The sequence below is a fragment of the Phyllostomus discolor genome, chromosome 6 (genome assembly GCF_004126475.2).
Source record: "Phyllostomus discolor isolate MPI-MPIP mPhyDis1 chromosome 6, mPhyDis1.pri.v3, whole genome shotgun sequence".
NCBI classification, from domain to species: Eukaryota; Metazoa; Chordata; class Mammalia; order Chiroptera; family Phyllostomidae; genus Phyllostomus; species Phyllostomus discolor.
Window position 1 is genome coordinate 105,619,216 of NC_040908.2, and position 72,089 is coordinate 105,691,304.

Consider the following 72,089-nt stretch of genomic DNA (forward strand, 5'->3'; position numbering starts at 1 on the left):
GCATCTCAGGGTCTCACTCGTTCTAACCCTTAACTGGCATGTGTGAAACATGAATAACTTAGGAAAGGCTAAGTGTTTCTGACCAAGAGGTTGATAATTATGATATATTCAAACTAGAAATTCCCTCTACTAACTGAATAGAGGTCCCAAATTGATAAGCCTTTACTCTCATTTCCCTTACTATGGTTGCGCATTGTGTAGTAGAAGACTGATATCGCTCTTTATAGTTAAATGAGCTGTTGGCGAAGATAAAGTTTTCTTCTATCTTGCTCAGTTCTTCTGGATGGTCTAATAATTAAATTAACATAAGGCAGATTAACAGGAAAAAATAAAATTTTGTTATGTACTTAGTGGGACGCCCACAAAGTCGGTGAGACCCAAGGACAAGTCAGGCAATTGAGGCTTATATACTATTCTGAACTAAGGACGGGGATATGGGCCTGGGGCTTCAAAGGGGTAATTCACAGGAGCAAAGGAAGAGCAGGTAGTTAGCAACTAGTTGTTTGTCCTGCCATACAGGTAGGTCCTTTAGATAAAAGCTCTCTCTCTTTCTGGGCCAGGGTTCCTATCTAAATTCTTCAGGTAATTAGGGAGGGGTAAAAGTTTCCTGAGTCTGCTGGGTCTTGATGATCTTCAGCTCAGAATGGTCTGCATGCTAATGCGGCACACTTTGGGGAGGCTCAATCTGAACCCCAGTCAGAGCCTATGGATCGCAGGCAGCCAGCCCATATCCATTATGAGTTAACCCCTGAGCCTGACTTTATTCTCACCCTGTGTCTTGAAAAATTGCACCTACTCTGACTCCTGCTTCCCAATCTGTCCTTCAGTGTTCCCCTTCTGACCTCCTCAGTTCAGTTTAAATCAATATAGCTGACTTGGATGAAATGTATCTGCACAATATGTGCTTTCTATGAACCAAAAATGATGTTTAACCACTAGGGATACAGGGATAAAACATACCCTCTTCCCTTGGCATGTTATGTCTTATAGTAAAGATATGCAAAACATCATTTCAGTGAAGTGAGATATTTGTAAATGGTCTTTCACAGGTTGATTTATGAACTAAGGACCCTTTTGTCTTGTAGCCCTACCACCTCAAGGTCAACTTTACCTCTAAACTCTTGGTTTCCACCTCATAGAGAATGGAGAGGGTGAAGAATTGTGTAAAGTTTTTAAAAGCTAGACCCATTGTTATGTATATTGATTTCACCCACACTCTCTGGTCAGATCTTACTCCTGTGGCTATACCGATCTAGAAGGTTAGCTAGATAGGTTAGTTTCCTATTGTGTCACATTACCAGAAATGTAGTGGCTTCACAGAATAAAAATTTACTCTCTTATAGTTCTGAAAGTCAAAATTCTGAAATTAGATTCACTGAGTAAAACTAAGACTCTGAGGTGAGAACCATTTCCTAGCCTTTTTCAGTTTCCAGGGGTTGCCTGTACTCTTTGGCTTCTGGTCCCTTCCCCACATCACTCCAACCTTTATTTTCCACATCCGTATCTTCTACTTCTGATATTTAATTTCTTGTCCACCTCTATAAGAACCCCTGTGAATACATTGGACTCAACTGAATCTTCTAGGCTAATCTCTCTAACTTGAAATTATTGATTGCATCTGCAAAGTGCCCTTTATTATGTAATGTAACATATGCATAGATCCTGGGGATCAGGATATGGGCATCTTTCTGGGCCACTCATTATACAGCCTATCACAAGAGGGAAACACTCTAGTCAGTGCCCTGGGGAAAAAGGAAATGGGTTTGATGAACAGTTTTCCAATTGCTATATAAATAATAAAAATAATGGCTATTGTAGAGTCTGTGTTTATATTTCCTATATGGTATAGCACTATAAAATAGATATTTTATATATGTATGTGTGTGTGCATATATATAAAATTGGCATATATATGCTAAACACTTTATGTGCATTGTATTAATTCATTGAGCAATTCTTTGAGTAAAGTACTATTACTTTTCATTTACTAAGACAGAAAAGATGAGGCTTCGAGGACTTAAATGCTTGTCCAGAATATCTAGGTTAGTGGTGGAGCAGGACTGAAACCAGGTCTGCCTGACTCTAGAAGCTGCCCCCTGCCCCTCTTCATTCCTCTACTCTTTATCCCTGTCACCAAAGAATTAAACACTGCAGATATTGGGCTAAACAGAGGATCCTTTGTCCCAAAGCAGATCTGCAGGAATAACTTCACAAAGGTGTTAGATGCAAGGACTATACTGATTCTCAGTTGGCGACCCTTAATTCTCTGGCACTACAGTCTTCCCTTGTCTCTTGATTGGTGACTCAAGCTGTTTCTGGAAACCCATTAGGTGATGTATTATAGCAGTTCCTTGTCATCTCCATCTGTGACCCAAACAGTGCCTTAAGTTTTGTTATTTTGACCCTAAGCTGATCCAAGCAGAGGGGAAAAAATTATGACAGCAGGTCAGGAAGACTCCATAAGACAAAAATTCAGGGCAGGGATCAGGGACAGCTCAGATAGTCATCATGTCCGTGACAAAGGACCTGGATGACAGCCACTTCAGTGGACCTTTCTGAGGCAGCTGGGCTAGGCACTTCGAGAAGGCCCTACTAACCCTCTGTGCTCTCTTCCTCCTTATATCGCACATGTCAGAATTACATACCAGCATCTCTTTATCAAAGATATTTTGATTTGTGTCTACCAAATAAATCATGGCTTCTGTATGGACTCTCTCCCTCGGCAGAAATTAAGTTAATATGCTAGCAAATGGGTGACCCAAATGACCTTTTCCTGAAAAACATCAAAGTGAGCTATTGTGGTTTTACACTAACAAGAAAAGAGAAGGGTAATCATTCTTTCTCTTACTTTTTCATGGTAATGTCTGTTGACCTCTCCCTGACTTTCTCATAATATCTATGTCGTGGACAGAAGAAGGCAGAGTCGTACAATTTAGCAAAATATTTGTGTCTCCTGTATATATATTTTTTTTCTTATCTAGGGAAACCCGGTTCTCTCAGAGGAACTCACCGGGCAGTGAGCTCCCAGTGTTTATTGTGTTAAATGGGCTACATTGTTTTGTGCTCAGCTGTGAAATACATTGAAGTAACACTGAGTGACCATGCTCCTTTCTGGGATCTCACTGTCTCCTAAGTTGAAGGTCACAAAATAATAATGACACAACAGACCTGTATTTAACCAGGCAAGTACTTACAAAGCTTCTTTTTCCCAAGAAGTTGGAAGCACTTGGCCAAAAACATCTAAGTTCTCGAAAGACTACTGCCAGCATTTATATTAGGGATATCATTTATACCGCTACTCACTCAACACTTTCCTGCACTTTGTCCTCCTCCTACCACTGCCATTAAAAAAATACCCAAAAGAGCTTCATGCCACACATTGTTAACAAAACACCAAAAAGTCATTGTTGCAGGGCCTCCCCACCCTCATTTTACATTTCACAAAGACAACCTGCTACATTAAGAAGCGCAAACATATTTGAAACTCTCAGTTGTTTGTATTCATTATCGGGTACTTCAGATGCCTGATTAGCAAAACCTGAAGTCAAAAGCTCTTCTAAATGAAGTCTTTCAGAAGACACCATTGAAAAGCATTCAAGTACAAAGTCACTGTAACAGTGGTACGTGCTGTGGACAAAGCACTCTAAGTTAAAGCCAAACTTTCAATTGTGAATGTATTCAACATGTATTTAGTTGAGGACTTAGTCTTCACCAGGCACTATGCTAGATGGTAAAGGAACTCTGAGTTCATGCACTGGCATTGTTAATAATTAGTTAGCAGTGTGACCTTGAGGAAAATACAACTTCCTAAGCCACAGTGTTCTGATCATGGAAATGAGTATAATAATAGTTGTCCAACCAGTTTCAGAGAGCCATTGTGAATTTCAAGTAAGGCAATATATTTGACATCCCTTTGTGAATGACAACGATAAGTCTACAAGCACTTATTATCCATGTAAATGTGAGGAGCTTTACTTTCAATTCAAACATAGTGAATGCATTTAGTTTTCAAGATTGATGAAAGGGAATTTACTTTCCTAGCAGAGGCTATGAAAAAAATTGGTCCCCTGCTCTCCTACACTGATTGGCAGATTTTCTACATCATTTTTTGATAACCAATAGGGTAAGTCATTACAATGTAAATGTCTTTCTGGGCTACAGGGCACATTATATACAATACTAGTGTTGTCAACATAGGAATGTAATACTCATGAATATATAATATGTAGCAATTCACCTCTGACATGTTTAAGTATATGCATGTTGAGGTTCCTGGCAAAATTACAGAGAGTACAGATTATTTCAATTAAAAATAAACATGCTTTTCATGAAATTAATTACACATTGCATTTAGATTTAGACATTGTGTAGTGAAATGTGCTTGTAAACACAGCTATTAAAACTGCATTAGGAAAACTCCGTCAACCCAATTCTCTCTCTCCACCCACCAGGTTTGAAACTTTGCATTAAAGAATTGATTAGTACTGTTCATAAAAGCAGTGACATTTTCATGCATGTTTAGTCTAACTTTCTAGGTAAGATACTGATTGATGGAATGGTGTACATTTTCACTGGGAAGAATACTGGAAACATTTTTAAATAAAAAATAAATATATCTCTAAGTAGGTAGTGATATACCCCATACCCACAAAAATCACAGGATTGGAAAAGACTGCACATTTCATTGTAGTCTGAATTCCTCTGGGATGAATGATTCCTCCCCCACAAGGCACTTGCAAAGTGCAGACCAATCTATCCTGAAAACTCCTGAGGTGGAGGAGGTCACTACCAGCTCTCACAGCACGTTCCATTGTGGGAAGCTTTCTTTGTTGAAACTTTGTTTTCAATCTAAAGAAATATTTATTTAGCTAACACAGTGGTAAACTAAAGGGTAAACAGATATTAACAATGCATAGTTCTCATGTTCCAGGAATTTAAAAGCTAGATAAAAAATACAAAATTTATGAATTTTTTCAAGCAAATACAAGTACTATCATTCACTTATTTATAATTGTCATATATCTTCTTCCATGGCATGTTAGAAATCACTTAAAACATAGTTTTAATTGTCTAAGTAGAGGATACATGCAAGTTAATATAAATAGATGACAGTTTTCCTGAAATGAACATCTAAAATGGTATGCAGACCATTGTTTTATATAAAAGATATTACATAGTATTTAGATGATATCATTACCTATGATTTTGATAAATAAAATACATCTTCCTCAAAGGACACACTGGTCTACAGGAATTAGATCAGTTTTGGCCATTGGACAAAGTGTTCATAGCATTCCGGGCAGTGCATTCACTTCACCTCTCAGAGCATCGAAAAAGTTATTTTTATGATAAGTATCCTCCCTCTACAACTTTTGAACAACTTAATACACTTGAAATGGTTAAGGGGAACAATATTTTAATTTAAATTTTGGCTCCAAATTTAAATAACTTTAAGAAAACTGTCCTCCTGTGTCTAAACTTTATGGAGCTCATAGACACAGACAACAGCATGGTGACTGCTGAGCAGTGGGGGAGTTGGGGAAAGCAGAGGGGGACAAAGGAGAGGCAGATGGCCATGGAAGAGACTTGACTTGTGGCGTTGAATGAACAGCACAACGTACAGATGATGCACTATAGAATTGTACACCTGAAGCCTGTATAATTTTATTAACCAATGTCACCCCAATAAATTCAATTAATAAAGCAATATTACAACTAAATATCTAATTATATAAATGTATACATGTAATAGACAAGCTCACCTGCCTATTGCTTTCTACTTCCTGAGTTAACCTGGGTCACTCTATTGTTTTTTAGCAATTTTTAATTTAGTGATTATTATAAGTTATTGAAGAATGAATAAAAGAATAGACCATCTTTAAGAGAAACAACTAGAATTTATAATACTCATAAGAACAGATGTATAGTAAAGATTCCATTTTGATGATTATAGGTCAATAAAAAACAATGCTTAATTTAGATATTCTTTTATTTAATATATTATGACCTTATTCATCGTGACTCATTTTTAAAGCAGCTTTATTGAAATATATAACTCATCTCTTTCAATTCACCCATTTCAAGTGTGCAACCCAATGGACTTTAGTACATTCACGGAGTTGTACAACTGCCATCACTTTTTAGAACAAATTCATTAACCCTGAAAAGAAACCTGGTACCCATTAGCAGTCACACTCCATCTTCCCTGTGAGCTCAAGGCCAACTATAATCTATCGCACTTTCTGTAAACAGATTTGCTTGTTCTGGACGTTTCTGTAACTGGCTTCTTCTACTTACCATAATATTTTCAGAATGTATCTGTCTTGTAGTTTGTACCAGTACTCTTTCCTGGTTAATTGCTAAATAATATTCTGTGGTCTGATTTTATGACATTTCACCCATTGGCCAGTAGATGGGCATTGGGTTTGGATTGTTTCACATTTTTGGCTGTTAAGAATAATGCTGCTATAGACATTTGGGCACATACTTTAGTGTGAACATATATTGACATTTATCCTGGGCGTATTCCTGGGAGTGAATTGCTGGGTCATACAGTTACTCTGTATTTAACATTCTGAGAACTGGTCAAACTGGTTTTCAGGGTGACTGTACCATTTTATATCTTGCCAAACAGAGTAAAAGAATTCCAGTTTCTCCTCATTTATGCCAACATGTTGTTGCTGGTCTTTCTTCCTTTTTTTTTTGGTGATTTTAGTGGGTATAAAATATCCCATTGAGTTTTAAAATAGCTTTTAACTAATGGCTAATGATGCTGAACATCTTTATCTTTGTAAGAGCTCTTTATTTACATATTTTAACACAAGTCCCTTACCAGATATGTGACATGAAAACATTTTTTCTAATATATGTGTTTACTTTTAACTTCCTTGACAGTGTAATTTTCAGAACAAAAGTTTTGAATTGTTATGAAGTCTTATTTATTCATTTTGTCTTTTGTCATTTGTGCTTTTGGTGTCTATTTTATGGAGGTATTGCTTAATCTAAGGTCATGAGATTTGCTCCAATATTTTCTATTAATAGTTTTATTGATTTATCACCTACATTTAAGTCAATGATCTTTTTTCAGTTAATTTTTGTATATTGGGTTAGGGAAGGGTTTGACTTCATTGCTTTTGCATGTGAATATCCAGTTTTCCCAGCAAATTTTGTTAAAAAGGCTATTATTTTCTTACTAAATTAACTCAGCACTTTTGTTGAAGATCAACTGATCATAAATACAAAAGTTTATTTTTGTACTCTAAAGTCTGTTCCATTACCCTATGTCTGTCCTTATTCTAATGCCACACTGTTTTGAGTAATGTAGGTTTGTACTAAGGGTTAAAAATTGGAACTTTGAGTCTAATCTTATTCTCATTTTAAAGATTATTTTGGCTTCTCTGAAAAAATGTTCATTGAATTTTATTTTCACTTGTTAATTTTTACTAAAACAATAGCCCACTAGGATTTTGATAAGAATGTGTTGAAGCTATAGATCAATTATAGGAATATCACCTTCTTAACTATTTTAAGTGTTCTGTTACATGAACACTTAAAATATAACACATAATATGATTGCATTTATTTAGGTCTCCTATAACAATATTTTGAAGTTTCCAGTGTGAAAGTCTTTTGTTAAATTTATTAAATTAGGAACAAATTTGTTATATTTATTACTAAGTACATTATTCTTTTTGAGCCATTTTCAATGGAATTATTTTCATGATTTCATTGTCACATTCTTCCTTGTGAGTGTATAGATATTACTTAATTTTTTCTAAAATATCTTGCTTCCTGCAGACTTGGTGAACTGATCTGTCCTAGACAGTGTTACACAGGTGCTTGAGGGAATATGTATTCTTCTCTTGCTGGGTGGATGGTTTTGTAGATGTCTCTTAGGTCTAGCTGGTTTATAGTGTTTTTTAAATCTCCCATTTTACCTGGCTAGTGTAGCTCAGTGAATTGAGTGCAGGCCTGTGAACCAAAGGGTTGTGGTTTGATTCCCAGTCAGGGCACATGCCTGGGTTGTGGGCCAGGTCCCCTGCAAGGGGTGCATAAAAAGCAACCACACATTGATATTTCTCTGCCTCTCTTTCTCCTTCCCTTCCCTTCTCTCTAAAACTAAATAAATAAAATCTTAAAAAATAAAATAAAATAAATCTCTCATTTTAATATTTCTCTCCTATTTAGATACTCTATTATTGTAAGTGGAGGGCATTACAGTCTCAAACTCTTATAGATTTATTTATTTTTCTTTAATTCTATCAGCCTCTATTTCATGTGTTTGGGGAATTTGGAGGTTCTATTGTGAGGTGCATATATACTTAAAATTATATTTTATGATGGGTTGACTCTTTTATAATAAAGTGCTCTAGTTTATCTCTAGTAACATTTTTGTTTTCATCTTGACGTCTATTTTATTAGACATTAGCACAGCCATATCTATTCTCACTGTTGCTATTTGTATATCTTTATTCATCATTTACTTTTAACCTATTTGTGTCTTTGAATCTAAAATATGTCTCTTATAGACTGTGATTTTTTTAATCCAATCTGACAATGTGTTTCTTTTGATTGAATTGTTTAGTCCATCCAAATTTTACATTATTTCTGATATTGAAGCATTTATACCTGATATTTTATTTTTTGTTTTCTATATATTCCATATCTTTTTCTTCCCTTATTGTCTTTTTCTGCTTTTTGTTTTACATTAAATGAGTATTGTCTTACATAACATTTAACTTTTAAAGTTATGTCTTAAGGGTTTTTTTGTTTTTAGTGGTTGTTCTACGACTTACTGTATACATTTTTACCTAGAAGAATCAACTTCAAATTCAAATTCATACTACCTTAATTTCCATGAAATTAGAAACTTATTTTATATTGCCCTATTTTTTTCTACCCCTTTTTGATGCTGTTATTAGTATATGCATTCCCTCTATGGATGTTGCAAAACCAACAATATCACTTTATATAATTTTGTGTCTCAAAGAAACTGAAAGATGAATGGAGAGTACGTGTCCATTTATGGACACAGTATTCTCGGTGTACCTTACTTATAGTAGACTTTCCACCAATGAGCAGGAGCTAAATGGGAAAATGAGCCTCAAACCTGTTGGCTTCACTGCCTGGAATAAAAGGGTCATCAACAGGGAGTTGGCGGGAGGGTTGAGGAGAGTGAGCAACCCTGGTGGTCTGTTTTGTCCACTAAGAAGTGGTAGCACCAGACTAGGAACTGAGGGACGAAGAAGCCTGGTCTTCCTGGCACACTTGCCCAGAGTGGAACTTCTGCCACACTCGGCTGGGGCTGTGGAGGGAAGGGCTACTAGCTCAACTGTCACAGACTTTCTGTTCTTAGAAGGATTTTACAGATTTTCTTCAATAAATGGTCCTTTATTTTCTGTATGCCCTTAAGATAATTTCTAGAGACTTACAGGGTTGTTTTGTTTGTTTTTGTTTTTACTAATCTTGGAGGGCAGGCACTGCTGGACTCCTCACATCATCATTCCAGAAGTCTCACCTGAGAGTTATTGCCATTATTGACCTGACATGATTTGTTTGCAGTTATTACTCAAAAGGTTGCTTCTCTTCATCAGCAGATCCTCTGTGCCATTGATCTACAACAGAGGGTGTGCACAGTGGTCCAGTTTTCCCAGAGTGACACCGTGATGTATGACCCAGCTCCTGGATGGGGATGTGGCCTTTCACGCCTGCTTCATGGACCAACAACTTTTATACACAGCAATCCCTGTATCTTCCTTTCCCATAATCTCAACTTCCATGGTATATAAGACTCCTTTATATCTGAGTTTCTTTAACAGTTCTAACATAACATGGTTTTTTAGTTCACAATAACAAATATTCTGTTTTGTATAAATTCCCATTTGCCCTTGTCTCTCTTCAAGTGTGGTATCAAAATTTCACATCGCATTCAAGGTATGGTCTGAAAAGCAAGGCAGAAAGTGAGCCCTACACCTCATGTTCTGTGAGAAAACATATTTGTACTCTTTTTTTGTGAAATCCTCATTACAGAGTTGACATATAAGTCTGCATTATTAGCTAAAACAACGTATTCCTTTTTTTGTTTGTTTGCAGTATTCTTTCCCAAATCTTCCTGTAACATTCACTTATATAGTATTATCAGAAAATAATCATGATTTTCTGCCTATCACGTCAGAGATTGTGGTGGGGGTAGTGGAGCCTTGGGGTCATAGCTTTGTCCTCCCGTACTTGGGCAAACTAAATATAAATGTGTCCTTTCTGGCCAAATACTACCTAGACCTGTGCTTCTCCCCGACTGTTCCATGCTGTAAAATTGCCTCTCCTCCTTTTCTACTACACTTCAATAGGATATTTTCAACTAGTAGTTAACATTAAAATGGTATGATTTAGTTAATTCATATTATGTTGTGAATAAATAACAAATTAACCTTCTTCTAAATGGTGTTTGCTTATTGTTTCTAACAGGTAAATAGCCCATTAATGGTATTGAGAGGCTATCGGGATAATTTGTCTTATCAAGGTGGCTTTAGGGTGTCTTCAAGCTATATGACATAGATGATAGGTTACTTTGCTTATATATAATTAAAGTACCAGCAAAGGGGATACTGCTGATGACAACTACTATTTCACTGACACTTTACATGTTATAATGCATTATGTGTCATTATTATTTAATTTGATCTTTAAAAATATCTTGTGTAGTAGGTATCAGTATAATCACTTCCACTTTACAAGTATGTTTATTTGAAAATTAGTATGTGTCAAATTAAAATTGCAGCATTGCTCCTGTCTTATTGCAGTCATAGGTAGGGAATACTGAATGACCTGGTTAAAATTACCAGCACTTAGCCTATATTTCTTATACTGAAGAATATCTTACTAAACATTTTGAAAGGCTGATTTTAAAACTGGATCATTGGCAGACAAAAATTGCAATACTGCTAGTGATGTTCCTTAAAAAATAAAGCTAGGAGAAGAATTATGAAGTAAGGCTCCAGTTGCCCTGTGATAGAAAATAAACTTAGCTGATTGGTAAAGTTTCAGACTCACACTCATCCTCCTCCAATAACTTCAGGAAGTATCACTGAATTTTTAATAGCCTAGTTCCTAATCGCTTTTTCATCTGTGCAAAGGCAGGGTGGGAGTGAGAGGTGGGGGGGGGGGGGGGGCATGTGAGATGTTGAAAAAAGTTTCCTTTGTAGAGGGTTGTAAAACAGTGCACATTACTTAAAGGTTAAAAAATGTGATAGTGGTGGCAATATAATATATTCTGTCTAATGAAAATTTTCATTTGAAATATTTTATGCTGGAGGCACCGACATTTACATAAGATTTGGCCATTATACTCCTGAGAGACCTCATGCACATGGAGGTACAACAGGCATACCTTATGGGGAAAGGGGGAAGGCATGTATATTTCACACAACTTACATTGTCTGCTGAATAGGATATGCTTTGGTAGCCTTCGTACACTTGGAATTGATGTAAAATCAGGAACTGCACTTGGAGTTTTAGGAAAATATGGATATAGACCTGAAATGTTCCACCTCAGAGAATTTGAAAATAAAGGTAAGAATGTTGCTTTCTGGATTTAAACAATTAATTCAGGTTAATACTGATAAGGTCAGATGTATATGTTTTCTTATTGAAGGTACACAATGGCTCTAATATCCATGAGACTTTTACTTTAATCTGGTTGATCATTGACAAATCAGAGGATTAAAAAACTGTTTATTATGAGGGAGATTGATTACTAATGACAGGATAGATAAAAGAGGGCCCAAGAGTCAAATGTTGCTAATATCCATCAAAACACTATTCCATGAAATAAACTGGCCATGTAGGACATAGTATGTTTAGAAAGGTCAAATTCACATCCTATGTTCAGTTTGGAGAGTATGAATTAAGTTTTAACATATTCTATGACTTCATAAATTGTTCTTTTGTAATTAGAGCTGATTGAATTAAGCATGGTTATAACTTTTCCACCTAATTTCTCAATTACTGGGGAATCATTTTCTTTATTTTTCAAAATAATGTCTAATGTCCTTTGGTCCTCACCTTCACCTCTCCTTCACTTCCCTGCCCCTTGCTGCCCTACCTGAGATATAATGTAATGATTTAGACCATAAGGCTTTGAATTTAGTGAAGGTCTACGCTGATGAATAGGAGTATGATAGCCACAATTTTGTCTGGGTTTATAAAATGCCAAGGATTTTGCATCCTTGGAATCTGCTAAGGATTTTGTATAAATTAGCTCATTTAATTTTCACCACAACCTTATGATACAGGCATTATTAGTTCCATTAGGTGGTGAGGTTAGCTAACCGCTCAGGAACACAGTTATTAAATATCAAAATCGCACTTAAATTTAAATCTGTCAGACCCCAAACTCAAGAAAATAATCCAATGCTGTGTGGACGTGGAGTCTGCTTATGATACATTCCATTAAAATATTTACAGTGAACAGTGATGGTGGTATATGAATGGAATTCCCTCCTTATTAGAGCTGTTATCATACCTAACTCAAATTACAGTAATGGAGCTAGAAAAGAGCATAGTGCTTGATCCCACAAGCTAGTTTTGGGGGCATGGGTTCACCTTTTTAAGTTAACTGTCCAAACACAAATGAAAATGTTTCTTATGATAAGAAAGATTACAAATTATGCTTTTAGAGTACATTTAATAGACCTAATATCTCAGTGAGTGCATTCTCTTACATTACTGTATTTTGACTGATAGTAGTATGTCTGTACCACATTTATTTTGGTTATTTTTCTATGTTTAAAATGTATCTCTTTTAAGCATAATTTAAAATAAATTTCATTTTGTTTTTTTGTTTGTTATTTAGTCTGACAATATTAGCTTTTAACTTGGAATATTTAGTCCATTTGTATTTAATGTAACTGATGATGTAATTGGGTCTATACTCACCATTTTATTATTTGAATCCAAATGATCCATGTTTCATAATTCTTTTTATTTACTTTATTGTCTTCTTTTGGATTAATCAAATATTTTAATTTGAGTTTTTAATACTTATGTGTTACAATACATATGCATTTTTATAATTTTAATGGTTAATTTTGAGATTAAACATGTGTCCTTGACGTACTAGAGTCCAACACATATTATTACTTTACAACTTCCTCAGTAATGCAGGAATCTTAGGACACTTTCCCTACATTTACCTCTATCACACCTTGGGTGTTAATGTAGTCAAGAATTTTTCATTTTTACATACAGGGTCTGGCAGAAGTAATGCCTGCTTGAGTGTGGTTGGTAGGGTACGTGAATGTCTCACATGAGATGGACAGCAATTTGAACATTTCACCTAAAATGTCATATGGTGTGCTTGAGTGTGATGTTGTTATGTTATAGAATTACATGCTTATGATTTTGTAATAAAAGATTTTTATGTAATAAAAAAGGGGCATTATTTGTGCTAGATCCTATATTATTTTATCTCCCAAGGCATTGCAATTATTGTTTTGTGCAGTCAAATTTTATTTTATTTTTAAAATGGTATTATTGAGGTGCAACTGATGTACAATAAACGGCACACATTTAATGCGTACAGTTTAATCAGTTTGGAACTCGTGAACATTCATGGTACTATCACCACAGCCAATGTAAAAGACTTGTCTTTTAATTCATAGATTTTGCAATCAGCTATCTTCTTTTTATTTAATTTTTTGGGGTGGTACTGTTTAAAAAAATTATATAGGCTTCAGGTGCACAATTCTACAACACATCATCTGTATACTGTATTGTGTGTTCACCACCCCAAGTCAAGTCTCTGTCTATCGCCATTTATCTTCCCTTTACTCCCTGTTATCAATATGAACTGTATTGTTTATTTTTACTTATTACTTTATTTTTTGTCCCATGAGGTAAGCTCCATAAGAAACTTATTCACCTTATTCATCATTGTGTACTAGTATATAGTAAGTAGTACAGTGTCTAAAACACAGAAGATATTCATTTAATATTTGGGAAAGTATAAATGAAAGAAGTATTAAGAGAAATAGAAAACTTGTATAATATATAAAGAAAGAATATATCACTGCAGAAAATTTCAGTCCTACTTAACTAATTTATGTGTAGCAATCTCAAATCTTAGGGCAACAAAAATGGAATGTGCCACTTAGCAGCTTTCCCATTCAGTGCAGCTCTTTCAAGTGTAATTAAATATCAATAAACCAAGTTTTTAAAAGGCAGGAAACCTAATTGCCACAATTGTATTAGTTGGATGAATAATAAATGTGTTAATAATACCATAATATTAAATACTTAATGTGGTTATCAAAAGTCAATAAAAAGATCATTGTAACTCTGTAAGCCACAAATAATGAGAAGAACCCTCCCTTTCGGAATGGTTGTTGATGGGAAACAGCAATCCCAATATTCTTGCTTTTCTGCATTTAATTTAGAAATATAAAAACATAGAGGCTATATTTAATTTAATTTGGTTGTATAGCATATTGCTATATTTTCAAAACAGACATTGCCTTGCAGTTGCAAAGTCAATATTATAACTCGGAGGAATTATAGCCTAGTCTTATTGGTTTAAGGAACAAGTTTCAGGAGTGATCCCTTCATCATGCTTTCTTCTCAGCATGACCATTTTCAAGTAGATTCTTTTCTCTCCCCACCCCTTTATGCTTATCTTTGACTCATTCATAGTGGAGGATTTGCATTGTTCACAACTTGAAACAGAGTTGAAAAATGCTTCTCTAACTATGAAATGGTTCTAGTATAATGGCTAAAAATTCTGGAATAAAAAGCCTTATTTATTTATTTATTTACTTACTTATTTATTAGAGAGAGGGGAAGGGATAGAGAAAGAGAGGGAGAGAGACATTGATATTCAAGAGAAACATTGACGTGTGAGAGAAATAGCAGTTCGCCGGCTCTCCTGCTCGCTGGGACTGCAACCCAGGTGTGTGCCCTGACTAGGGCTCAAGCTGGTAACCTTTGGGCTTTGCTGGACAATACCCAACTAGCTCACACCTGTCAGGGCAAAAAGCCTGATTTTTACATAACATTGCAACAGAGAGTTTTGACTTAATAACTCTCTTTTTTATTTTTTAAATTTAGCATTCAGTCAAGAAACAGAGTAGTTTGAAGCAGGAAATGTTAAGACAGTTGAATGCAGGTGAATGTACTAAATAAAGGATTGCTCTATTAGTATACTGTTGTGAAGAAAATTCAGAATATGCAAATTTGAATTTCATTGAAAGTTCAACACCAGACTGAGCACTAGTAGAAGTCAAATTTTTTTTAATATTTAAAAGAACTGAACTTGTTCTCCATCAGATTAAATTTTTTAAAAATCCTTTAATAGATTCTCACTAGTTGACATTTAGCTAAGCAACTTCACTTAGGTCATGGATATCTCCTATGAAATTTTAGTCAATGAAAGCGAATTGGCCTTCAACAAAGAGTATGAAACATGGGTGAGTGGTGAATTTGCAAAAACATTTTTGGGGGGTTATGAAAAAGCACATTCTCTCCGTGTATAACCTCAGCTCCATTGATTATGGAGATTATTAAGATAAATGTCCAAATATAAGAGGCATTAGATAAAAATCTCACAAGAATCTTACCAAAAAGCTACTGGAAACCAATTCTTATATCTCCAGTAAGATTGCTAGGTTTCAATTTCTTAAAATATCAAAGTGACAAGTTTTTTTTTTTTATATCAGTGCCTGTATAGTTTCAATGTGAAAAAGTTTTATGTACATTTATTATGAAGCCTCCTTGAAATCTGTGAGATGGGTGACAGAGGAGTATGTGTCAGAGCGCTGGATGATGTAAGACAGACAACAAAACTAATCCTGTGCATTCTTGATTCTCCCAATGCACTTCTTATGAAAAGGGATAAATGCTACAAGTTTTTAACTTTGAAAAACATGGTTACTTAGCTAGAACCAGATCCATATCAAGTAAATTTAAATCAGCTAATTAGCCAAGGGGTTCAAAAGGAAGTTATCATGCTTAGGTCCAAATCTAAAGCCCTGGGTGGACAGAGGCAGGGACCCTAATTATCTGCACCTTGTGACCGGTATCAAAGATTACTTAGGTATCTGGCTATATTCAGTGTGAAGTAAAAAAATATTCCAAGTCTAATACCAGTGCATAGGCTTAGACATAGAATTATGCTTTTAGCTTTGCTTCTTGTTAAATAAGACATTTTGAATAAAAAAAATCAAGTTTGAAACATAGTAACCCTTATTTTGGCAAGATAGCAACCAGAATCTAAAAAGCATAAGATAAATGTCCAAATGTAAGAGGCATTAGCTAAAAATCATCAAATCAGGAGAGAAAACATGGCCTTATTCTTTGGTGAATTCACCATTGTCTAGATTTTGGCCCTACCTTGCCATCTCTGAAACTTGATTTCCAGAATATGTGAAGTTTCCCTGTCTCCTAGGAGCTGATACATTATGTAAACTCCCAAGATGGGTGTATAAAGCAAAAATGAAATTGCATTCATTTATAATATATCCCTGTAGACCAGATTAAGCACCTGAATTCTCCCTCTTCCTCATGTATTTGTCATCATATTCAGCTATAATCTCAAACTCAAATTTAGGCACAATATCTTTGGGCAGTGTTTTTTCACTCTGTAATTCTGTTGCCCTTAGGTGAATGATAGACTCTTCTTGGTAATCACTCTGTTTGATATATTTAGGGAACACACGTACTCACCTTGCAGTAATTAGCCTTCGTGCAATTTGCAGATAGTACATTAAGCTCGCCATCTTTAGAATCAGACACCCTGGGTTTAAAAGTCAGCTGTGCATATACTGGCTATGTGACTTGGGGCAAATAAAGTTTCTACATCTCACTTTTCTAACCTTTAAGTTTGCAGATATGACGATATATAATTTAAAGTATTTTGAGTATACCAAGGAATAATTTTTTAAAAAGAAAGCATTTAGCACATGGCTGTGCCATAGTAAGGATTCAGTATTACTTGTTACATATCTTCACACAAATAAATTGTGGATTGTTTTAGTTTTATTCTCATAAGGTGATCTTATTTCATATTTTGCTAAGTTTGGAGTTCTAACAATAGAGCCCAAGTACTGACAATGGTACTTTTTTGTAATATTGAAAATAGATTTGTTTGTATTTCAGTGAAATTAGATATTTTATTGAGTAAATCTCCTGCACCTATATAACAGGGTGCAAACAAGAGGGGGAACCCAAATAAGGATTTGTAATGGGATCCAGAAGAACTTGGAGATGATTGGCTCCACACCACAGGGCCACACCTTGCCGAAATGCTGGCAGCTGTGGCCAATAGTGGGAGGAGTCAGAAATCAGGCTGCAGAGGAAGATTGGCACTGGGATTTAAACCCAGGTGTGGCAGCCATTGGGTGTCTTTTTGGGTACCACGCGGCTTTGGCATCTTTTCGGAGACCACATGGCTTTGGTGTCCTGTCAGTACCAATTGGCTTTTGCAGAGTAGGTTGGGACCACATGGGCTTTGAAGTCTTTTGGGGGACCATGAAGCTTGGGTGAGAGTCAGGACCACGCGGCTTTGGAAGTTCTCCCTTTGTGTCGCCTGCCTGAATCACAGACTTCTACTTTTTTATCTTGAGATATGGTACCTCAGACTCAGCAGAGGGAGAAGGAAGGATTGTGTGCATTTGTGGGTATTCTAAAGAACTTTAATCTGTATAACTTTTAAATAAAAATAATTCTTTTTACCAGTCTCTGGCATTGAGAGACCTCTTTCTTCTGGTGGCGGGAAAAGTGAACCTAGTATGGGGGAGGAACCCCCAGAGTGAAAAAGTGGGGGTTTATATCATTCAGCCCCTCCATCTGTTCTGTAACACCTACTCATATTGCCCTGGTCGATTCTGCTTTCTACATTCTTGGCCATGTACCCACCCTCATCCTCTGCCAAGGCCTACTGATGCCAAAGTAGCCCATCAGATGTGTATCCCAAGGCCCACTGGCTTTGTCTGGAATTTCTGTCTCTCACTAGAACTTCCAGACATCTCAAGGTGACACAACCCATGGTATGAGATCTGAGTTCCTGAGATCCTGCCAAAAGCTCCTATGGCCTGGAAGTGCATGTGAGAGATCTGGTTTGGTTAACTCACTGCAGAGCAAACTTTGAGCCAGGGGAGACAGGTCACAGACCAAACAGCCAGGTGAATTCACTCTTCCTCCTTTCTTCCTTCTGATATACTGTTCTGAAGGGCCGTTCCTGTATGACTCTTGTATGAGCTCTCCTGCCTCACTGAAATAACTGACAATGTCAGAAAGTCTGAGAATTCAAAAGTGCCATTGTTGCTTATAATGGGATCAAAACAATTACAGTTTATATATTTAAGGAAATAGCTTTTGATATTCTCTTACATGAGCATATAAGTGTTATAGAAAATATAAATAAACAAATAACAACACAAATTTATTTGTAATTTTTAAACAACTGTATAATAATATAAAATTTTGTCAGCTTAGTATTTTCTGTAAATATTTTTATGTCAATAATGCTATAGCAGCTTTTAAATGGTTACATAGTATAAATGTTTAATCATTTCATTGTTGAACTGTATTGCTGTTTATTATCCAGAGCTTTCTCATGGTCATTTACTTTGCCTCCATTTTTTAAAAAAAGATTTTATATTATGTTACAGTAAGCGTTTAAATTAGTAAACTCTTTCTGCATAATCTCAATTATTTTCTTATGATACAGTCATAGAAGCTCAAAGCTAAGTTGAAGAACAAAGGCATTGTCACAATTTTTCATAATTATTATTTAATTGGCAGCCACAATATCATCTTAACATAAAAATATCAGCACTATTATGATATATAAAATACCACTACTATTCTGGCATAGAAAATTGATTTTATAATTTAAAATATATGTCCATTTGATTGGGAGAAATTAATACCTAGTCAGTAAACCAGAGATAATAATTATTTCATAGTATTTTTTTTCAAGATTAAATAACCTAAGTGAAAACGTGAACTTTAATCTGGTTAACAAATAAATGGAACAGTAAAACTAGAAAAGATTACATGACAGAGAAAAAAAAACAAATCTAGATAAAAGAAAAGGTTAAAAACTTATGAGAGAATAATTTTACAACTCTAAAACACTTTATTTTAAAATTTAGAAGAAATGAGAGATTCCCAAGCAAAATATAAATTATAGAAATTAACACAAAAGAAGTAGAAATCTAAAATACAAGAATTACCATGGATAAAGTTACCATAAATGACAATCTTTCCTTAAAAAAGCAATTGGATCAGAAGAATTTGCTAAAAAGTTTTGGTCTCCTTTAAATAGGAGATGCCATTCATATTTGAAAATAGAAACAAATGGAAAATTCCCAAGAATACTTTTAAAAATCAGAATATTTTGGTAATACAATCTGCTAAGTATCTCACATAATGTGAAATTCGTAAAACAGCCTTGCGTATGCATATAGACAACATTTTTTTAAATGTTAGAAAATACATCCATATATTAATAAGAATAATATACCATGGCAATGTGGGTTTATTTCAGGAAACATGATTCAACATCAAGAAATCTATCTTTATTATTTATTATAACAACCAAATGAAGGAAAAAATTATATAAATAAATGCTGAAAAGAAATTTGATAAAATTCAGCAATTATTTCTAATAGCATTATAGGTAAAATATAAATGTAAGAAGTTACTTAATATTATAATTATTACTTATCAAGTTCCATAGCATGCATTGTCACAATGACAAAACATTAAATTCATTCCAACAATATGATGACAATACTGTAAAGAGATGCCTGTTTCAACCTGCCATTTAAAACACCTGCGAATGTAATGAGTCAAACATATAAAAGCCACGATAAACATTTGCAAAGGCATATGCTGTTCACTTTCTGTTAATTTTGAGATTGTATGTCCACAACACCAAGAAAAGTTCTAGTAGTGTACTAGTAGAATTATTACAAATCTATAAGAGAACTAGAATTAGATGTGAGTTAAATATTTGTAAAAAATTCTATTGATGAGAGTAAACAAAATTATACAACTTTTATAAATAAAGGACCATAAAGGAATTTTATGTAAAGAAACTATAAAATTTTTATTGAAGAAATAAGCAGTATATTGACTAATATTAAATACACTACCTTCTTGGTGTATGACCTATAGTGAAAGAATACTTGTTGAAAAGTGGTTAAGAAAATTTTGAACACTAGTGCTACTCTAATCAAATCAGTAGAAGTAGGAGAGGGAATTTAGAAATATATCACAGTGTATATCACTCATTATAATTTTTTAATTTTCATGTTCCCTTTGAGTCTGTGTATTTTTTTCATAAGCATTGAAATTTAGATTTGCTCCTCTGTGAATTGCCTTTTCAAAGTTGGGTTTTAATTATCTTCTTGTTGAATTTCAAGAGTTATTTATATTATAATTTAACTGCTTTTTTATTGACTTTCTTGCCAATATTTTTTCAAGTCTATTACAAAGTTATAATAAAACAGAACTTTATACTAGTTACACTGGCAAAAATTAGAATTTCAATACTTATTACTGGCAGGATGTAGACAAATAGCACATACTTATATATTTCTTACATAAAGGTAAATTAATTTATTAAAAAGTAAACTGAGAACATCTAATAAAGTCATAGATAAATACACACTTTAAGTAGAAATTTTCCTCTTTGGAATCAATCTCATAAAATAAATATCAGTGAGAATTATAAATACAAGTATATATAACATCTAATGTCAAAAAAGAAAACTAAAAAGATAATACTGGAAGCATGATGAGTGCCTCTCAATGGTTGTTTTTGGACTAAATTATGGAACATGCTGTGGAATATCTCACAATCTTTAGAAACAAGGAATTAGAATTCCCCCAGTTCACCCAGAGAAGCTTACATGAGGTATTACTGATTTTTAAAGCAAACTGGAGAAATATGTGAGTGCTTAAATTATTTATTTTTGTGAAGCATAAACAATGGTAATAAAACTTATATATGCAAATCTATATATTTTTGCATAATGATATGATCCTGAAGGAAAATATTGAAATGTATAAACTATGTTGTCATGGTTTTTGGAAGGAGGGAGGAAGCAAACAACAAAGGAACAAATAATACTGACAGAAAAACATATATAATGTCTACATGTAGGTGTTTATGTAAACATATAGGTATGTATATACATTACAATGGCATATATAATGGTAGGCATATATAAACATTACAATGAATTAGGGGTGAAAAGCTTTTCTGGAATCTTCCAAGCCCTTATCCAAAAAAGCTTAGCTCTTTGTAGTTGTTCACTAAATAGTAGATCCCTTATATTACTTTTTTGATCTGTTCTACTTGCTTGCCCATACTCAAGTTTCACTAAACTAATATAAATGATGCAGGCAGGATTGGCATCTACGACCTGCTGGCAAAATCCAGACCACACTATTTTCCTTTTTGAACTTTTTTCAAGACCCAGCAACAAATACTGGTTTTCATTTTTAAATGACTACATTTTATTGGTCATAAATACCTACACATAGCTTCGATTTTGTAATTGGCACATAAGACATAAAATATGTACTATCTGTCCCCTTCAGAAAACGTTTCCTTATACAGAGATCAAGGACCAAGGCAAGGTGTCTCCAATGAGTAAGGTATATTGTCAATGGTGGGAGAAGGTTTATCATAAGTTGTGACAATCCAAATATAAATTACAAATTGCTTTTAAAAATTGACCTATGAAATATTGAATTTTAATTGGCCAATAACCATGAAAGTAATTTAACCCTGTCTTAGAAATGATTATCTTCATAAAAAATTTTGAATTAATGGAAGTTTCAACCAACTTCAACCCTAACCTCAAGAAACACACTTCCCTGGCTATTTTAATTATCCAGAGAATACAAATAATGAAAATGTTACTATGAAACTAACATCACCTTAATAATAAAAATTGACAAAAACTGCATGCAAAAAATGAATATTGAAAACCTCTATAAATGTTAATATTACAATCTCAAATCAATTCCATGTAGTATTTACAATTATGGGAAATTTAGTAGAATTTATTCCACTAGTGTAAAATATGGTTCAAAATGAAGAAATACATCATTATAACTTATCACAGTAATACTCAATGGAGATAAATGACAAGCAAATGATGCCTAAAGGACATTTGATGATATTTAAAATCCTTTTTGAATTAAAAGATCTTTGTTAACTAGACATAAAAAGATGCTACGGTAACATTAAAAATAATGCCTGCCAGAACCTACAATATTATTTAAAGAATGAACATTAGAGATGTCTTCTTTCAAGTCAGAACTAGTGACATATCTACTGTTATTGCTTAGATTCCTAACAGAACAGCATCATGTCATCTTGGTATCATTTGGTACAGCAGGTGTTCCAGAAACATTTTATTTTGTCTCCCGGCTCACCTAGTTTGTAATAGTTTTTCTGAGAATTGTTTCCCTTCTCTCCCACATCTACAGGACATAGAGCTGCATCTTTGTGGTGGATGCACTTCAAGATACCCTCCAGTAAGTCACACATATTTAGGATTTCCTGAGTTATGGTTGTACCAGTGCCTTGCTTCTAATTGATAGAGTATGGCAACCAGATGGGACATCACACCCTTAGTTAAATTATGTCACATGGCAAAATAAGTGAGATGCCACTCCCTTGGTTATGTTTTGTTATATAAGACTCTACCTTAGCTAAAGAGAGACATATTCTCCTTCTGGCCTTCAAGAAGCAAACATCCACGTTGTGAACTTCCTCCCTTTGGAGAGGACCACATGTAAAGAAACTGAAGTTGGTCTCTAGGACCTGAGGGCACCTCAGCTGACAGCCAGTAAGAACCTGGGACCTGCAGTCATACAGCCTCAAGGAAATGAATAGTGAGGTTGGAAGCAGAGTCTTTTCTCCTTGAGTCTTTAGATGGAATGCAGCCCAGTAAAAAACCTTGATTACAACCTTGTGAAGACCTGGTTAAGCTGTGTCTCAAATCTCAAGTCATAGAAACTATTAGGTAATAAATGTGTATTATTTTAAGCCATTTAAATTTGTAATAATTTTTTGTGCAGTATAGAAACAGAAACAATCCCCAATATTTTTGTATATTATGTGGTAAGATACTAAAATTAAATAAAGTCAGTGTACTTTCTCAGAGAATTTGGAAGTTGGACTATGATTTTTTAGTTTCAGTCTGGGCTTGTGTTTTGACCAGAAGAGATTTAACAAACAAGAGCTGTGAACAAGCAATCTTTTAGGGCAGCAGTTTTTAACCTTTTCCATCTCATGGCACACATAAACTAATTACTAAAATTCTGTGGCACACCAAAAATATATTTTTTGTTAATCTGACAAAAAATATGTAAAATTTGATTGATTCACAGTTGATGGCTATTGTCATATTGTTCTTTTGTTTTGTTTTGTTTTTGTCAATCTAAGGGAAAAGCCGTCAGTGCCTTGGACTAAATAGTCAGGTATTGCATGTTTTAAAATTCTCACAGTGCATGGGGTGAAAATTGCTGTCTAGAGTGTAGGCTGAGTAGTGAAAAGCTATTCTATAGGGAGACAATCAAATGGTAGACAAACAGAAGAGAAGTAAGAGTAGAAAAGGAATCTTTCATTGTTTTCATTTAGCATTCTACTTTCTGATTTCAATTCATCTAATGTGGGCTAGTTGCATTTTAATACTTGACTTGGGTGCTGTTATATTCCTGCATCTTTGTAATAAGTCTCCCTCTTTTAAATAAAGTTGTTTCAAGTTAGTATCTGCTACATGCAATCAAGGTGTCCAAACAATTCAAGTAATATGCAAAGCAAGGAAATTTAAACTACTCTTGGTAAACAGTGGTGGTATATGGCAATACTACCTCCTAAAATATCTTTTTTCAAAAAACTATTTTTTAGCTCAATAGGTTGACTTTATGTCCAGATTACTTTGTAAAAATAGCCCTCTCTTCTCCAGGCTAAATAATTCAAATTCACAATTCCCATAATGAGCTATCATCTTTAAGTGTTCAAAGTGGGGTACTTAAAACAAGTATTTTATGGCTAAATTTAAAACAAGATATTTAGTCCAGTACAATGTCTGCTTAGAATGAAGTTAAAACAAAATTTGGGAATAAAGAGGCAAGAGCAAACACTAAGTGTTTCCCATAATCTTACTTTTAAATTTAACTAAAATAAATTGGCAAAAAGTAGTGCCACATAGATTAGTTGTCAGTGAAGACTTAAAATCCATGAATAATGAGATAAGAAATTATATTCACATTATAAGATGATATTAGCAAGGTCACTTCAGAGAAAAAATGACATTGATTTCACATGTGATTCTAAATTAGAAGGTAATATAAACAGCCACTGTGAGTCAGAAAACAAACAGCACCAAACCGATGCCGTGAGTTTATGGCTGTGACAAGAAAGCACCTAATACAAGGAGATGCACACCGAGGGGAAGGTTGTCTGTGGTAATATTTTTGAAATAAGATTTTTGTGACAAATGACCCTGATGACATAAGGCAGGGGAAATCTAAGAGAATAATTATCACCAACTTTTTATTTTTTGTTTTTTTAACTTCATTTAAAGATCTTTCCACATTCTATAGTTCCCCCCCTAAAAATACTGTTTTCTTATATTGTGATATACCAAATACATTATCCATCAATCCTTAAAGTACATTATTTAATTCTAATTCCTATACAGCACCAAGGGAAAAGTTAGAGTTTTCTAAATAATTGAATAATTTTTATTCATCCATTACACGTGCATTTATTAAAGACCAAATGCCAAGTCTTGCATGCACTAGAGAGACTCACTTTGTCACAATAGCATAAAGTCTTTTTTCATTTCAACTTTTGTCACCATAATATTTGTACATAGTTTAAAAAATCTAACAAGGAACAGTACTACTTATTAGTACTACCAAGGCTTACACTTAAAAGAAGGTCCAGTCCTCCCCATTGCCCCCATAATTACTTCCAATAGTGTGTGTGACTTTATCTTCATATATCTCCTTAATAGCATGCATATTCTTCTATTTCTTTTTTAAATTTTATTATTTTTTAACTTCCTACTATGGAGGAAGTTTTATGACTATTACTACTTGTATCCTAATTCTATCTATCCATACCAGCATACCACCATCATCATTCCTGATCCTTACAACTCTATTTTCCTAACATTCAATGTGGTAGGAGAGGAGCTCTCTTTTTTTCTTTATTTTATTGTTGACACTATTATAGATGTCCCCATTTATGCCCCCTCTGCCCACCTCCACCCAGCCCCTCCTCCCCTTCCTTCTGTCACACTGTTGTCTGTGTCTATGGGTCATGCATATGTGTTCTTTGGCTAATCCCTCCACCTTCTTTCATCCAGTCTGACAGTTGTCAGTCTGCTCCATGTTTCTGTGCCTCTGTTTCTGTTTGTCCATTTATTTTACTCATTAGATTCCACTTGTAAGTGAAATAATATGGCACTTGTCTTTCTCTGACTGGCTTATTTCACATAGCATAATACTCTCCAGGTCCATCCATGCTATTGCAAGAGATAAGATTTCCTCTTTTTTATGGCTGTTTAGTGTTCCATTGCATTAATGTACCACAGATTTTTGACCCACTCATCTACTGATGGCCACTTGGGCTGCTGCCACATCTAGACTGCTTTGAACATAGGGGTGCATATATTCTTTCAAATTAGTGTTTGGGGTTTCTTAAGATATATTCCCTGAAGTAGGGTCACTGGGTCAAAAGACAGTTCCATTTAAAACACCATGGAAACTCCATGCTGTTTTCTGCAGTGACTATACCAGTCTGTATATCACCAACATTTAAAAAATAACTGTCCTGGACTGAGGGGATAGTCCAGGCATGCTTGTGTGCATGCTGCAGGAACTGAAGGAGCAGAGCGACCAGGTAGGTAAGCCTATGTAGAGTGTGGGGTGTGCAAGTTCTGGAGCGTGGCAACCAACACCCCTTCCCCTGCATGGCTCTCAAAGCTGGTCCCCCAATGCTCAGGGACCTGACCTGGGTACCAAAGCATCCTTAGTCTCTGTCCCCTGCCACAGCTTCCAGTTCCTCTGGGCTTCAGTTTCCCAATCATATGTAGTAGGGAACCAGGATGTGTGATCCACAGGCAGGGCTCTATAACTCCCAAGTCCTGTACCTCCACCCTCTTCCTGAAAGTGGTGGTTTAAAGTTTCCTATGTACCTGGCTATGTGGCCTCAGGTGGCACCCCTAGAGTGAGAAGGTAGCTGCAAGTTTGAGGGGTGGATTGTGACCAGCCTAGTGGGGTTGGGGGTGGGGTGGTGGCCAGTGACAGAGGGTGCCAAGAGAAGGGGACTATAGCCCCTTAACTCAGCTGGAGCTCAGGCCCTTAGCAGCTTCTGGTGTACTGCGTTGAACAGCTTTGGGATTTGAACATCTGGTACAGTCATTTCTTTATTCATTTTTGAGCAACTGTTAATCTGGCACTCTGGCTACTGGAGACAAAATAGTGAGCATGGACCCCAGCCCTCCTAGAGTTTACAACCTAAATCTAGTAGGAGAGATACGCATAAATCAATAAATCAAGGAATCACAAAAGTAACTGTGTACTTAATTCTATATTAAGTACCAAAATAAAAGGCATAGAATACTAAGACAGGGATGGCAGATTGCCCTTGTCAGGAGTATCCAGGACTGTTTTCCTGGGAAAGTGGATGTTGATTTGAGATCTGAGAGAAGGGAGGTGGATATTCCAGACAGAGGTGCAAATGTCCTGTGGTGGGAGGGGACTAGTTGCTGACATATTGGCCTTGGGTAAGTCCACTGTGGCAGAAATGGAAAGTATAGGGCTGATATAGGTCTCTTGACGGTGGTGGGGGGGGGGGGTGGGGGGCTGGTTGGACTGCTATTATAAGCAGTTTGGTCTTAATCTGCAGAGTAACAGTAAACCTATGGGAGGGTTTTAAGCTGGTAAAATGATTAGTTAATACCCTGTTGGCTACAATGGAAGCGCTGGTCCTGATGCTTACTCTCAAGACCTCCTGGAAGGACTAAAAGGTGACAGGCCCTAAGTATTATCTTTGCTTTTTCCAACCCTCTCTAGAGCTCGGTTTCCCTTCTTACTCCATTTATATCATTTAATAGCTAAGGAGGACAAAAGATAGTACCTGTCTTCACTGGGGCATTTGCCTAAGAAAAAGTATCCTGGTTCTGGAATGTACAGTCTAACAGGGGAAGACAGGTGACAAATATTCAAAAGTTAATGATATAGTGTGTTGGGCAATGGTAGGTTCTAACTATAAAAATAAGATAGGCGAGGGAAATAGGAATGTCCAGTTACAAATAGGGTGGCCAGGAAGCCCCACTGAGAAGGTGACATTTGGGCAGAGACATGAAAGAAGGAAGTGAGCTGTGTAGTTAGCAGTAGAGACAAAGAGAAGAGAAGAGAAGAGAAGAGAAGAGAAGAGAAGAGAAGAGAAGAGAAGAGAAGAGAAGAGAGAAAAGAAAAAAAAGGATAACAAAAGAAGAGAAGACAAAGAAAAAGAAAAGGGTTGCCCCATAGTGACCACTGGGTACTGGCTTGTGATTCAGCAACATGCTGTTAATGTATGAAAATTGTCTCTTGTGGGGAGGGAGGAAGGCCTAATTGGTAGCCTTTAATGATTTCCACAGAGGAAAGAATCCCACCCAAATCAATTTCAAGTTGGCAATGTGAAGTCAATGAACGTGGAGTAAGGAAGAGATCTGTATGAATAGCTCAAGCCAGCTCCATCACAGATAATTTCCCTAGAAAAGGCCATCTGGATCCCACTATTAGGCCTGGGTGGTGGTGGGTGTAAGGCTTCTAATGAAGTTAGTCAGACTTTGTATTAGAAATCCATGATTCCCTGTCTCTTCACAGAAGAGGGAAAGTGGAGCTTCAGGCAATTCTTGGAGTATGTCCATTGTATCTGTATAGCAGAAATATTAACTATTATGTACCACTGTTTATCAGACTGTGGTGACTAAGAGTATGAAAGAATATAAAATAATTTCTGAAGTTAATCACACACAATGTTTAGTGTACATAAAAGAGTCTTATTCTGCAGCTCAGGAGTAGAGCACAGGAGTCAGCACTTTAATCAGATCTCCAAATAACACTGCTCCACCTGAGCCATAGAGGAACACATGTGAGAACCACCAGATTTCTAAGTGCAACTCCATTTGTGACCAGCATCACTCTGCCACGTATGGTGCTGGGCTCCTGAAACCTGGAAGTGAATTAAGAAGCATGGCATGTTGCAGAGAGCTTAGCCTTTGTCTTTACGCTTGCCTGCATTTTGCTCTGTACCCTACCATCTGTGAACCATGTGACCTTGGGCAGTGCCTATGTGTTATTTGAGCCTCTGTTTCTAGTGTAGAAGGTATTACACGTCCCTTCAAGAAAGTGAGATAAAAATGGAAAGTGCTTAGTTTTGTGTCCTGAACATCAAAGGAAACTAATGTTAATTTGTTTTTCTACAAGGAACTGTCAAACTATTTAAGGATGTAATTAAGTAAACCAACTATTAAAATTTAGTCTGCAGCCAGGAACAGGCTGTACATGGTTAAAACACAGAGAAGGTCCACCTGGCTCAGTCAGGGCAGGTCAAGTGAGGTTCAGTGACAAGGGTTTGTGTGAACTAAGTGTTTTGATGTAAGTCTGGGAAATAAAGTTGAGGAAAGACAAAATATAATGAAATCAAATGTAGGAATTTGTGTAAAAGGATAAAGTGTTCAGGAATCAGTGAATGGTTTGCTTTGCCTAGACCACTGTAGTTCATTTGGTAGTATTGGGGAAAGTTGAGAAATACATATCAATATTTTTCAGAATATGAAGATGTTTAAAAGAACAAAGCATTTAACTTTATCTTCAAAATAGAAGAAAATAGAATAGAAATAGAATAGAAATTACTAAAAGACTTTAAGCAGCAAGGTATCATGTAAAGATTTGGGTGGCTTTGGTTGGGTAGCTCATTTGGTTGGAGTGCTGTCCTGATACGCCAAGGTTGGGGGTTTGATCCCTGTTCAGGGCACATACAAGAATCACCCAGTGAATGCATCACTAAGTGAAATGACAAATTGCTCATTTTCTCTATTGCAAACAAACAAACAAACAAACAAACACATAAATAAATAAATAATAAAAGATGAATGCAGGCTCTTTCTAGTTTCAGAGAGAGCCAAGACCAGGGCACAGTGAAGCTTTTAACAGGCCAAGAAAGCAATTGTTAGGCCTAGACTAGGTAGGGTAGTGACACTTACGATATGGTGGAGGGATAGAGTATATTCAAGTGTATGCTGAAACAAACTCCTACTGGCTCAGGAGAACCCATTGTTAAATTTTCCAAACTGGTCATTAAACATCACTACTAATAAAAACTAAATGATATAAATTATATAAGCTTGCATATACTATATTAAAAAAGAAACTGACAAATACTAAAAACATCACTTTCTTATTTTATTACATGTTACTATTTCCTATGCTCCTAAGACTATTTACATCTATATCCATATGGCTGGAATACTATGTAATTGCACATGCTGTTCATCTCTTTCCAATGTTGTATTCAGCAGTGTTGGAGTGGTAGCTTCGAATCAGCCATGGTGGAAGTACTTATGCCACAGAAATATGAAAACACTATAAATTAGGCTTAATGCTTTGTACTGTTATTTTCTAGACTTCAGAAAATCGTGGGGGGAAGTGAACAATGTTTAAACATAAAAGTATGGCATTCAGTAGTATTACATTCTAAATAGTGCAAAAAAAGAAATATTCTACAGTAGTCAAAAACTAATATCTAATTTACCAAAGATATCACTCACAGAATTTTGTAGTGAGTTAAGTTACCACATACATCTTAGTTGCTTTGCTTTTGTCTTAATCATTTATACAAATGAACCAACATTTCTATAGGAACAATAATTACTTATTCATTGTTTTCAACTGTAGCCACAGATTGGCTCTGCATGCAACACTTCAACAAAAATCAACTAAAGCATCTGTGGGATGATTGGCCATATGGAGTTTCAATAGAGTATTATATATTTTATGATTATTTGTAAATTGTGACACATCCTCTATATCAGTAAAGTGGATATTAAACTTATGTGTATAAATATATACACTTTTTCCGTTGATGTCATTATTAAATATGTAACAGCACATCCTTGGAATGGGAAAATGCTGACAGGATTATATGAGGTTTTAGAGGAGGTAGAGAAAAGAGAGAATTTAGGATTTAGGATTGAAATACCAGAGAATATGATGGTGTCATTCACTGAGATCAGAAACACATTTGGAGGCCAGGAAAAGATTCAGTTCGAGATTTTCCAAATTAAATCCTTGCCTGTAAATCTCCACTGGTTTCATGGTGTACAAATCTGAGTGTTCTATGGCTTAATGATTCTTAATTCCAGGTTCTGGGTTTCAGGATGTTGCCTGGAGTCCAAAGCTCCTGCCAGAGGACCTTGGCAGTGAAGGCAGTTATTGGGAGTACTGGGCTCTATGACCCTTTAATCTCCAAATCCTGAGAAATAGTACCTTGCTACCTCCTCACTATTCTATGTTATATATTCTAAAATTTAAAAACATCAGGAATAATTCTATGTAGTAAGCATGAATAAGCTTCGTGGACTTACAGATCTTTGTGTTCTTCACAGGCAAATTAAACTAGATAGACCAAGAACTTTGTATCTTCAAAATACTGTTTTTTCCTATGGTCCATTAATATATTTATAATAAATATTATCATTAGTGCAAAACTACAATTACACTAAAAGAGTGTAGAAAGAAAAAGAAAACATGAACTATTAATTTCTTTGATAGAAAGCATGTTATTTTCCTGTCCTGCCTCTGCTTGTGTTTTGCTAACTCATACTGCCCTTATCCTTTTATTATTGCATAGATTGACTGCCATGTTCTTTTTACTTCTTTGGTTTTTTTCTGGGCATGTTTTGTTGCCAGTTTTATTCTTCTACTGAATAATACACATCTTAATAAAATCTTTTTGGCTGAACTGTTAGAGAGACTCTGAGGTCTTTTTCCAAATGGTTTGTCTAAGCCTATGTCTGAATTGGTGAAGTTCTCAAATTTGTTAAGCGTCTTACTGTTGATAATTGTATTTGATTTTATTTTGACTAGAGAATGCAAACTTTCAATGTTGCCTTGCTCATACACCCATTTAGGTGTGTGTATTACTTATAAATAATTTTGACTTAATTTTATTTAATTATTTGGATAGCCAATAAAAGTGTGACATTTCTAGGACAGAGATAGGATATAATAAGAGCAGGGAATTTCCTTCATATGGAATATTCTGGGAAAACAGGTGCATGGCATGTAAAACAATACCCTTAGAGAATAAGATTCTAATGTACTCACTGGTTCAAGTTCAAAGATTTGTTTCTTTAGATCAAAGCACTTTGGTCTCTTGGAAGGCACTTCTGTTGCCAGCTGCTTATAATTTTTAGTCACAAAGATTGTAGGGAAAAGCTATTCTTTGAATGCAATAGAGTTCTTTTCTAGATAACAAATTCACAAGGACTTTGTCTCTGCGTCACTTCCATTTTACATTAAATGTTTAGTCTGTATCACTTTAGCCTTTTGGCTAAACTCCATAGGAATTGGCACGTGGGGTCATATTAATTGTTCATTTAATCTATTAGCCCTGTCTGGCAGAGCTCATTTCTGCTGTTTCAGGGGCAGACAAAACATAGACCATAATGCATCTAGCCAATTGAAGATTACAAGATTACATTTGTTGGGAAAGAAATAGTGTATTGAGAACTTTGATCAGCCACCAAAAGAGACTGATTTATTTTACTGGCATTTAAATGCGTGCATTCACATATCATAGCAACTTTGAGTATCTGCATACAAGTTAAAAGTAGCATGAACATATAATTTTCTCAAGGAATGAAACCCATAAAATAAATCCTTATTTCTACTATTGATATATTGAAACAAATTATAAGTCATACAAGACTAGTAACATTTATATTCTGTTCCTACTCTAACTATGCCTTATGTTAGTCAAGAAACTTCTGATTCAAAGTGTAATTCATAGATCAGAAATGTGAACATTATCTGGAAGTTCATCACAGTGAAGATTAGACATGAAAGCATGGCATGATTATCTGAGTCTTTTAGCATCTTAGCAGTATAAGGACTTTCTTTCCCATGTCAATATATTCGTTTATAACCCATCTCCAAGAATTGCCTTCTGGCCCTGGCTGGCGTAGCTCAGTGGATTGAGCGCGGGCTGGGAACCAAAGTGTCCCAGGTTCGATTCCCAGCCAGGGTACATTCCTGGGTTGCAGGCCAGAGCCCCCAGCAACCGCACATTGATGTTTCTCTCTCTCCCTCTCTCTCTCTCTCTATCTCTATCTCTCTATCTCTATCTCCCTCCCTTCCCTCTCTAGAAATAAATAAATACATAAATCTTTAAAAAAAAAAAAAAAAAAGAATTGCCTTCTGAGTTGGTGTTTCAGGATCCTTAGGGTATAATCCCAACAGTGGTATTGCTGGGTCAAAAGGTCAGCGGGCAGCATGGGGGTGAAAATGGAGACAATTATACTAGAACAACAACATATATATATGTGCCAAATGTAATTTCAGCTTCTTAACAATTATTTGACACCCCTGATCTAAATAAATCCAAATAAAATTTAAGCAAGCCCAATCTTATCATTTCATTTTGATTGGATACTATCATTTGGCATGAAAACAGTTGCTGCACTTTAGTTTGTCTGAGTAGGTACTGGGATTACTCATCTATCCGTCAACAAGCATTTAGTTGTGTTGAAGGTTACTACTGATTGGACCACAAATGACATCATAAATGGGTAGATTGGAGATCAGCTGCTCCCGTAACCTTGGTTTTGGAAGAGCCAGAGAACTACAAATGTATAACAAGTCAGAGGAAAGAGTGGGAGTGCTACTCAATCTTGGGTATATGACAAACAAATAACAGATCACCACCCATGTAACAGATACTGGGAGACCAAATGTCCGTCATCCTGAATTACTGACAAAACATGCCTTTCTTCCAATATTAAACTGAGCAGCAAGCTAAATATCCTTGCTACTGGGGAATGCACTAGGGGAAGATATATCTCTATATAAAAAGCCTTTTAAGGAAACAAATCATATATGTGTTTGGAAATTTGGAATATTATGGATTTATCCTCCCCTCAATTTAGACAATATAGTCAGTTATAATAATTCTTCAATAACATTTTCTTCATTTTATGCGATAATAACCAAGAGTACTTCTTTTTATTTCTTTGAATAAACATATTCATTGATTATTTTTGTTGTTTCTTTGGCAAATCATTTAGTTGTATACTTTGTAAGTGACTGTTGTTCTGAGTATCATTTCTCAATGTCTATGTAAAACAAAACAGCCTGACTGATTAGGATGGTTAAATAGCCTTTTATTTTTTGCCTATATATTACCAAAATTTTCTTCTGTGCAGCTAAGGACATAAGCATTGTATAAACTACGTTGATTGATTTGGCATTGCACTGCTTTGTTGATGAGGCCAAAGCATATTCATAGATGTCCTTTGATGGTCAGGCATAGTTTACAAATATATGGATAATGTAATATGGAGACAGTCAACTGGGTATCTGAATGCTTCACTTTCCCTGCAGATGTTCTGACTTTTTTGTGGACAAGATTTTGTTTGTATGTTTGTTTTTCTTTTCTAATTCTGTGACAAATTACTAGCAATGCAGTAACAAACTGCTGTGCTGTTCTGAGAGTAATGATTATGTTGAAATCATTTTCTTTTTAAAATAAATCAGTAAGTAGGCACAATTCCATTTCAGCTTTCATCTTAAAAGAAAAACAATATGTAACATAGCTTTTGTGACTCTGATTCTAAACATGTGTTTGAAAATGGCAATAAGTGATCAGCCTAATATTTAGGTATTTTACTAAATATTTCAAAATATCTTGATAATTGATTAGATTCTTTAGTTTATATTTAAACATTTATTGTCATGTGTATATTATTTATAGAACTGAAGAGGAGAACTAAGTTACTCTTACAGTAACTTAGAATATTGATTTTTATTAATTATCAGCTTAATGAGTGCATGTTTTAAAACATATGGGATTCCAAGAATGATTTCTTGCCATTCCAATTTTTTTTATTTTGCTATTCAAGTCACATATATAAATTATAGAAATGTTGAGAGTCCCCTCAAACCTTCTTTAAGAAAGGAGACACACGGTTTTAATTTTGTAGGGGATTTCTTAGGGCAAATGTCCAAAAATGTCAATTTATTTTTATTATCTGAACAGCCTCTTTATTTTTATTTGGTGTATATTTTTGTTTTTATTTTATGATATTAAAACTCTAACATTCTAGCTCTTAATATTTTGTATCTAAAGTCATCACTGAAAAAGAGAATCATAGCTTATATTTCATTAATTGAGCTCTCAGAAGATTCAGTTGTGCATAAAACAACTTTTATACTGAGTATTTCCTGGGTTCTAATAGATTTAGTCATAAGAAAAATATAGAAGCATATGCATTAAAATTTGAGAAGAGTAGACAATGAGGTGTTTAGGGTATGAGAGGATGATCAGTCTAAGACACATTTAAAACTTGCATTATGGAGTCTCCTGGAAATGTAAGAAAATAGATATGATGTGTGTATTCCAGTTCAGGGTTCAAGTAAACAAGTTCACATTAAGAAAGACACTGAAACTAAAGAAAGAGCTTGGATGTCTGTGTAAAACTGTGTGAACAGAACTTTAAATGAGTATTTCCCCAAAGCCCTTTATTGTTACCACAAGATAGAAGTCATTTGCACTCAATGCCACTTGCTCTCTTCATTTTGGTTGACCTGTGAATTAATGGCAAATGTGCCTCAAATGTTCACATGATGACAAGGGAATCATTTCTTTTGTAAGTGCACTAGAAATTTGCTGAAGCATGCACAATTTAAACTCGCCAACCAGCCATTCTGTCCTGCTGATTCAGTGGTATCAAGGACACTGCATCCAGCCCTCACATTTTGCTTGGCTGCAGCCCTCTCTCTGAATAGGGTCTATGGAGCATGGATCTTGGTCTTATGAAACAAATCTTTCCTCTTTAAATGTCAGTGTCTCATTAGACCTTTGCATTGGTTCATTTTAGTGTTGTTTCCCCTGCTCTCTAGTGAAACAAAGTATTTAACAACATCTGCAGTCTTAACAATTAACAGTCTTAAAAGTACAAGCTTGTAATTTGACTCTAGGTAGACTGTGACTTTGGAATAAAGACTACACATGCATTTCTGTCATGGTGGGATTTAAAGATCACAATAAAACTTGATCAAGACATAGCTTATAGGAGAGTAATGGTAATTTCCATGTTTTATAACGCTGAGTTAGGAGGCTCCATCTAACCTCTAAAGGCCTTAGCTGAATTAATGTTCAATTGTTAAAGCATCTCTTGAGTGGGGGTACATTTTGGTAATGTATACTATAGACATGTTACTCATATTGTTAGCAAATGGTTTCTATCATTCTGTTTTCTGACTCTTAGGCAAAAACACAATTTCAGTTTTATAAGACAATTTTATGACATATATTTAAATTGATGTGGGAAGATTTTCGGGGTTTATGTCAGACTGTACAAGTATATTGGCCTGTCATTTTGTCATGTGAGAGAAGCAATTTGTTAAATACTATGTTGTGGATTAATTTATGCATTATTTTGACAAAATTTAATTGTTCAAGATTAAGTCAGAAGAAATGTCTTTTTGGCATTACACTAACAAATTGTGTTTTAGCCTGATATTCACATTTCAGTCAACTGTTTTGAAATGGTATAGAATTGTTTCCAACAATGACAACAAGGACTAAGATTATACCAAATTTTTAAAATTATTTATTTTCCATTTGATACATTCATAGAGTTAAAAATATCTACCACACATTTTTTTCATAAGTGTAAATGTAATACAAATTTTTAACACTACCATTAATACTAACAATGATGATAATGACAGTAACAATAACAATAATAAAAAAGAATTCCCTTTACTCACCACCTTTCACAATACCCTCCTTCCCAGGCACTGTCCTGGTTTCAACACTGAAAAGCCTGTGGTGGGAAACCCTTAAGTTCAGGCAAACCAGGAAGACTGATCACTCAAATAAAAATGACTTTTAAGGTAGATAAATATCTAGAACTCTAATAGTACCTCAAAAGTTTTCTTATCTTTATATCACTATGGTTGAATTAGTTTTTTTTTTTTTATCATTATAACTATGTAGTTACAATGATGGAGCCAAGTAGTATTATGATAATATTCCCTTTTTCATGTTGCTATTTGGCCCTTTTGGAGATAAAATTTTGTCTTTATTTTCACTTGCATAATTTACTGTCCACATAGCCTTGTATTTGTTTCAAATGCTATGTTATCCCATTTATATCCATTTTTAATGAGGATCTCTTTCCCATATTTTTTTTCTTCTTTTCTGAGTTGATCCACTTTGTGGTTTAACTCTTTACTTTCTGAAGTACATCATTCTTTCCTCAGGAAAATAATACAAGAAGGTATAGCTATAAGTCATTTCATTAAAAAATAGAGAAATATTCTACCCTCATACTAAGTGGGTATTTTGGCTTGGCATAACATTTAAGGATAAAGTTTCTGTTTTCAGAATTTTGAAAATGATTGTTTTCTAGAATCTGCAGCTGCTATTAAGACATCTGAAGACATGATAATTATCCCATGTGTGCAAGATTTTCCCCTCTGTTAAGAAGACTTTAAAATCTTCCTTTAACCTCTGATACTTAGAATTTTTATGACAGTTGACCTTGGAGTAAGACTTTTTCACTGATTATATCAGGCAATCTGTAGACTAGTGTATTTTGCTCCAGAACTTCTCTTGGGTAATTTCTTTCACTTAGTTCTCCATCAGTCACTGTTGTTGCTCACGCTCTGAGCAATTAGTAAATGTCTGCCCACTCAATGTATAGATGTTCATTTTATTTCCTTGTTTTAAACTATGTGCCCCACCTGCACCTTTCCTCACATGTGCTGATTTTGAATCTTGTGCTTCTAGATAAATTTCTCTAGGACAATGCATAAAAATTCTGTCTGTAGACTAGACATGTAATTGCTGACATTCTTTTTTTTTAAAGATTTTGTTTATTTATTTTTAGAGGGTGGGGGAGAGAGAGAGAGAGAGAGAGAGAGAGAGAGATCGAGAGAGAGAGATCAATGATGTGTGGTTGCTGGGGGCGGTGGCCTGCAACCCAGGCATGTGCCCTGACTGGGAATTGAACCTGCGACACTTTGGTTCGCAGCCCGCACTCAATCCACTGAGCTACGCCAGTCAGGGCTAATTGCTGACATTCTTCTCATTGGCTTGAGGAAGAAATATATCTTCTCATATACTCGGTATAATGGATTTCAAATGATCTCTTATTTTTCCTTCCCACTCTTTACATTTTGCCAGGTCTTGTAACTTTCTGGAATTTTTCAGGGAAAAATCATTCAAATCCCTTTCTCTTGAACTTATGCCACATCTTCTTCATCATTATAAAATCCATGACTACTTTTTGATCTGCTTTCCATGTTTCACTTCTTTTGCAATCAGTTGCCACATTATGTCCCATCTCTGTTGATTTATGCAATTTTTATTCCTTTACTATTCTTTTACAATGGATTCTGGGAGAGGTAGAGATAATCAAGTGACCAGCTGACTACCTCTTGACAGAAGTGAAGATTCCATTCACTAAAAAATGGCCCCAGTAGTGGCAGTGGTACCAAAAGTAGCTATAGTTGATTTAGCAGAGAGACTTGTAGTCACTATATCAGTTATAAGTAAGAGAATCTACTAGCATCTTGCAGTTACTAGCCATGCCACAATGCCACATAATTTATGGTGTTTTTTACCTTATAGACATTTTTAGAGACATTTGCTTTTACTTCATTTGATTCTTACAATAACTCTGTATGAAGGGATGGACATATGTCATTAATCATTGCATATACATCTCACTCTACAGAAATCTAAGGATCAGGGATGTTAAATAATTTATTCAACTTTCCTCAACTAGCATGTGCTGAAGAAAAGTTTAGTCAGTCCTTCTACCTGTTCCAGTGTTTATCACTAATAATGTCAATTTGCAGAGGAAGTCTAAAGTATTACTGTGAATCTTAAACATTTTCCAGACTCCTTGTAGGCTTGTGGTTTTTGCTATTGTAATGGAATATAAACATTTCCTTTAAGAATTAGTTATTTAGAAAATTATAGTAGCTCAGGCACTTTATTATTATTATAAATTCTGAAACAGAAGGAAAATTTGCTTATTAAAATGTTTTACTATAAACTGGATATCTCAAATAGTCCTCAGGTAAATATGACTAAAATCAAATGAAATAGCCCTTTTCTATTCCTTGATTTCAATTTATCTAGGCAGCCAGTTTCAGAAATACAGTGTGTTCTTTGACTCATTTCTCACTTAGCCTTCTCCCTGAAGCCCCAAATTTCCAATCCTATGGATTTAACTTCCTCACTTCTGTTGATTCCACTATAGCATAGGTACTCACCAAGACTTCTTTCCGAGCACTTGTCTGGAGGTCACACAGTAAGCTGGTGCCAGCTTCCTCTCACTGAAGCACTGCTCTGTCTGAGCCACTGCCTTCTTTACACTTGCTGATTAGGGTCAATATTATATACCATTTTTTTCTTTCATTTATTATTCATATCTTTTAACAATTTTGAAACATCTTTCTGCATATTCCCATTCTTGAGCATCTGTACCAGTTTGCTAAGTGTCCTGATGCAGACTCCGGCTTATTGGGTCCGCGTCATTATAGATGAAATGAGACATTCACATGGACTACCCAGTCTGGTGGAGGAAAAGAGACAGCATGGTTTTTCTCTCAAGGGGAGCAAAAATCTCAGCCCTTGCTCCCATGAGCTTTTATTGTCTTACTGGACACATGACAAGAAGGTCCTCATTAACTATGCACAGTTTCGCCTTAGGTGGTTACCTTTTACAGAAAACAAAGGAGCCAATGCTGCTAATCACATCACAGAAGAGAAATATTTGCAAATGAAAAAGCAAAAGTAGTTGGAAGGGTTACATTCATCCTTGGAAGGTTTAGCATGGACTTTAGGAAGTTGCTTTGCGGTAAATGTCCTCATTCAGGATGAGGGAGTTTTAGCAAAAAGCAAGACTCATAGTGGCCTAGGTACATTGCAGGCCTGATTCCTCATGGGAGAACCTACCTGTGGGCATGGGTCCTGTGCATGTCTGAGTGGGAGCTGGGCCCATGCCATGCAGAGCGGCCTCCCACAGTGCCCTTCTTCATTTTCTCTTTCCCGATACCTTATAATATTTCTTCATGTTAAATTGGTATCATTATTCAGGAGCAATCTCTAAGACTATCTCCCCTACAAGGTTCTATCTTACTAAATTTCACCAACTGTATATGTCTTTTTTTAATCTTTGCAGTTTGTTTTTCTCCATACTACCCAAAAAAATGCAATATATTCTCTAGTATATAATAGACTGCCCTTGACAAGAAGTTAGGAGAAATTAAAATTATTTCCATGAAGTATAAAGGAGATATTTTATTGTACTGTGTAAATGAAGCATATGCTTTTAAAATAGTGGAGTCATAATAATGTTAGTAACTAGTCTTTTGTCCATACACATCAGTGCTTTAAGCTTTTTACTGCATTAGTTTGAGTCAATGTGGAAGGAAGATTTTGAAGAAAAGAAGTATGACATGGAGAGGTAAGGTTAGCACAGATAAGAAAGGCCTAAAGAACAGAAACTGTGAGCTTTCGGATGAGATGTAGATAAGTGATAATGAACCATAGTTAAATGATATTTGTCCACTCCTTTCTGGGTATAAAAGAACCTCAATGGCAAGGATCTTATACTATATATTTTTTATTCTTTCCAAATGCACATAATTTAAATTCTGGCCAAAATAAACCTGGTTTATCATATTAATACAAGAACTCTTATCTTTCTTGACTACTCTGATCACAATAATCTTAACTGTATAGTTAAATGCTATTTCTCCCAATCCTGTTATCCTTTGGAATATCCTTCAGAGTGTCATCCTCGCTTTGAATCCTCATGAAGTTAACCAAAGACGTCTTGGAAAAGACTCCAAACTATGGAATGAAAGCTGTAAATTGTTTCCTGTATAGTCACTGCAAGCATGGCTGTATAACATGAACCATTAATGTTTTATAATGAGTGCATAGTATAAGTTTCCAACTTTTCCTCCATGTAAAACAAGTTAGCCAATGTGGTATAGAGAATTTTCTCTGTTTAGTTCTGTTCCTTGAAAGGTTTTCTTAGGCTCCACCGAGGAATAAATGCTAAGTTAGCCACAAAGTTAGGCAGTATAGAGCTTTATTGGGGTTTACGCACCCAGGCAAGGTTCCCTGGTCCGCACAATGCGGCCAAGGAAGTCAAGCCCAAACAGGGAATATGGCGGGTTTTATTTTGGTTGGCTTTCTTTGTGGGAGCTGGGGACTGGTCCCCTTGAACAAAGCAGCAATATGTCATTGGTGGTTCTCCTCGCGCCCTGGTTTGACATCAGCTGTCTTTTCCGGGTTGTAGTTCAGCCATCATTTTGTCCCATCCTGCCCATCCTGACATTCTGACCTCTTTGATAGGATAAGGGTCGCCATGTTCCATCCAGCCACTTCCCGCTGTCAGGGGAGCATAGAGGTGAGGGGCTAGAGGTCGGTTGTTTCTGTTCCGTCAGGGAGCAGCGAGTAGGTTTGGGCCTGAAGCAGCATCTGGTTAAAGGTAACTGGAGACTTTGCAAACTCTTTCCTGGAGGAATCTCAGGAAACAGGAGCCAAGTGTTAATAGTATGCAGATTATTATGACTGGCCCTAGGACCAGGACCAGGGTGGTAAAGAGTAGGGAATGTCATGATGGGGTTATTGTTTCAAGAGAGGTGGGGTCTCAGCGTAATTTGTCCCTAAGGTTCTGTAGGGTATTAACATTCTCTTGTAGTATGCCACTCTCATTCACATAGCAGCACTGTTCCTGCAGGAAGAGACATGTTCCCCCTTTTTCTGCCGTTAGTAGGTCTAGAGCTCTGCAGTTCTGGAGGGCAACCTGGGCTACCAAGGTTATCTGTCTCTGCAAAGATGCCAGAGAGGTGGCAGAGGCATCAAGGGCCTGCTCCAACTCAGTCCGTAATTGGCGAGTGGCTTGGAGACTGTGTGTTAACCTAGCACTGCCTATCCCAGCTGCTGCCAGGGTTGTGGTGAAGGTTAGATCTACTAGTATGAACAGGAAGATGGCTCGTTTTTCTTTACACCTGGTTAGTTTGTCCCTGAGCTCTCCTTCTCCATAATGCATAAGCTGTGGGGTCAGCATGGTCAGGAAGCAGGGGAAGGCAGAGGAGGAGTTAATGGTCTGTAGCAGTACTCCATTGCACCAAAAAAATGTGCCAGGGGGGCTGGTGGTGGATCCTGATATGGGTACAGTTTGGTTGCAGGGGGAGGTGCTATCAGTGGCATAACATACCTGCGGCTGGTGTTCGGGATCTTGTAGAAGAGGTATATCCTTTAGGAGGAAAGGTGTGGGGGAGTCAGTGACATTGAGAGGAGTGGGAATGGGGACTGCTGCGATTGGGAAACGGTCGAGATAAGCACATAAGAAACAATCAGTAATATTTCCTATATCGGTAAGGTTTAGGAGGGAAATACCTTGACGCATGGGGCTGAGCCAAGAGAAGGGGGTATTTTCTTGTTTTTCTTGCCATATTTTTGTTAGCAGAGACTGTTCATGTGTTAGGATAGTATTTGTCAGTATGGTTTTATTCCATGGGCCTGGGACAAGGGCTCGGTATATTTCAATCAAACTCTGGGGGGTGGAGTATGTGATGCGTTCGTATAATTTTCCTTTTACTCCCTTCTCCCACTTAGCATGCCATGGATTGCTAATAGTGAAACACCATGGCTGAGGAGCAGTCCATTCATGATATTTGCAATAATAGTAGGGGCACCCCCCATAAGTATCTGGCCAGAGTTTGCAGTTACATTCCGTCTGGCCATATAAGAAGCAAAGAGCTGGATCATTGAGCCAATCAGGGCTGATCCCTTAAACTTGGAATTGGGGGCAGGGAGGGTAACTGGCACTGAACAACCTGAGGGAGGGCAGTCTACTGTTGCGACAGGGTGAGAGATTACTTTCCCTTTTTTTTAAGTGTGTTTCACGCACAAAGAACCTCCAAATGTACTTATTCTGCAGTTTGAGTATGGTCTTTGTCCAAAGCGGGAGAACAAACAGGAGGAAAAGGAGGGTTTGCAACAACTTCATCTGCAGAGCCTGGTGTTTGTATAAAGTGGACTCGGGTATCTCCTATGAGCTACGCTGACCACTTTTCAGGGGCAGGCTTAAAGGGAGAGGTGGACCCACACTGGCTGACCTACTAATTTTGCAGCTGTGGGGGTGGTTAGAATGACAGTATCGGGTTCCGTCCACTTGGGCTGGAGCAGTCCAGGTTGGAGTTCTTTGAGTAATACCTGGTACCCAGGCTGTATGAGAGTGGCCGGGCCTGTCTCCGGACACCCTCCTACTGGAGGGAGAACTCTGTCAGCATGTTCACGGAGAAGATGTTGGAGGAGAGAAAGATAGGGCAGATAGGAGGCCAGAGGGGGAGTATGTACTGGCAGGTTATGGTTAATTAAGAAAGGGCGACCATACAGTAGTTTGAAAGGGCTAAGTCCTGTTGGTTCCCGTGGGGCTGCCCGTATTCGAGTGAGGGCCAGGGGGAGCAGAGAGGGCCAGGAGTTTCTAGTTTCTATGGTAAGTTTGGTTAGGTGGGTTTTCAGGATGCCATTAGCCCATTCTACTTTACCGGAAGACTGGGGATTATAAGGAATGTGCAGCTTCCAGATGATGCTGAGGGAGGTGGAGACCTGCTGGACGATTTGGGAGATGAAGCCTGGGCCATTGTCCAACTAGATAGAGGAGGGCAGTCCAAATCGTGGGACAATGTGGTTGAAAAGGAAGTCGGCTACTGTGTCTGCTGTTTCTCTTGTCATGGGATGGGCCTCAATCCAACCTGAAAACATATCAACAAAAGTTAAAAGGTAGCAGAACTTCTTATGGGGAGGCATGTGTGTGAAGCCAACCTGCCAATCTTGTCCTGGGAGGTGTCCACATAGTTGATGGCCTGGGACTTGAGGCTTCATTCCTCCCTGGGCAGTTGTCTTAGAGCAAATGGCACATTTAGAGTGGACTTCCTTGATGGCTTGGAAAAGAGTAGGATGAATAAACAAGGGGTCTAGAAACCTCATCAGAGCTTTTGAACCAATGTGCAGAGATTGGTGAATTTCAGAGAGAAGTGCAGTGGCCTGTTCTTGGGGTAGGGCTATTTTTCTTTTGAGAAAGACCCACCCCTCATTTCCTGGGTGCCCGCCCTGCTGGAGGAGGGTGGAGTACTCCCAGGGGGAATAGGTGAGCGAATACCAGTGGTCAGAAAGAGGATAGGGTATGGCGGGGCATGTGCAGTGAGTTTTCAAGCTGCAGCATCTGCCTGGACATTGTCACAGGAAACAGGGTCCTGTGAGGCCTGGTGACCCTTACAGTGGATCACCACTATGGCAGCGGGCAGATTTGTGGCCTGGATAAGTTTAGCAATAAGGGAGGTATTAACAATGGGCAAACCTTTAGTAGTGAGGAAGCCCCTTTCTTTCCACAAAGCCGAGTGGACAATCAAGAAAGCATACTTGGAGTCTGTGTAGATGGTAACCTTCTTACCCCAGGCTAGGGTAAGTGCCCGTGTAAGGGCTATGAGTTCAGCCTTCTGAGAGGTGGTTCCTTCAGGGAGCTTTTAGCTTCAAGTGTTTCAGTCAAAGTTACTAACGCACAGACAGCTCATCTTCGGCCATCAGCTCTGAGCACTGAACTTCTGTCTACAAACAGTGAGATCTGCCTCAGGGAGAGGCTTGTCAGATATACAGTCTAGAGGTTGACCAAGGAAGTCTAGTACTTCTGGGCAAGAGTGGGCAGGTTCTATGTCTGTAGTGGGGGTCGGAAGGAGGGTAGCCGGATTGAGGTGCGGTGAGAGCTAAAGAGACAGGGCCATCCCCTCAATGAACAGAAGGTGAAATTCCTGTAGACAGGAAGGGCTCAACAGAGAGAGAGCAGGTCTGTAAGGCAATGAGAGGAAAATAGGGTAACAGGTTGGCATAGAGTGAGCTTGAGGGCTTCCTTCCCAAGTTCCGCCACGCTCCCTAACGCCTGGAGGCATGGCTGCCATCCACCATGGGGTAGGGTAGGATCAAGCTGTTTTGATAAGTAGGCTACTAGGCAATATGTTGGGCCTACCAGCTAAGCCAAGACTCCAACCGCAATTCCCTGCCTCTTGTCTGTGAATAGATGGAAAGGGTGAGAGGGATTGGGGGCGACTAAGGGAGGGAGCCTGTAACAAAGTGTCCCGCAGGACTGTAAAGGCTTTCTTCACTAGCTTGGGGGGATGTGATGGGGTCAGGAGGAGTGTCTTTGGCTGCTTCATTTGGCAAGGAGGACAAAGTTGGGGACCCAATGCCTGAAAAATCCAACTAGCCCTAAGAAAGATAGGATTTGATCTCCTGTCATTGGTGGTTGGAGATTATGGAGGGGTTGAGTGCGGTCTGCTGTAAGGCTGTGCGAGGTAGGGGAGAGAGAGAGACCTAGGTAGGTGACTTGCTGGCTTGACAACTGAGCTTTGTCAGGAAGCCCATCCTCTTTGGACAAGGAAGTTAAGGAGATTGGCAGTGTGTTGTCTGGAATCTTGTAAAGTAGGGCTGCAGAGGAGGAGGTCATCTACGTATTGGAGGATTTTGCTGGAGCCTAGGTCACAGGAGGCTAAGTCCCAAGCTAAAGCCTGACCAAATAAATGGGGGAAATCTCTAAACCCTTGTGGCAAGACTGTCCATGTAAGCTGTTGTGACAGAGCAGTGTTAGGGTCTGTCCATGTGAAGGTGAAAAGAAACTGGGACTCTGGGTGTAGTGCCATAGTGAAGAAGGCATCTTTGAGGTCTAGGACTGAGAAGTGGGTTGTATTAGGAGGAATGTGAGAGAGAAGAGTATAGGGGTTAGGGACTACCGGGTGGATAGGGATGACCACTTTGTTGATGAGTCTAAGGTCTTGGACCAGGCAGTAGGCTCCGGATGGGTTTTTGACCAGGAGAATGGGAGTATTGCATGGAGAATTAACAGGGACAAGAAGTTTCCGGTCTAGGAGGTGGGTGATGATGGACTGTAATCCCTTTAAGTTTGTGTGGGAGATAGGGAATTGGGGTCGGGATGGGAAAACGTCGGGCCGTTTTAGGCAGATGACGACTGGGGGGTGATGGGAAGCTACAGATGGTAGAAGTGTCCCATACCTGTGGGTTGACAAGCGAAGGGGAAATAGGTGGAGCTGGAGGAGTTGGGTTTTCTAACAGCGGGAGGGTAAGTGAGGAGGAAGGGGCAGGGTTTTGGGTGATCTGGAGAGTGGCGCCTAACAATTGGAGAACATCCCATCCCAGAAGCAGAATAGGGCAGGAGAGTATGACAAGGAATGAATGGGAAAAGGGAAAGCTGTCCAGACTGCAGCTAAGCAGGGGGGTTCGCCATGGGCGAGATGGGGTCCCGTCTACCCCCATGACTGAGATCTGGGAAGGAGTAAGAGGTCCTGAAAAAGATGGTAAAACAGAGTAGGTAGCCCCCATGTCTACCAGGAAAGAAGCGGACTTACCTGCTACCTACAGTGTTACCCTGGGCTCAGCAAGGGTGATGGGGGTCTTCAAGTCCGGGCTGCTTCAGTCATCTAGGAGTCCGAGAAGTTCCGATGTGGCCAGGAAGAGTCCACACCTTGATCGTCCCCGTGTGGAGGCACCGGGGACGAGCCTCTAAGGGGACAGGCATCCCTCCAGTAGCCAGGCTGTAGGCAATCGGGGCAAGGCTTCGTTGGTGGCCGAGGTTGAGGACAATGGCAGGCCCAGTGCCCTTCTTTGCCACACTTGAAACAGGCCCCCAGTGGGGTGTTCTTTGGCCCAGACTTAGGCGTCGCCCCCATGCTGGTGTTTGCCGCCAGCCGCAGGGCTGCCAGCATGGCCTGGGTTTGCAGGGCTACCTTTGCTGTAGGCGAGCCTGGCGGGCAGCCTCAGCCTCTGCTTCCTGGTTATTGAAAACCTTAAATGCCATAGTTTCCAGATCTCTGATCGGGGTTTGGGGGCCATCCTCAGCCTTTTTCAGTTTCCTTCTAATATCTGGGGCTGACTGGGAGATAAAGTGAGTAGCTAAGACAGTGGCCCAGCATTAGAAGTTGGGTTAAGGAGGGTATGGAGCACCATTGCCTCAGTTAGTCTGTTGAGAAACAGCACCGGATTTTCTCCCGGGCCTTGGATGATTCCCCTGAGTTCATCGTAATTGACTGCTTTCTGGGCAGATTGGTGCATACCTGCTATCAGGCACTCAACCATTTGGTCGAGGCACCTCCGACCCACCTGTCCTACCTGGTAGTCCAAGTTTGGGTAGGCCCAGATTGGTGGCGTGGGTTTGGTCTGCATGAGCCCTAGCTGTAGTCCGGACGCTGTTGTGCTCGTCCGGGGTTATGGTGGGAGTTAAAATGATATGAAAGTCATGCCTTGTGAGGTCATAAGCCTGGACTAGGTCCTGGAATTCCCTGATAAAATTGGTAGGGTTAGTGGAGAACGAGCCTAGGCATTTCTCAATTTAAGAGAGGTTAGTGAAAAAGGGACATGAACCCAAATGACACCTTCTGCTCCCACCACTTCCCGGAGGGGGCAAATACGGGAGTCCAGGGGCTCTAGATTCAGGTGGGGGCAAGTATGTGAGCTAACTGGAGAAGAAAGGTCTTCAGAAGGAGGGGGAGAATCTGGTTGAGAGGGGAGGGCCAGGGCTGGAGTAGCCATTGGTGGGAGCTGAGAAGGAGGGGGAGAAGGAGGGGAAGCAAGATCTTCAGGGGAATCAGAAAAGGAGGAGGGAGGTTCTGAGGCAGTAGGCTTAAGAGGCCAGTCAGGTTCAGGGTTTCCTCAGGCGAGGAAAACTTGGGCTGTGGAGCATTGGGAGCACAGATCCGGCCGGAAGTGCAAGGCCTCAAAGCCCTGAATGTAGGGGACCTCAGACTGTTTGCCAGTCCATCTGCAAAAATTATCTAGGTCAGTAAGGGTAACGAAATCAAAAGTGCCTTCAGGAGGCCAGGTTTCCCGATTATCGAGCTGATACAATGGCCAGGCCGTAGTGGATAGAGATTTGCTTGAGGGCAGGGTCAATTGCTGGCAAATTTTTCAGAAGACACCCTAGAGGTGACTTAGGATCTGGCTTGGACTCCTGCCCCCCATTCCTGGTCCCACGAGGATCAGCACCTGGGAATCCGTGTCCCTCAACCCAATCTGCTGATCTGGTCCAGTAAAAATGGTGATCTAGGCCCAGGGACATCTCCTCTGGTGCCTAGAACCTCTCAGCAGAGGGAGAGCAGCCTCTCTTGGAAGGGTCACCCCGATTCAGCGCTGCGGTTTTGGTGCGAGAGCACCCTCTTCCAGCAGACAGGGGCCCAGAATCAGCGTTCGGGGACCAGAAACTTAAGGGGAACGGCACTTACCCTGGTTCTCAGTCCAGACTGGTGGGGTGGCCGTGAGGCCTCCTCGGGGAGTCGGGAGAGGAGCGGTCTTCAGCATACAACAACTCCTCCCAGGTTTCGGCACCAAATGAAAGGTTTTCTTAGTCTCCACCAAGGAATAAATGCTAATCAGCCACAAAGTTAGGCAGTATAGAGCTTTATTGGGGTTTACGCACCTGGGCAAGGTTCCCTAGTCCGCATGGTGGGGCCCACGAAGTCATGCCCAAATAGGGAATATGGTGGGTTTTGTTTGGGATGGCTCTCTTTGTGGGAGATGGGGATTGGTCCCCTTTGAACAAAGCGGCAATATATCATTGGTGGTTCTCCTCGCGCCTTGGTTTGACGTTGGCCACCATTTTGTCCTACCCCGCCCATCCTGACAGTCCTTATTATTTTCCTTCAGTTTCTGTTGAGTCCCTTGCATATTTGTAAACTGTATTTGCCTCATGGAGTTTTATGCTGCAATGCAACTCTTTTGTATCAAAATCCATGTGGTCATCTCTGTTCACATTCTCAGACTTCTTTTAGTTGTTTGGTGGAAGGAAATTTACTTCTCTCTAATGGGCCTTACAAAATGCCTCCTATAAATTATTTCTTCAGGAATAGTTTTCTCATCTCATTCTTGAGATGCTGTGCCTTATTGTCCCTCTCTGTCTACAAATTCTTTTGTTTTCTTTATATTCTTTCCCAGCTGTAATAAAGAGGAGGATAAAACTAAAAATAGAACTAACATATGACTCAATAATCCCTTTGCTGAGTATATACCCAAAGGAAATGAAAACAATACATTATAGACACACCCGCACTCCCATATTCATTGTGGCATTATACATGATAGGCAAGATATGGAAACAACCTAAGCATCTATCGATGGATAAATGGATAAAGAAGTTGTGAGATGTGTGTGTGTGTTTTGAGTAGCCTCCATATTGTTTTTCATAGTGACTGTACCAGTTTACATTCCACCAGCAGTGGGAATGAATATATATTTGAATATATGTATGAATATATATTTATATTTATATATTTATAAATATAAATATATATTCATATATATTTATATTCTTACATATATGTATGTGTCTGTGTGTATATATACATGTATGAATATACACATATATATTTATCAATAAGATACAAAGAGAAGAGTATTTTACTATTCTCCATTGAAGAAATGGGAGAATTTCTGAATAAGATCTGGCCTTAAAATGATACTCCTACTGGAAGATGACATTACATATGCAGCATGACACCATTAAACAATTTGCTTGGATCAACAACTCAAAAGCTTACTTAAACTAACTCATACTCACTTCCATTCAACTTAGATACAAATAATAAATAGTAACTTTGCTTAAACAGTATTACAATGAATAAATTTGGGGCTTTTGGCTATAGCCTTTACTAGAATGTGTCCTCCATGTACATGATGGCTATTCTTTAAACATTTTTTTGGAATAAAAACACAGGCATTATTTATGCTTTGCTCAGTCAGCATTTGCCCTATGATAACATATGCTTCATCTTTTTATTAGAATGGGATTTACCTTTAAATTCCCCTTCAGGAATAGATTTTTATCTTAAATCTAAACTTTTTTGTAGCACCTTCCGCCTTCAAAAAAAAATCTGAAGAACATCTTACCAAGTATTGAAACCAGACCTTCTGAATTTCTTTCTTTCCTGTTCTTTCGTGAAAAGAATACATTTGCTCTGACTTAATGTCTCAGAGATGTGTCTCACCCCAAAATCATTGGCTGTCATCCAAGCAAGTTTCTTGCAACCTTATATGATTTCAGAGTTTAAATGCTTTCCTTGTCTGGAGGGAAATTTCATGGTCAAGAATCAGATAGTTCTTAATTCTCTCTGGGAAGACAGGCTTCTCTCCAAGTCTGTTTCAGTTCTTACTTCCATCTTCTACCACAAACACACATACACACAACTCTTGGGACATGTCTTTTTCCCCCAGGGTGTTGACAGAGAATCAGATTGCCTAGCACAGGGAAGAGTATATAGATCAACTACTAAGGTAATGAAATGCGTGGCTCCCCCTCCCCACCAAACAGCCAGTGCTGATTTATTTTTGTCTCAGCCTGGATAAGCTAGTTTCCACAAATCAAGTTCTCTATAGTAAAACTTTTATGAAATATATTGAAAAAGCCAACTCAGTTGTATACATTTTATACACCTAAAACTAGAATATGTTTACATCAGTGACATGGTAATTATCAGGAATTTCATAGAATTGGGATCTTAGGGCTCATTTGAAGAAACCATCCAATTTTATCCCTAACTCTGTCAGTAAACAGCATGCCCTTCATGTATAAATTGATGTCATATATGCATCAGTGACATAATCCTCCCATAGGTGTGGGAAACTGTTAGAAGTCCACCATTCCAGACATCTTTCTCCAGGCTTCAAGTAAATGGAAAGAGCTATGTAGTCAGTTTGAACCCGAACTCTAATAGACAAGTAGCCTTTGGAAAATTGAAGGGCTGTAGATTCCTATCTTACTGCATATAGTGTTAGAATAAAAACAGAGAGTTTACAAAACCATATGAATAATGCATGGATAATAACAGAGATAATGTATATATTCTAACATAGTGCCATTTAACCCTGCAGAAGTCATGGTCAAAAAAATTACAGCTCAGGTTGCAATTTATCGAAGAGATACATTCATTATTAGCATGTGCTGCAATGCAAAAAAATTTAAAAGCACTTTAAATTTTAACTTATTATATTCATACAAAATACATGCTTTTTATTTTCAGTTGCAATCTAGAAATTATTAAAGAAATATAAAAACATAAATAAAAAACTTACTTTCAAATAATGGAAACATGGATATTGTTTAAAAATACAACCAAAAAGTGTCTTTAACATCAATTAATCAGAACCTTCAATAGATAGCTTTGCAAACCATTTGTAACAGTCATTGCAAACGACCTTGCTCTGCTCAAGGCTTAAATACTTCTCATAATACTTGCAAAAATATTTTGATAAGAGACTCATTTTGGATGCACAGCACCTAACACATCTTTTGTTATAGCCAAATTGATGGCTTAAATATTATGTCTTGATATTACTCACATATAAATGCACAGTTAGTCGTGACCTTGAACCTATGCACTGGCTATATGTAACAATATTTAAGAAAATAGTTTGTATCTCACAGATCAGCTGCGACCTCTGCAGGATTAATAAATATATTCATCTCTTTGTCTTTATTTTTTTCCGGTCTGTTCTGCTCTCCTACCTTTCTGATTTATTTTAAGAGAAGAACTTCAGAGAAGGTTGTAGTTTTCAATTATAAATTAAGTTAAATGTATGTATTCGGGTAAGAACAACTTCCTGAAAGTGTGTCTCTGCAATGAATTGTGCCATCTGGCTATCATCAGGCCAGTGTGCAAGGTAGAGAGAAATATCAGGCTCTTTTTTTTTAATTGTTCAATTACAGTTGTCTCCATTTTCCCCCATTGCTCTCCCCTGCCCTACCCACTCTCACCTCCCACTTTTGACCATGAGTCCTTTATACATGTTTCTTGATTTGACCCTTCTCTTTCTTTCCCCTGTCAAGCCTCTCCCCCATTCCCCCTGGTTGCTTTCAGTTGTTCTTTATTTCAATGTCTCTGGTTCTATTTTGCTCACTTGTTTGTTTGTTGATTAGGTTCCACTTAGAGGTGAGATTATGAGGTATTTGTCTTTTACCACCTGGCTTATTTCACTTAGTATAATGCTTTCTGGTTCATTCATACTGTCACAAAAGGTAGGAGTTTCTTCTTTCTTTATTCTGCATAGTATTCCATTGTATAAATGTACCACAGGTTTTTTTTTTTAATCCATTCATTTATTGCTGGGCACTTAGGCTGTTTCCAGTACTTGGCTATTGTAAATTGCACTGCTATGAACATTGGGGTGCACAGGTTCTTTTGAGTTGGTATTTCAGGATTCTTAATGTATGATCCCAGCAGTGGAATTTCCAGGTAAAAAGGCAGTTCCATTTTTAGCTTTCTGAGGAAATTCCATACTGTTTTCCATAGTGGCTGCACCAGTCTGCATCCCACCAACAATGTAATTTGGTTCCCTTTTCTCCACAACTTCGCCACACTTTTTGTTTGTTCATTTGTTTATGATCGGGCTCTTTATAGCCAGGGAGTGATGCACACAATCCATATGCTTTTGTGGTCTGCTCCTCCTGTTCCTCTATTCAGTTGTGCACAAGGAAGACAGGGAATAAACTGGTCTTAATTTGTGTCTCTAAACTAGAGAGTTCAAGGGAGAGTGTGCTCTTCTGCTAATCCTACATCCCTTAATTGCTGTTAAAAAAGATCTTATGTTAAGCTCCAGGATAGGATGTCCTCCTATGGTTGATTCTTATGTGTGTTTTCTGACTATTTGCTACTGAAATGATGAAATGTGAAAGTTTCTGCCATGGGACATTTTATTATTGTTTAGTGATTACAGAGTGTCAATTTTTCAAGATTAAAAGAATTGAAGATGGATAGATGGTTGTACCATATTGCAAATGTGCTTAATGCCACTGAACAATGATTAAATTGGTAAATTTTAAATTATACATACTTTATCATAATTAATTTCTTAACTTTCTGATTAGTAGGACTTAAGGAATAATCATCATCTCTAAGAAGTATACTCTAATGTGGGCTGAACTATGTATTTATGTGTTTCCAAGCACATAGGTAAAAAGTGTTCATGAAAAGATTTTCTCCACCTTTCTATTGAATAGAAAAAAAAACATTGTTTTGCTGCTCAAACCATGAATTTGCTAACCACAAAAGTGCTTTGAGTCTCCCTTTTTTTTCTGAATCAGAAATCAGCAGGGAATCCAAGATGACAGTGGAGTGATTGGAAGTTACACTCACTTCCTCCAAGGACAAAACTGGAAATATAATCAAAATATAGAATAATTAACCCAAATCTCAACTGAAAACTAACTGTAGAGAAGACTTATACTAAGGATTTACAGACGAAGTCACACTGAGCCCAGCAGCAAAGGCAGAGGCACAAAAAGGACAGGACTAGCTCCCATGGGTGTGGCTGAGATTCTGGAGGGGTATCTCAGTTTTGAAGATCCCCTTGAGAGGCATGAGGTCTCAACCCAAAACTGCACTCCCCAGACCAAGCACCAGAGCCTGGAAGAAGCTCCCGTATAATGTTTGACTGAATATCAGTAGGGATTCTGTCCACCAGGGAGAGCCATCCCTTCACATGGCCATATCTTGTTCTGTTTGAGCCTGATAAACACTGCTGGCCTCAGTCTGATGATCCTTGAGACCTTGCCTCATCATAAAGGTGGGAGACAGCTAGACTTGGTATACACTCTGGGGCATTTGCTAAGTGGCTTCAGACCCAGCACTTGCACCAAGTCTGAACCTGTATCAGTCTGGTGAACGCCATTCACCTCTACCTACTGACTCACTGAAAACTTACCTCCTGCAACTCAAATACTGACAGAGGCTCTTTCAGTGACTGAGGCTTACAGGAGCCAGCAGGTGGCTGGAGGTGGAAACAGATCTCAGAGTGCCTTGGGACTTTTGCTGGTGTACCCCCAGGTCCAGTGCTAATAAAAGCCAGAGTTGTATGCAACTTGTTCCTTTCTACACATAGCCAGGCCCAGGAGAGGCAGCCACAAATTGTGGATCATTTTGTAGCTTCAAACAGATTTTCCATGGCCAGTCACAGTGAGCACCTGAAATTGGCATATACCAAAGTCCCTCCCAAAAGGCTGCAGAATCAACACACCCAGTGATCAACTACAGACAACATCAGAGCAGGATTCAATTAGCTTCACATTATCTGAAAAGAAGAATAGACTGAATGAATAAATAGTAGTTTGGATGAAGTAGAGGATCAAACCAGCAATTTAGGAAACAAGGTACCAAAAAGCACCCAATCAGAGCAGAAAAAAAAGAATAAAAAAAACAAGGATAATTTAAGGGACCTTTATTAACAACATAAAGTGTAACAACATCCACATCCTAGGGGTACCAGAAGGAGAGCAGGAAGAATAAGGAATTGAGAACCTATTTGAAAAAATAATGACTAAAAAAATCTCTAATCTGATGAAAAAAAAAAAAGACACACAAATCCAGGAAATGCAGAGATGAACCCAAAGAGGCCCACACCAAGATACCTAATTAAAATGATATAGTTTAAATACAGAGAGAATCTTAAAAGTAGCAAAAAAAAAAGGTAGTTAGTTACCTGGAAGGGATCTTGCATAAGACTGCTGATTTATCAACAGAAAATTTCAGGCCAGAAAGGATTGGCATGAAATATTCAAAGAAATAAATATGTGCACGTGCACGTGCACACACACACACACACAAAGACCTACCACCAAGACTACTTTACCCAACAAGGTTATTATTTAAAACTGAAGGAGACATAAAGAGCTTCTCAGACAAGAAAAGGCTAAAGGAGTTCATTACAACCAAATCAGTATTACAAGAAATGTTAAAAGGTATTCTTTAAGGAAAACGAAAAGGGGGAAAAAAGCCCAGAGGAATATAGTTAAAAGAATAAAATGACAATAAGTACTTACTTATAAAAATCACTTTAAATGTAAATGGGTTAAATGCTCCAATCAAAAAACAGCATAGCTGAATGGATAAGTAAACAAGACCTATATACATGCTATCTATAAGAGACTCACCTTACAGTGAAGCTACATACAGACTAAAAGCATAGGGATGGAAAAAGGTATTTTATACAAATGGAAAGGGAATAAAAGCTGGGTAATAATACCTATATCTAACAAAATAGACTTTAAAACAAAGGCTTAACCCTGGCTGGCATAGCTCAGTGGATTGAGCGTGGGCTGGGAACCAAAGTGTCCCAGGTTCGATTCCCAGCCAGAGTACATTCCTGGGTTGCAGGCCATAACCCCCAGCAACCGCACATTGATGCCTCTCCCTGTCTCTCTCTCCCTCCCTGCCTCCCTCCCTTCTCTCTCTAAAAATAAATAAATAAAATCTTTTTAAAAAAAACAAAAAACAAAAAAAAACAAAGGCTTAACTAGGAGACAAACAAGGACCCTACATAGTCATAAAGGGAACAATGCAACAAGAGATATAACCCTTGTAAGCATTTATGTGCCCAATATAGGAGCACCTAAATATGTAAAGCATACCTTGACAGACATAAAGGAAGAGATTGATAAAAATATAGTCACAGCTGGGAATTTTAATACCCCATTGACTTCAATAGATAAATCTTCCAGGAAAACATTAATAAGGAAACAGAAGCCTTAAATGACACACTAGGTCAGATGGATTTAATTGCTATTTTCAGAGCTTTTTATCCCAAAGCAAGATATGCCTTCTTTTCAAATGCACATGTAACACTTTCCATGGTAGACTGCATGTTAAGACACAAGATATACTTATCTAACAAGCCTTAATAATTGAAGAATTGAAATCATATCAAGTACCTTCTCTGACCATAATGGTATGAAACTAGAAATCAATCCAAGAAAAACACTGAAAAACTGACATGGAGTAGAAATACATGCTATTAAATAGTGACTGGGTTGACAATGAGATCAAAGAAGAAATTAAAAGATTTCTTGAAACGAATGAAAATGAGAACAAGACAACCCAAAATCTATGGGACACAACCAAAGCAGTCCTATGAGGGAAATTCCTTGCATTACAGGTGTATCTCAAGAAACAACAAAAATCTCAAATGGTCTAACTTTACACAAAAAAGAACTAGGAAAACAAAAACAAACAAAGCCCAAAATAAGTAGAAGAAAGAAAGTAATAAAGCTGAGAGCAGAAATAAACAAAATAGATTCTTAAAAATAACACCAATACAAAAGATCAATGAAACCATGAGCTGGTTCTTTGAAAAGGTAAACAAGATTGACAAATATTTACTAGATTCATCAAGAAAAAAGAAGAGAGGACCCAGATAAATAAAATCAGAAAGGAAAGAGGAGAAATAACTACTGATCCCACAGAAATACAAAGGATTGTAAGGAAATGTCATGAACAACTATATGCCAACAAATTGGACAATCTGAATGAAACAGATAAATTCCTGGAAACATACAATATTCCAATCAGAGAATCTAAATAGACAGATTACAATTAGTGTGATTGAAGCAGTGATTAAAAAAATACTCTAACAAACAAAAGTCCTGGATGAGATGGCTTCACAGGTGAATTTTCCAACATTGAAAGAACTAGCACCTGTCTTTCTCAAACTATCCCCCCAAATTCAAGAGGTTTGAAGATTACCAAACCATTTTATGAGGCCAACATTATCCTAATTCCAAAGCCAGATAAAAATACTACAAAGAAGAAAATTATAGGACAATATGAACATAGATGCTGAAATCCTCAACAAAATATTAGCAAGCCACATCCAGCAATACATTTAAAATACCATACACCATGATCTAGTGGGATTTATTCTGCATTTGGGGATGCAAGTTTGGTACCAATTTTCAAATCAATAAATGTGATACACCACATAGAAAAAATGAAGGATTAAAAATGATCATATTAATAGCAGAAAACTATTTGATAAAATCCAGTACCCATTTATGATAAAAACTCTCAGCAAAGTGGGAATGGAGGGAACATACCTCAGTGTAATAAAGGCTATATATGACAAACCCATGGCCAACATCATACTTAGTAGGCAAAAACTAAGAATATTTCCCTAAAGTTCAGAAACAGGACAAAGATGTCCATTTTCACCACCCTTATTCATCATAGTACTGAAAGTTCTAGCCATAGCAGTCAGACAAGAAGAAGAAATAAAAAGCATCCAAATTGGAAAGGAAGAAATAAAACTGTCACTATTTGCAGATGACATGATACTATATATAGATACCCCTAAAGAATCTACAAAAAAAACCTGCTAGAATGTCTGGCTGGCGTAGCTCAGTGGATTGAGCACGGGCTGGGAACCAAAGTGTCCCAGGTTCGATTCCCAGCCAGGGTACATTCCTGGGTTGCAGGCCATAACCCCCAGCAACCACACATTGATGTTTCTCTCTCTCTCTCTCTCTCTCTCTCTCTCTCTCTCTCTCTCTCTCTCTCCCTCCCTTCTCTCTCTAAAAATAAATAAATAAAATCTTTAACAAAAACTGCTAGAACTGATAAATGAATTCAATAAAGGAGCAGGATACAAGATAGATATCAGAATAAATACAGAATAAATACAGAAATCAGTTGCATTTTTATTCATGAATAATGATCTATCAGAAGGTGCAAGTAAGAAAATTCCATTTATAATTATATAAAAACCCCAGCCAGGAATACATTTACCCAAGGATGTAAAAAAGACCTGTACTTGGAAAATTATAAGTCCCTGAAGAAAGAAAGTGAAAAAGATACAAATAAATGAAAACATATGCCTTGTCATGCATAGAAAAAATTACATCATTAAAATGTGTATACTGCCTAAATTAATCTATAAATTCAATGGAATTCCTACCAAGATACCAATGGTGTATTTGGTAGAACTAGAATAAATATTCCAAAAATTTATATAGAACCACAAATGACTCGAATCTTGAGAAATAAGGACATAGTTGTAGGAATCATACTACCTGATACCAAAGTACACTACAAGGTCATAGTAATCAAAACAACATGGTACTGGCATAAAAACAGACATATAGATCAATGGAGCAGAACAGAGAGTCAGAAATGAACCAATGACTTTATGGTCAATTAATATTTGACAAGGGTGTAAGAACATACAATGGCATAAAGATTATCTATTCAATAAATGATGTGTGGAAAACTGGACAGATATGTGCAATGAAAATGAAACTAGACCACCTTCTACCACACACAAGAATAAAATAAAATTGGATTAAAGCCTTAAATATTAGAACTGAAACCATAAATACTTTAATACACTGAAGAAAACATACAAAGTAAAATCTCAGACATTTCTTGTAGCAATAGTTTTTCTAATGTATCTTGTGCGAGTTTTTTGGTGAAACATCAAATCACCCAGGTGGCTCATCCTTGCTACAGTCCAGATTTGGTTCCCTGTGATTTCTGGCTTCTGGACAGAAGCCATATATATATGAGTGATAGATATTCTATTGCAAGAATACAATTATACTATAAGTGTAAGAATGTCCAGAGAATCTCTTAAGATGGAACAGAAATATAGTTAACCCTAGAACAACATAAGGGTTAGGGACATTGACCTTCACGTAGTATAAAATCCATGCATAACTTTCTACTCCCCTAAGACTTAACTGTAGCTGGCCCTTGGTATCTGCAGGGGATTGGCTTCAGGACTCCTGGGGATACAAAAATATGTGGATGCTCAAGTCTCTTACATAAAATGGCATAGAACAATGCATAGAGTCTCCCCTGCACACTGGCAGATACCCAGACACAGATCAAAAACACAGTTTTCAATCAGCAGTTCATTGAATCCATGGTTGTGAAACATGGAGATACAAAGGGCTGACTGTGTACTTTTTGAAAAGAAAATCCACATAAAATGAACCTGCTCAGTTCAAAGCCATGTTGTTTGAGTCAACAGTATAGGAGTGTTAGAAGAATGGAGAAAATTATAAAGAGACGCCATGTAATACAGTCCTATTTTATGTCCTGAGGCAACAAGCTTTGAGAGATTCAGTGACTTCTCCAAGTTCTTATGCCTTGTGAGTGGCAGAATCACAAACCAGTTTTCATTGCATTGCACAATAAGGTGTCCCTATGAAAGACCATAACTTCTACAGGAAAAAATGGTAGAATATTCCTGGTGTGACTTAAATAGAAAGATCAACTGTCTTGGACATCTTAATATTCAATGTCCAAGCATTCAGATTAAATAGAAAATCATCAATACACTAGTCATGTGAATTAATACATAGATAGCTTTTAATATCCTGAAAGATTTTATCATCTCATTAATGCTCATTTAATTGCATAGAAATTAAATAAATGACAAAAGAATACCTCCAAACTTAGCCATACAAAGATAAACTTCTGTGTAGCATAAGATATTTTAGTGTACCTAACAGCTCCTTTGAAATATAGAAGGATAAATTGGACTTCATATGACATGACCTATGTTCACGTCGACTATAGATTTGAATCTATAGTTTGGATATTCCGATTCATTCACCCTTTCCCAGCTTAACTCCCAAACAACGCTAGCCTCTTTTTGAATGCATAATATTTATCTGGTTTTCACACACAGGATTAAAGTGGTCACTGTTAATAACCTTTTTCATTTTGCTTTAGGTTCTCTGATTTTCTTTCAGAGACTTTGTACTTCTTTTTATCTCTGCCTGGAATTTCTTGCTCCTGTAAAGCTACCCCCTGCTCCTGATTTAGCTGTTAGCTCAATTCTTACTTTCTCAGAAAAGGCATCTCTTTTTCATTTCATCTCAAATACTTTCTGCTTTTGTAGTCTTCTATATTGTATCATCTTTTGCCTTTATGTAGTACTTTTAATTATCTGAACATTTTTGTTTGTTATATGAATTCCCTGTTAGGCCAGGCTAAAAATAAGTTCTTCCAGATTTTTTTTAGTTAATCTCATTCCCCTTCCTTTTTCTAGAACATTCATCCTTCTAACCAAAGCATTGTGGGACTGCTACTTCCTGAGGTTTGGAAATTTTTTGCACAAATTACCCAAGATGCTTTTCTTAAGCACATACTCTCATTGACTTATGTGAAACCTCTGTTCCACTAAGGGGTATGTGTGTGTGTTGCTATACAGACTGTTGTCCCAAATTCTGTAGGTGCTGAATTAATTTTTAAAAAATTTAAATGAAGGAACTTACATTTAAGTGCCATAGAACTACAAAAAATAACCCATATTCCTTAGCTATGTCTTTATGAAAGTCATTGTGGAGCTGTCCATCAACTGAAAGAGCAAATAAGAAATCCAAACTTTAGGTTGTATGCAGTTTGCATTCCTTTATACTTACTGAGCATACCTCACTCACTTTAACTCTCCTGTGTTGTTGTGTTTTATGAATGTAGAAAACCTGTGTAATACCAATATCAGAATTCATTTAGAGTGACTTAGGGAAATATTTTTAGAATCTAGTTTTAAAAGGCAAAAACGTAAGAGTGTTATTTTATGTGGAGTGGCAAATTGCTTGTATTATGTGCAAGGAAAACCATTGGCATGAACTTGAGGGAATGCTGTTTAGCTTTTAGTGAACAAGAATTGCTGTTAATATATTGGATATGGTCTGTCTTCCAACACAAGCCCATGCCTAATTACACTCTATACAAAGTTAAGTAGGCACTGAACTAAGAGATGTGAAATCACAGGCAGCATAATCCCATTGTGATTTCCCTCAGCACCTCGTAGTCTTTTTTATAGTATAGGAAACTTCACAATTATACATTTTCTGTCATTGAGAGATCCTGTTATAATCACACAGTTCAGATAAAATAGTACTGGTTACTGCTCAAGCTACATGATATTAAAAAGTATTTAACATTAATCACATGGAAATGTAGTGGGACCTATTACTGCTTTATTTTGAATACAAAGTGTGCAGATATAATCGACCCCATTTGTGTGTGAAGGCAGCATCTACCACTGTATGCAACATCACACAACCATTCAGTTAGACTAATGCTCTTGATATTTTAACAGCTACTTTATAAACATTATACAAGGAAATAAATTAAATTCACAGTGGGGTAAATTTTAGGTTAGTAGTGTATATTTATTACTTGTGCATTATGGAGGTAAACTGTTTTTTTTTTTGGGTTTTTTTTTTTTGGTTTTTTTTTCTAAGAACCATCAGGTAATCTCATTAATGAACACCAGATGGCACTGCATTGAATAGCATTACATTTTCAATTTCCAGTAAATGCTGGAAACAGCATTTTGGAGATGAAGTTAAGTGCATGTTAGAAATAATCTTGCCTATTCTCTCATTTGCAAATGAAAATACTCATAGTCAGAAAGGTTATTATTATTTCCTCAAGATCAAATTAGAGATAAATGTTTGACCCTGCATTCAACCCCCTGTGGGTTTTAAACACACTATCCTACCTTACCATGTGATTACAGTTTTGTTGCATAAAAGAAAGGGTAATACAAGGATAATGACCAAATTTTAAATCCTAGCTGTGACATTAAACAGATCATTTAGCCATTTCGCACTCAGTTTTCTTTGTTACAATAAAGGATTAAAAGCACACATACCTTACAGTTTTAAATTTATTAAATAATAGTACAAAATTTGCTATGGAAAAAACACTCTAGACATATTAGTTCCCCAGTGAGTTTAAGAAACTATATGTATTTCATTATTTTTATAATCCTGAAGCCTTTATTACTTACCTAATTTGACTTTACTCTATTGAACATGGGCAGCCTTTTTGATCTCTAGATCCTCACACTCAAAGATCTGTAGACAACCAGCAGAATGCAAGTACTCCATATAACCACATGGGTCCATGATGTGGAAGAGGGATATGGTATTTTGTTTTCATTGAGGCAGGCAAGGGGGCATTGTAAGTCTAATGGATTCTCAAGCAGGCTCCTTTAACTTCTCAGGACTGGACTTTTAGACTCCACCATATGAATCTTCTCAGTCCTCTTAAGCCTCATTCAGCCCTTGCATTCTTACATTCTACAGTATTACCCTATGCTGTGGTCTCCCTCTTAGGGCTTCTACTTTAGATTTTGGTGCAATATGCATTCTGAGTCTAGTGTTTACCAATAATTAAATCTGTAACTTTACCTAGACTCCTTTTTCTATTGTGGCCTCAATTTATTTCCATGTACAAGGAAGGGCTGGACTAAATATGTGGTTTCTCTTTGAACTTCCATAGTTCTTTGAATTTTTTTTCTAGTCTTACCTGACTTACCATCTCCCTTCCACATGTGCATACACACATGTATGGTACACTTGCTTCTCCTGATAGGTCTCATCGCTCCTGAATACTCGTATCATTTTTCTTATCTACTAGAGTTTGTTTAGTTCTCTCCTGTAGTGAAATGTGACTTGTAGTAATGAGACATGAGCAAATATGATGCAAAGGTTAGCAAACACGATGCAAGCAGATGCTTAATAAGTACGTTCCCAATAGAATTACCTTTTGGAATCTTTTCTCTAGCAAGCATTAGACCACCATGCACAGAAGCTCATGCTGGCCTTGTAGAGAAATACCAGGGAACCCACATAATAACCAGAATTCAGACACTAGACACAAGCCTCATCCTAGCCATCCCATCCAACCCCAACCATTTAAGAACCCCAATGAAGGCCCAGACATTGTGGTGTTGCCTACACTGTGTCCAGACAAATCTCTGACTGTTAATTGTAAACAAATGAATTAATTGATGTTCTTAAGCTATTAAGTTGTGGAGTGGTTTTTTATAACAGTAGCTGACTGAAAAGCTCTGTTACCTGGTAGATTGGCTTTAGCTTAGCCTTGCTAAGCCTTAATTTTATCATCTATAAATGGTACATAATAATATTCCAATGGCACAGAATTGGTATTATTAAATGAATTAATACATGGATAATGATTAAGACAGTGATGGGCACAGAAGATTTCAGTATATAATAGTAGTTATTATTAAAGAGAACAGCCATAATTTGATAGATTTAGTTCCCCAAATTTCATTCAAGTGAAATGAAGGATTGGCTATAAGGAGGTTAGTGAAATGCCTTTAGTAAACCTACACAGATGGTGACTGGAAATTCCAGGGTAACTGTGATTGTCCAAATATGGCCCAGTTCCAGATGCTGTTTAGTGTAACCTGGTGGTATTTTTAGCTGTAGCTTAAAAAATTATGGGAATAATTCTGAGTCCTCTAGATGGCTGGGACTTTCAGGAAATTTCTGATTAGATAATATGTTTTCCTGGCTCTTTTGGGGGCAGGCTAAACTAAGATGTAACTGGGGACACAGGGACCTATAATTTGCCTCCTTGCTTTCTGACATGGGGCATCTGATATTATTTCTCTGCCTGACTTTACCTTGCTCTTGCCTTTTTCACTATCTTCTCCCTTCTAATTCCATCCAACCCCATTCCCATCAACTATAAGAACCACAGCCTGCATCTATTTGAGAACTTAGGTTAGGTGAGAGAAAGAGGATGGTCAATTGCAAATCATATTTGATTCAAATTTGCCTTATTGTGGGTTATGTTACCATGGTGTTTTGCTGTGTTATGATGCTTTACTGTCATTATAATAGTATTATGCTTACTATTTTGCATATTTTATTTATTAAAATACATATGTAATAAAATGTATGCATTACTATCACATGCATTTTATATTAACAATTGCATCTTAAATGAAGTTAAGTCATGTGCCCCAAACATTATTAAAAAGAGCTGAACTGGAACAAATTATTATTTATTACTGAGAAAATTTATCCATATATAGAGATAGTTGTACATACCTTCTAGGGTCATCATGAAGATTATCAGTAATAATACATGCAAATAGCCTATGATAGTGCCAGGTATAGGACTATTATAATGTAACCTTATACTACTCTGGACAGTACCTTCATCAGAACCCCAGGACCTCATTACTATGTCTTCATGAGATGTTTCTATGATCCAAGATCATTAAAAGACCCCTTATGAATTCTTATGACCATTTAGTTCTGTGCAATGCATATCTAGATTACCTAATCTATATGCAATAAAATAAATATTTGCATTATTATTTTCTGAGTTGGATGTCAAATTACTGCCCTGGATATCTCTTCTGCTGCAAGCATCTTGCTCTAGAGTTCCCCAGTTCTCCTGTGCATTGTCACTGCTCTATAGATCATTCCTGAGTTACTTTATTCCTACAGTAAATTAGATTGAAAGACTGCTAGCGCTGCTCAGTGCACCCATGAGACAGCTGTAACTTGATCAGGGTCATGCAGCCCATCAGTAATGGAGGAAAGCAGAGGTACAAGACGTCAGGAAAGAGTATTATTAGACCAATGATAAGCTGTTATTTGATCCTCAGGGGAGGCAGGGCATTGAGCAGGTACTGAGATGAGTAACACAATGTACTTGCCTAAAACATATCACTGAGCATCTCTTGGGAAACAAAGCATCATGGAAAAATGGAGTCGTGTAATAGTGAAATCGAAGCTGCATTGCTGAAGTCAACAGGGATTCTTTGCTTCTTTCTCTCTTTCCTCTATGTTTGGTAGCTATTCTTTGATTACCTTGGATCAAGGAAAGGGGCCAGGACAAAAGTCCTGACAGACTAGTCCATAGAATTTTCTACATTATGTGTATGCTTCTAGAGTATCATAAACTCATAAAAAAAGTTCTGAGAGTTAGAGTTTAATGTCATCAAGTATGATCATTTCACAATATTTAAATCTCTTCTGTAAGAAGTCTGTTGACAAATAATTAGCCTTTACCTAAGCACCTTTCTTGTCATGAAACTCATTACCACCCAGGTAGCCTATTTATTTCTTAAGATTTTTCTGGCTCACTAGATAGTTTCTACCAATTTGTTCCTCTTTTATTACCTTCTGTGACATTAATGGTCATCAGATATTTAAATAATAGAATTATGAATTTTCCTTGACCTCACTATTTTTCATGTCTTCTGATCCCTAGGAGAAACATCTACAGTTCTTCTAATATTTATTTATCTTATATCATGGTTTTGAATTCCCTCAAATGAATGAATGAAGAATTCAGGAAAAGAAAAGAACCCATAGACCTGTAGTCAGATCTGGCTCTAGTTTCAGATGTGATAATTGATTTGTGATTCGGGACAAGTTACTTAGATTTCATGTCTCAGTTTCCTCTTCTTAAATATAACATTCAGTGTTTTATAGATTAATGCACCAGAAAACTATCCATCTGTCTTGCTTCTATAGTTGAATCTGGTCAATCATATCATATGATTGATTGATTAGCAACTTTTACCAACTAAATACCCTAGGTATTTCTTTCTATTTTTATCATGCTTAACTCTGAACTCTTAACTTTGTATTTACACAATTGGTGTTCAGAAGTAAATGCAGGTTTTTAAAACTTTTCTAAAGTTTTGATTCAATAGACTTACCCCATTCTTCCAGAAATAAAATATTCAAAAATTCTTCAGACATTTATGACAAAATAGCCATATGGTATTGTCCATGGAAAGTAATCATATTCCCTGGGTGGGTACCTGTTGAAGTCCTAAATTATGCACTATCCCTGGCTAGCCTTACTGAAATGTGCAACAATGCTACATTGTATTAATAATTTGGGGTGTATTTCATGTTTATGGGAAAAGAACAAATGTTTCCTTAACAGTAGGATACTTGTTTAAGTTTCATCAGCATAGTTCTTGCTATTAAAATGGAAATTCAAAAAGAGTGGTTCAAAATATTAAAAGCAATGCAGGAAGATTCTGAACTTCCTTCCTTCCACAAAAACTACAAATCTACAATGACATGTGGAATGATTTCTCTGAAACTGGATGAACACTGCACAGTAAAAGATTAAAAAAAAATGGTAACATCTATATGGATAGGAGAGACAGAAACAAAGTCTCATAAAAAACAACAAACAAACAAACAAACCCAAACAACTCAGGTGTGAAGATTCACAAAATGGGGGAATCACAAAAATAAGAAACTTTTTCCTCAGGAGCAAGGGGCTTGTGCTCTAAATCAGGCACCCAAACCCTTAGATCCTGAACAGGAGAGACGTGCCCTTAAAATGCCTGGCTTTGAAAACTAAAGATTACATTAAGGAATACCATAGAACTGCAAGGAATGGGGAACCCACATTTAAAGGGCTCATGGGTAGAGTTATTCACCCTATGACCCATAACAAAACTACACGTTTGAAAAGTGCCTGGACCATATGCAAAGAAGTCGCAATTATTAATATTAAATGAACTATCAGAGAGGCAGGAAATAGTTGGGACTCTCAAAAACACTGACAGGTGAAATTTTTGCAATCTCATACTACCTTGCTAATGCCAGCTCTTTCATGCTATTATGGAAGACTCTATCTAATCTGCTAGACTCAGTGCAAGCAACTTACTGAGTCCCACCAACCCCCATGCCTCAGCTGTGCATCATACAGCCAGGCTGGAAGAGAGTCCTGCTCACACTTGAGACATGCTGTAGTGGTGTACCAAATAGTCAGGCCAGGCAAGAGTCCTACCTACTATCATACCATGCCACAGCTATAAGGATGAACCACAAAGCCAAGCCAGGCAAGAGCCCACAGACTAGCTATGGTTCACAATATCAGGTGGGCAGCTACAGCCCACACAAGGTATAGTCCTTGAGCACCAAGCCCTGGTAGAGAGGGTGAATTGTGTTTTGGTGCCTCACATGAATATCTCCTACACAAGGTCTCTCCTTCAAGATTGGGAGAGGCATCAATTTGCCTAACACACAGAATCAAACACAGAGAGCTAGGCAAAGTAAGAACACAAAGGAATATGTTGCAAATAAAAAAAGACAAAACCTTAGAAAAAGACACAAATGAAATGGAGATAAGCAATGTACCTAATAAAGAGTAATAACTAATGATCATAAAGATACTCACCAAACTTGAGAGAAGAATGAACATAGTGAGATTTTCAACAGAGATTGAAAATATAAGGATATTTCAAACAGAAGTTACAGAGCTAAAGAATACAATATCTTAACAACAACAACAATAACAACAACAAAAACCACTAAAGGGGTTTGACAACTGACTGGATGAAGCAGAAGAGTGGATTACTGAGCTTGAAGTCAAAACAGTGGAACTTACAACATCAAGAAACAAATAAAATCTCAAATAGGTGACTTAATCTTACACCTAAAGGGAGTGAAAAAGAAGACAAAGTCCAAAGTTAGTAGAGGAAAGGAAATAATAAATATCCAAGTGGAAACAAATAAAATAGATATGAAAAAGTATAGTATCAATAGAGCTAATAGCTAGTTATTTGAAAATATAAGAAAAATTGACAAACCTTTAGCTAGACTAAGCAAGAAAAAAAGTAAGAGGGCTCAAATAGACAAAGTTAGAAATGAAATAAGAAAATTTATATCTGATATTTTAGAAATACCAAGGATTATGAGAGATTAATATGAACAAATTATACCCCAACAAGTGGGATAATAAGGAAGAAATGGATAAATTCCTAGAAACATTTAATCTTCCAGACCTGAAGAGAGAAAATCTGAATAAATTGATTAGTAGCAATGAAATTCAACTATTAGTTAAAAATCTTCAACAAACAAAAGTCTAGGACTACATGGCTTCAGTAGAGAATTTTCCCAATATTCACAGAAGATTTAATACCTATTCCTTCAAATTACTCCAAAAATTGAAGAGGGAGGAATGTTTCTGAAATCGTTTTATGAGGTCAGCATTGCCTTGCTACCAAAATTAGATAAGGATATCATAAAAAAAAAAAACAAAATTACAGTCCAATGCCATTAATAAACATGGATGCAAAATTATCAACAAAATATTAGCAAATAGAATTCAACAGTACATTAAAAAGGTAATACACCATCATCAAGTGGGATTTATTCCAGGGATGCAAGATTGGGTCAATATTGATTGCAAATCAATCAATATGACATACCACAATAACAAAATGAAAGATAAAATCCACATGGTCATTTTAATAGATGCAGAAGAGCATTTGACAAAATCCAACATCTATTTATTATAAAAATTCTCAATAAATGTGTATAGGGGAAATGTACATCAACATAATAATGGCTGTATATGACAAACCCACAGCTAACAAATACACAATGGTCAAAATCTGAAAGCTTTTTCTGTAAGATCAGGAACAGACAAGGATGCCCACTCTTGCCACTTTTGTTCAACATAGTATTAGAAGTCCTAGACATAGCAATCAGATAAGAAAGAAGAAATAGAAGGCAACCAAACTGGAAAGAAAGAAGTAAAACTTTCAATATTTTCAAACAACATAATACTAAATATAGAAAACTCTAAAGACTCCAAAATAATAATAGAATTAATTTAAAATAATAATAATTTAAACTAATGATAATTAGTTTAATTATCATTAAAATAATGATAATTATTTAGACCAAAATAATAACCAAAATAATTTAGAATTAATGAATAAATTTAGTAAAGTTGCAGAATACAAAATCATTATACAGAAATCTGTGGAATTTCTATGCATTAATAATGAACTATGAGAAGGAGAAATTAAGGAAATGATCCCATTTATAATGGCATAATAAGGTACAAAATATATAGGAATAAATTTAACCAAGGAAGTGAAAGACCTAAACATTGAAAACTGTAAGAAATAGATAAAGAAACTGAAGATGACATAAATAAGTGGAAAGACATTCTATGGTCCTGAATTGGAAGTATTAATATTGTAAAAATGTCTATACTACCCAATACAATTTATAAATTTAATGGAATCCCTATAAAATATCAATGACATTTTTCACATAATTACAACAAATAATTGTAAAATATGTATGGAACCACAAAAGATCAAAAATAGGCAAAACAACCTTGAGAAAAAACAAAGCTAGAGGTATGGTGCTCACCATTTTCAAAGTATACTACAAAATTGTGGCAGTCAAAACAGTATGATATTAGCATAAAAACAGACACACAGATCAATGGGACAGACGTGAGAGCCCACAAATAAACATGCATCTATATGAACAATTAATTTATGACAAAGTATCCAAGAATATACAGTGGAAAAAGGGCAGTCTCTGCAACACATGGTTTTGGGAAAACTGGACAGCCACGTGCAAAAGAATAACAATAAATTGCTATCTGACACAATACACAAAAATTAACTTAAGATGGGTTAAATAATTGGAATGTTCCAACATCCAAATCATAGGGGTGCCAGAAAGAGAGGACAAAGAGCAAGAAATTGAAAACTTATTTAAACAAAAAATGAGGGAACACTTCCCCAATCTGGTGATGGGAATAGACATATAAGTCCAGGAAGCTCAGAGAGTCCAAGCAAAGTTGGACCCAAATGGGAACACACTAAGACACATCAGAATTATATTACCCAGGATTAAAGATAAGGAGAGAATGTTAAAAACAGGAGAAAAGAAGAGAGTTACCTACAAAGGAGTTCCCATAAGACAATCAGCTGACTTCTCAAAAGAAACTTTGCAGGCAAGAAAGAGCTGGAAAGAAGTATTCAAAGTCATGAAAGGCAAGGACCTACATCCAAGATGACTCTATCCAACAAAGCTATCATTTAGAATAGAAGGGCACATAAAGTGCTTCCCAGATTAAGGTAAAGTTAAAGGAGTTCATCATCACCAAGTCCTTATTATATGAAATGTTAAAGGGACTTACCTAAGACAAAGAAGATCAAAATCATGAACAGTAAAATAAGAACAAATGCACAGCTGTCAATAACTGAACCTATAAAAACAAAAACAGAAATGACTAGAACAGGAAATGAATTACAGAAATGGAGATCACATGGAGGGTTATCAGTGGGGAGGAGGCAAGGGGAGAATGGAGGAAAACATACCGGAAATAAGAAGCATAATTGGTAGGCACAAAATAGACAGGGGGAGGTTAAGAACGGGGTAGGAAATGTAGAAGGCAAAGAATTTATATGCACAACCCATGGACATGAACTAAGTGGGGAAATGCTGGAGGGAATGGGAGTACTGGGTAGAGGGGGCAAAGGGGAGGGAAATGGTGGAACTGTAATAGCATAATCAATAAAATATATATACTTTAAAAAACACTTAAACCATAAAATCATAGAAGAAAACAGGTGGTAAGATCCTTGATATGGGTCTTAGTGATTTTTTTTTTTTTTTTTGGTGGATCTGACTCCAAGGACAAGAGAAATAAAAGCAAAGACAAATAAATGCAACCATATGAAATTAAAATGTTTCTGCTAGTGAAGGGAACCATCATCAAAATGAAAAGGTAACACACTGAATGAGAAAAGATATTTGCTAATTGTATATTTGATAAGGGGTTAATATCCAAAATATATAAAATCTCAAACAATTCAACAGCAAAACAAAACAAACAGATTAACACAAGGGCAAAGGATCTGAATAGATATTTTTCCAAAGAAGACACACAGCTGATCAATAGGCACATACAAATATGTTCATCATAACTAATTATCCAGGAAGTGAAAATCAAAACCACAATGATCTATCAGTTTACACCTGTTAGAATGGCTATTATCAAAAAGATACAAAACAGTGTTGGAAGGGATGTGGAGAAAAGGGAACCTTTATACACTCTTGGTAAGAATGTGTATTAGTGCAGCCACTGTGGAAAAAAGCATAGGGAGTCCTCAAAATATTAAGAATAGATCTACCATTATGATCTAGCTATTTCACTTTTTGGTATTTATCTGAAGGATGGGAAAACACTGACTCAAAAAAATATGTGCCTTTATGTTCATTGAAGCATTAATTATAATAGTCAAGATATGGAAACAACCTAAGTGCCCATTGATGGATGAATGGATAAAGAGGATATAATATAGTAAAATACTATTCAGCCATAAAAAAGTAGGGAATCTTGCCATTTGTAACAATATGGATGGACCTTGCAGGTATTATGCTGAGTGAAATAAGTTGGAGGAGGAAGACAGGCACCTTAAGATTTCATTCAACAAGGCGCTGTGGTGAGGTGAAAATGAAGACAACTGTACTTGAACAACAATTTAAAAAAAGATTTTATTCATATGTGGAATCTAAAATAACAAAACAAATGAAAAAATTAAAAAATGAACTTATAAATGTAGAGAATATATTGGTTGTTACCAGAGTGAAAGGGGGTTGGGGCTTAGGGCTTGGTGCTTGGGTGAAATATGTGAAGAGGGTCAACTATATTGTGAAGGAAGGTAACTAGACTTTTGGTGGTGATCACTTTGTAGCATGTACAGATATCAAAAATATACACTTGTATACCTGAGACATATAATGATGTGTGTATATATATGTGTATATATATGCATATATATGTGAATATATGTATATACACACACTTTATTTATTTATTTATTTTACCTCATTAAAAAAAGAAATTTCACTGTAGACCTATTTCTCCATTTTTGGTACCAGTGTTGTCATCCATAAAATTCCTTAAATTTATAAAACAAATACTTATTTTCACCCTCCACTCTAACATCAACCAAATGGGAGTTACTAGACCAGCTAGTGAAAGTGAGAATATGTTGATGATTTTGCTATGCTTGCTCATCTATGTGACCTTGCAAAATGACTTTTCTTGAGTTTCATTTAAAAGTTTGAAGTGGCTAACATGTCCCACAGGTAATTTTTAACTAAGTTAGCTGATACTCATCTGATCTTTTTTTATGTTGTTTGAGTATAAACCTGAAAAGAGCTTTTCTTGTTTTGGCTTTCCTGTCCAGAATACAGAATCTCATGAATACAAACATTGCTCCACCTGACCTCCACTTTGCTCAATTGTATAAGCTTGTGACAGTGTGTTTTTGACATATGCTCTAATCTTGTCTAAAACTAGGTAAGCTGTTTCTTTGTTATATTTTGCTTCTGGTCTGATCATATTTATAGTTTTTCTTGCCGTCACTACTGTTTTAAAAAATGTTTTTATGCTATTTATTTCTTAAGCCTTGCTTTCTTTCTATAAGCCTTAGTAATTCATTTAGTTCCAACATCTGGGAAATTAGCCATCCTATACATTTTTCTTAAATCAAATTTATGGCATCCAAAAAGTGAGTGTTGAATCCTGAATTGACTTTTAAAAACATGTCACTGCATGGAGGAGATTGGTTATTCACAAATGAACATTGTGTCCTCCCCCAAACCCCCCTCTCTTGTCTCTGCCCTTGAACATTCATCCCTTCTAGTTTTTCTAGCTCTTGATGAAAAGCACTGTTAGTTGATCCCAAATTCATTTGCACAAAAGTAATTATAATTTCCAAAGTAGTCTAGGGTTTAGCGAGAAAAGCGCATAATCTACAAAGAGCAGGGACAATAAATAACGTTAGTTTTCTTGGAGTGCAAAGTTCTAGGTTTTGTTATTACAAAAGAACTATAGGCAGTTGCCTTTTTTAATAAATATATATTTTACTGATTATGCTATTACAAATGTCTTGATTTTTCCCCCTTTGCCCCTCTCCACTCAGTGCCCGCTACTCCCTCAGGCAATCTCCCCACCATTGTTCATGTCCATGGGTCATGTGTATAAGTTCTTTGGCTGCTCCATTTCCTATATTATACTTTTCTTCCCCATGGCTATTCTGTAACTACCTATTTGTGCTTCTTAATCCCCTCACCTCTTCATGCATTCTGCCCCTGCCCCCTCCAATCTGGCAACCTCCCAGTAACTAAATTATTTTCTCTTGCTTTTAAAAGCCTCTCTTTCTCTGTAACCTTTGGCCTTTTAGTAATATATCTTAGAGTGAGCCTCTTTGCATTCATCATAATAGGGAGTCCGAATTTACTGGACTATTTCCATGTTTATTTCCTTCACCAAATTAGGGCAGTTTT